The sequence below is a fragment of the Brassica rapa genome, chromosome A07 (genome assembly GCF_000309985.2).
Source record: "Brassica rapa cultivar Chiifu-401-42 chromosome A07, CAAS_Brap_v3.01, whole genome shotgun sequence".
Lineage (NCBI taxonomy): Eukaryota > Viridiplantae > Streptophyta > Magnoliopsida > Brassicales > Brassicaceae > Brassica > Brassica rapa.
The window spans coordinates 2685096-2755170 of record NC_024801.2 but is presented as its reverse complement, the minus strand read 5'-3'; the positions used below and the strand labels follow the sequence as shown (position 1 = coordinate 2755170).

The 70075-nt window shown below is 35.1% G+C and overlaps 7 protein-coding genes, 2 long non-coding RNA genes and 2 other non-coding genes across 21 annotated transcripts in view; 4 read left to right on the top strand and 7 right to left on the bottom strand.

Moving 5' to 3' along the window:
• Positions 1-634, top strand: part of LOC103845957 (serine/threonine protein phosphatase 2A 55 kDa regulatory subunit B alpha isoform) — a 4170-nt gene extending 3536 nt beyond the window's left edge. For 2 of the 3 annotated variants that reach the window (XM_033275479.1, XM_018655304.2), the window contains exons 7-9: positions 1-61; positions 139-189; positions 377-634. The exon at positions 1-61 is cut by the window's left edge and continues 17 nt beyond it. In XM_033275479.1, the coding sequence (XP_033131370.1) occupies positions 1-61; positions 139-189; positions 377-449 (185 nt within the window). In that variant the 3' untranslated portion in view covers positions 450-634. The remainder of the gene's footprint in view (positions 62-138; positions 190-376) is intronic. The other variant, XM_033275480.1, reaches the window with a different exon arrangement.
• Positions 635-1278: 644 nt separating this feature from the next.
• Positions 1279-3534, top strand: LOC103845956 (ankyrin repeat domain-containing protein 2B). Of its 3 annotated transcripts, none has more exons than XM_009122873.3 (9): positions 1279-1393; positions 1494-1531; positions 1624-1763; positions 1855-2070; positions 2166-2311; positions 2383-2548; positions 2672-2764; positions 3017-3156; positions 3255-3534. In XM_009122873.3, exons 2-9 carry the CDS (start codon positions 1504-1506, stop codon positions 3352-3354), a joined length of 1029 nt encoding a protein of 342 aa, XP_009121121.1. In that variant the 5' UTR covers positions 1279-1393; positions 1494-1503; the 3' UTR covers positions 3355-3534. The 3 variants fall into 3 exon arrangements, with proteins under 3 accessions (XP_009121121.1, XP_009121122.1, XP_009121123.1); XM_009122874.3 differs by having other exon boundaries at positions 1320-1379; positions 1492-1531; positions 3255-3528; XM_009122875.3 differs by lacking the exon at positions 1279-1393 and adding an exon at positions 1405-1427 and having other exon boundaries at positions 3255-3528.
• A 3713-nt stretch (positions 3535-7247) lies between these two features.
• On the bottom strand, positions 7248-14920 carry LOC103845955. 2 transcript variants are annotated; one of them, XR_004449412.1, is made up of 5 exons: positions 11255-14920; positions 10065-10139; positions 9642-9720; positions 8283-9541; positions 7248-7769 (listed from the first exon to the last, which is right to left on the bottom strand). It is a non-coding gene; the product is annotated as an uncharacterized LOC103845955 (long non-coding RNA). The 2 variants fall into 2 exon arrangements; XR_004449411.1 differs by having other exon boundaries at positions 7248-9541.
• Positions 14921-15182: 262 nt separating this feature from the next.
• LOC103845954 (AT-rich interactive domain-containing protein 3) lies at positions 15183-19617 on the top strand. Of its 5 annotated transcripts, none has more exons than XM_018655693.2 (14): positions 15303-15354; positions 15500-15504; positions 15792-17591; positions 17673-17712; positions 17802-17854; positions 17922-17967; positions 18105-18197; positions 18299-18406; positions 18497-18551; positions 18645-18705; positions 18797-18863; positions 18945-18995; positions 19087-19179; positions 19259-19602. In XM_018655693.2, the coding sequence occupies exons 3-14, from the start codon at positions 15799-15801 to the stop codon at positions 19358-19360; spliced, it is 2562 nt and encodes an 853-aa protein (XP_018511209.1). In that variant the 5' UTR covers positions 15303-15354; positions 15500-15504; positions 15792-15798; the 3' UTR covers positions 19361-19602. The 5 variants fall into 5 exon arrangements, with proteins under 5 accessions (XP_033131358.1, XP_033131356.1, XP_018511209.1 ...); XM_033275466.1 differs by having other exon boundaries at positions 15316-15354; positions 15792-15967; positions 16058-17591; positions 18797-18995; positions 19259-19617; XM_033275467.1 differs by lacking the exon at positions 15500-15504 and having other exon boundaries at positions 15183-15353; positions 15815-15967; positions 16058-17591; positions 18797-18995; positions 19259-19617.
• Positions 19618-21330: 1713 nt separating this feature from the next.
• LOC103846225 lies at positions 21331-22466 on the bottom strand. Its single transcript, XM_018655386.2, has 2 exons — positions 21767-22466; positions 21331-21464 (listed from the first exon to the last, which is right to left on the bottom strand). The coding sequence occupies exons 1-2, from the start codon at positions 22464-22466 to the stop codon at positions 21331-21333; spliced, it is 834 nt and encodes a 277-aa protein (XP_018510902.2).
• A 10072-nt stretch (positions 22467-32538) lies between these two features.
• Positions 32539-34463, bottom strand: LOC103845953 (protein HIGH ARSENIC CONTENT 1, mitochondrial). Its single transcript, XM_009122870.3, has 6 exons — positions 34026-34463; positions 33854-33934; positions 33677-33750; positions 33517-33587; positions 32982-33035; positions 32539-32878 (listed from the first exon to the last, which is right to left on the bottom strand). The coding sequence occupies exons 1-6, from the start codon at positions 34178-34180 to the stop codon at positions 32756-32758; spliced, it is 558 nt and encodes a 185-aa protein (XP_009121118.2). The 5' UTR covers positions 34181-34463; the 3' UTR covers positions 32539-32755.
• Positions 34464-43374: 8911 nt separating this feature from the next.
• On the bottom strand, positions 43375-44039 carry LOC103845950. The gene is made up of 4 exons (XR_004449415.1): positions 44015-44039; positions 43752-43944; positions 43511-43684; positions 43375-43433 (listed from the first exon to the last, which is right to left on the bottom strand). It is a non-coding gene; the product is annotated as an uncharacterized LOC103845950 (transcript).
• A 5028-nt stretch (positions 44040-49067) lies between these two features.
• Positions 49068-55555, bottom strand: LOC103845949 (probable E3 ubiquitin-protein ligase ATL44). The gene has a single exon (XM_009122866.3). The coding sequence runs from the start codon at positions 49954-49956 to the stop codon at positions 49276-49278; it is 681 nt and encodes a 226-aa protein (XP_009121114.1). The 5' UTR covers positions 49957-55555; the 3' UTR covers positions 49068-49275.
• LOC117126935 lies at positions 54726-54832 on the bottom strand. Its single transcript, XR_004449696.1, has one exon. It is a non-coding gene; the product is annotated as a small nucleolar RNA R71 (small nucleolar RNA).
• Positions 55556-62948: 7393 nt separating the features above from the next.
• LOC103845948 (aluminum-activated malate transporter 6) lies at positions 62949-69716 on the bottom strand. Of its 2 annotated transcripts, none has more exons than XM_033275471.1 (6): positions 69386-69716; positions 67634-67771; positions 67287-67556; positions 67076-67212; positions 66843-66989; positions 62949-65345 (listed from the first exon to the last, which is right to left on the bottom strand). In XM_033275471.1, exons 1-6 carry the CDS (start codon positions 69672-69674, stop codon positions 64728-64730), a joined length of 1599 nt encoding a protein of 532 aa, XP_033131362.1. In that variant the 5' UTR covers positions 69675-69716; the 3' UTR covers positions 62949-64727. The 2 variants fall into 2 exon arrangements, with proteins under 2 accessions (XP_033131362.1, XP_033131363.1); XM_033275472.1 differs by having other exon boundaries at positions 69443-69716.
• LOC103845947 lies at positions 64921-69849 on the top strand. The gene is made up of 2 exons (XR_004449414.1): positions 64921-65159; positions 65277-69849. It is a non-coding gene; the product is annotated as an uncharacterized LOC103845947 (long non-coding RNA).
• Positions 69850-70075: the final 226 nt, after the last annotated feature.

The window sequence follows — 70075 nt, the reverse complement described above, 5'->3', positions numbered from 1 at the left end:
TTGGTGTTTCCCCGGGAAGTACTGAGACTGCAACCTTAGGAGCAAGCAGAAATCCAATGAGGTAAGCTTACTGTGCTCAATCTTCCCTTTTTTCGCTGTTGTGATGTACTGGATTTTTGTTTCTGTGGTTTATCATAGGAGACAGGTCCCAGTTCCCTCGAGTCCATATCTAAAGAATAGGACACGAAAGTAATGAGCCGATTGTCGGTTGTATATATATAAATATAACTCAAGATGTCTATCACCCGCACATCTTCATATTTTTTTAAGATTTGATTGATCAAAAAAGAAACTGGCTTTGTTTGTCTGCTAAAACTTTTGAACTTGATGTTCTGTATTCACTTACATAAGAATTCTTTCATTTTGCAATACGCAGTTTGAACCTCTCGGGGAAAAAAGACGAAATTGGCAAACATGAAACCAGGCAAGAGACTTATGACGGTACTTGAGACTTTGTCCTTTTAGGCCTTGCAAGGAGGCTTAAAATGCATTTTACATGTTATACCATATCTTCATGAACACTAACTATTTTTTTCTCTTAAAACTTTGTGTTTTAATGATTTTCTCTGACTCATATTGGACAGTAAAAAGTCTGCAAAGTTTTATTTTTCCATCAACCGAATTACTCAGGTCATATACAATCTTTATTACTGTATGATTGTATCAAACACCCATACTCAGGAATCTTCGGTCATGACAGAGTAAAACCCCAAAGAAATGATTCAGCATAACTAGCTGTTAATAAATGTAAGTTAATTCATTGACCGGTTGAACTTAAAACCCCAATATGCTTTCAAAGAGGTCAGTGGTTACATTTGATAACTGTTGAACTCTGAAAGTGAGTGGAAACTAAATGTGTCACTAGCTTCCTAGATTTAAGGTTAACCAGGCAGGAGCTTATAATATGCAATGTGTAGTAATTTTTCGAGTCCTCTCTCTAATTTAAACTTAGCCACTCTATTTGTCCTTTCTTTTCACAAAAACCACATCAAAAATGTATTAATATAAAAATTATATTTCATTGTGTAATAACCCGCCCGTAGGGCAGGCCAAATCCTAGTTCTCTATACATTTAACCATATTTCAATCAATATAAAAGTAAATTACTGAATCAAATTAATGAATTTTATATTGAAAGTCAAAAACGATATTAAAAATAACGAAAAAAAATTGTATAACAACACTTGATATTAGACGGAGGGAGTAGATACTTTACATAAATACCATCAATGGGCTTGGGTTTCATGGCTCAAATATCACATAAAATTGAGGCCTTTAAACATAGACCCAAACTGCAACGTGGCCTTTCTGTCAACGCTCTTTCTCTATCTTTTCTTTTCGTGTGTGCCTCTGTTTCTTACTCGCTTCGACAGACAGACAGACAGACAGACAGGTATCGCCTCCCTTCTCTTTACTTGGATTTGTTCGTAAGGATCATCTCTCAATTCCAATCTGCAGATCTTCTTCTAATTTATTTCCTGTGAATTTTCTAGGGTTTAACCGATGGCTTCAAGTTCAGAGAACACCCGTGGTATTGACTGTTATCTCTGTATCTCAGATTCATTCAATTTGGTATCTGTTTCGTTGTTCCATGGACTTATAGATTAAATTGTTTTTGTGCAGATGAGAAAAACGATTCCAAGAGTAAGAGCCCTAAACAGGGATCTGGCTCAGGAGGTTCTCCTTCCCCTTCACCTTCACCTGCTGATTTTGGTATCGACTTCAATGCTTTTGATTTCTCTAGCATGGCCGGTATTCTCAATGTAAGCCCCTTTTCACTTTTCTTTTTTTCTTTGGTTTTGGGTATTGTTTGACTCTATAGTTGAAGTGGGTTTGGTTTGTTTTTGTTTGCAGGACCCAAGCATCAAGGAACTGGCTGAGCAAATTGCCAAAGATCCCACCTTTAACCAGTTAGCTGAGCAGCTTCAGAAATCTGTTCCAAGTGCATCATCAACCGAAGGAGCTCTCCCTAACTTTGATCCGGAGCAGTACATGGCTACAATGAATCAGGTTATGGGTAACCCTGAGTTCAGAACCATGGCCGAGAAACTCGGTAACGCCTTGGTACAGGTATAGCTTATTCTAGCTTCTTGTCAAATTGTTATTGTTATTCTTGAGATCCTCTTGACATTGAATCTCTGGTTGTGTTTTTTTTTTTGTTTCAGGATCCACAAATGTCTTCATTTATGGAGGCTTTCGCTAACCCTGGAGCAACGGAGCAGTTTACTGAGCGTATGGCACAGATGAAAGAAGATCCTACCTTGAAACCTATATTAGCTGAGATAGATGCTGATCCTTCTGCCATGATGAAGTATGTGATGAAATTTGTTTTTACTATCTTTCTTTTTAGAAATTAATCTCTGTGTGTGTGTGTGGTGTTAGGTACTGGAATGATAAAGATGTTTTGAAGAAGCTTGGCGAAGCAATGGGTATAGCTGTTGGAGCTGAGCAGAATGTTGCAGCTGAACCTGAACCTGAGGAGGCAGAAGAAGGAGAAGATGAAGAAGAGTCTATTGTTCATCAGACTGCTAGTCTTGGTGATGTTGAGGTAGTATTTTTTTCTACGTCTACTCTTGTGTTCTTAACGCTGTGGCTTTTATATCCTTTAATCAGGATTATTGCCCTAGTTTAACTTTGGAACTCGATGTGTTTAATTTCTTGAACCAATCAGGGTCTGAAAGCTGCGTTAGCATCTGGTGGTAACAAAGATGAAGAAGACTCTGAGGGAAGAACAGCATTACATTTTGCATGTGGTTATGGGGAGGTATGTCAATTCTCTTGATACAAACCGTAGCAACAATCAAGAACCTTTTTAATTGTCACTGTCACATTATCATATTGCAAAGCAATCTATATGGCTGTACAAACTAAGAGTTTTGCACTTGATGATTTATCATTTTGGCTTCATTGATAAGATTATTTATTACACACAGGCACAATTACATAATGTTATATTACATGTTAGAAAATCTCCCGGTCTGAGCCTTAACTGTTATTGTTTGAAATTTTTTTCTAGGTGAAATGTGCTCAAGTTCTTGTGGATGCTGGAGCAAATGTCAATGCAGTTGACAAAAACAAAAACACTCCATTGCATTATGCTGCTGGTTATGGACGGAAAGAGTGTGTAAGCCTTCTCTTAGAGAATGGTGCTGCAGTGTAAGTTTACCAAAAAATCTCAGAGTAGATTTGAAACAATTTTCTTATATGTTTCTATCAAACTCAAATGTTTTTCTTTATTGTTGTATTGTTTCCAGCACTCTGCAAAACACAGACAGTAAAACTCCAGTTGATGTGGCAAAGCTTAACAATCAGCTCGATGTTGTTAAGCTCCTTGAGAAGGATGCTTTCCTCTAAGAGATTTGAGAACATGTCTTGTGGCTCTTCTGTGTTCTGTAATAGTTTCACAGGCCATTGCCTTCTACAACCTTCGTCTTGGTCTTTTTCAGTATTACCTTTGGAAAAAAAGAAAAATTAAGAAAGAGTAAATGGATATTTTCTTTTATGGTTTTGCAATGAAGTATTTTTCTTCTTGAATTTGTTCTTTATTTTCGTTTATAGGTTCTTTTTTCTTGTAAAAAGGGAAAAAAAAAAGACCTTCCCAGCAGATTATAGAAGAGAATCATGAGATATTAAGGCCCCTAATTTTAATAATCAATAAAAATGATCTGAGATCAAAGGTTTATATGAAAATATGAAAATTCTGATAGTTTGAAGACCGTTTCTAGGCCAAGGAAAAACCAGGACTTTAAAATACATTTCAGATACAACATTTATGTCATAAGTGAATTAAAATAATTGATAAAACAAATTTCTTTGTCTATATATATATAATAAAATTATATTATGCATTATTACCTTTTCATCTTAATTGGATATGTGATTTCACATATAATATTTTATATTATTTCAGATATTTATCCCCTTATTTGTGATATGTTAAATTACATCTATTATTTTAAATTAAACAATGATTTTAATTATGTTAAAGTTATATTATTATTTTCTTAATTTCATGCAGTTTATCGTCCTCTTATATTTGTAAAAATATTTGTATAATATATTGTTTTAAAAAAAATAGGGAACATAAATATTAAATCAGAGTTGCATTAATAAGCATAACTTGTAATATCTTAAAAATTCATACACAAATTTTTTACACTATTACACACTTACTCATAATTTTTTTTGATTTTTCATATTAAGAATGGTTGGTTACTCATATTTTAGTATAAAAGATTGTATCAATCTTCTCATCACAATTTTTTGGTTGCAGTTAAAATAAAATAAAAACATCTTGTTAAATTAGATTTTGTTTATTTTTATCTTAGGAAAAAAAAAATATAATTTATAAAATTATGCATAATTTGATATATATTGTTTCCGATAAAATTAAAAGAAACTAAAGTTTTGATTAATTTTGTTATAAAAGTTTTAATCATTCAATCAAAAATATATTGATAAATAAGAAATATTATTTATTTTTGTTGCAGCCTCACTGTTTTAAATATTTATTTCGTTTTATAATAATCATAAGATATAATTATTTTTGAAACTAAGATATTAAATAATAATTTATTTTAAAAAAAATATTTTCTTATTGATTATTAGATCAAAAAAATTGGTTAGATCAAAAAATATTTATAATAAAATATTATTATCTTTTAAAAAAAATATCTGAATTATTCCTTTTTAATTTTGTTTTGTAAAGTTATGTTTATATATATTAATAAGTATATATTTTTAAAATATTATTCTATACATTTGAATTTCAAAGTCCAGAAACTCAAACTGAATCTTAAAGCCATGGCCTGGAGAGTGGATCCGCCTAAGGATGGGCAAGAAACTCTAAATCGAGTCCAACCAAACCGAAAATAGTTATTTGGTTTTGGTTATGGTTATGGTTATGGTTTAACCTAAAACTCCATATGGTTATCATTTTATTAAGTTTTTGGTTTAGGTTTGGTCTCGTTAAAAACCGTAAAATTGATTTTTTTTTTGTTTTATATAAAATCTACTATAATTTAATATTTCTTTGGTTAAACCGAAGCTATATATTGATTCACAATTCAATTATTTATGGATAAATATTTAGTGTTTAAGTGTTTTTAAATACTTTGTTTATGTTTGTGTTACAATACTATTTATTTATTTGTTTGTGATAAGTTTATTGTAAGTTATATATGAAGTGAATGAATTTTATATGTGTTATGATATCATTTAATACTTTGTATGAAACTTATTTTGCTCATTTTTATTTTTATACTTAAATAAAATTTTGTTTCTTTTTCCACTAGATATGTTAATGATATGTAGTAGAGTTACTTTTTATGAAAATTATTGAATAAACTGAAAAAAAGAAACCAAAATCGAACCAAATTCCAAAGGTTTCGATATGGTCTGATTTTTGTAAAAACTGATAAACCGTAAATCAAATAAAACTAAACCGTACCAAACCGAACTACATCATCGTATGGTCTCTTCGATAAATATGCTCTCTGCAGCAAACAACCACAACGAACGATTTTGCTTGCAGTATTGTGGAACCTTAGATAAACATTGCATCCTATATAACTAGGAGATAACCCACCCTAAGGGCGGGTATGTAAACAAATAAATAGTATAGAAACATCTTAAATTTTAAATTTTAATGTGTATTTACGAATAGAAGTATATTTTTGTAACATTAAATTTTACTATTTGTTAACATAATAATTAACCATTAAAAATTCATAACACATTTTTTTTACATTCTTAAATATTCTCCTATGAGAGTAAATAGATTTTTTTTTTAAATAAAAGATGTTGAAAACTCTTTTGGAGTTCGTCAATAATGGTTTGTTATTGTGAATGGACGTGTTCTTAAGATATATATATATATATATATATATATATATATATATATATATATATATATATATATATATAATTCATAATATAATGTTTACATATAAAATTTTACACAGCATAGTAACTAAAGGTGAGTGTGATTGTGATGCACTCATTGTAGATGAAAGATAATTTTTACCTCTGAAAGTTGAAACTACGGAAGACAAAAAAAACATAATTTCAAAAATGTATGAACTAATTTAAACGAAACAAAGCTAAATAAACTCATTTTTCTCTTAAATTGTGTTTTTATGATGTTTACATAAAATTTAACTATTTTGTAGCCTTGTAAATTCATTATTATTATACATGTTATAAAATAAATTCATAAGTTTAGTAAAAAAAATTTATATTACCCGAATAGATTTTTATAATTTTATAAAAATGTTAATTGAATAAATAAGAAGTTTTTTATCAATATATTAATAGATAAGAAATTAAATAATGAATATAATTAGAATGAATTAAAGAAAAACTCAAATAATTTAGTGTAACATCTCTTTGGGGAAAAAGAAGGAAACCATTGAGAATCATTTTGTTTTAAATGCTTCGATAGCAAACTTGTTTCAAACTCTATAATCAAAGTTTTTTCAAAAAAAAAAACTCTATAATCAAAGTTCTGAGCATTTTGGAAAAACTTCTTAACCAGAAAGCGACATTCTTTTTTTATTCTGAGCACTCTTCAAGTCTTTTTTTGGCTGGCTAAACCACCTGATTAACATGGATTGGATCTTAGAATGTATGATTAATATGTGAACACAAATGGTTAATGATGACACAAATTAGATTCCAAGCTTACTTACAAAATCTTACGTTTAATGAAAAATAGCAAATCTTCCAAGATTTATATGTAACTGCAGTTTGGATTTTTCCCATTTATGGCACAACAAACTCCCATTCTGCAATACAAAACCTAACTTTCTGATATAGAGCCATGTACAAAAAGACTTGGCTGTTTTCTTGGAACACAAAACTGAACTCAAAACAGTCAAATATTTTTATGAGCTTTCTTAGTAGTTTGCTGACCTAGAAAGCGCAGCAGGATTAGCTTTTGCAACTCCAGTTGAAAGTTTTCCTTCGGAAAGACTGTTTTTTTCATTGTTTGATAACCTGAAAGCACTGAAAGTCTGCATTTTCATCCTTCTTGATCCCTAGATGGTGATGTGGGTTTTGGCATCCAGGCTAAGCTGTTCTACGTTCCCGGAGAAACTCATGAAGAGCTCCAGTATGCTGGGGGAAAGTAAAACGATACAACCATTGATGAAACACCGTTCCAAGCGTACAGCCTGGTGGTGGTTTTGGAAAATCGTGGAACTATTGGTAACTGTGATTGTTCCGGCCTCCTCATTTGACATTAAAGAAACCGTAATCTGCAATTCTTTATAGGATTCTTGCAACCTGGTTTGTGTCTCTAGCATTGATTTGAAGAAAGATTCAACCCTGATGCCATTGATTCGCAGAGGACTGAATCAGAGCCAAAATGTGGAGGAGATTGGTGCCGTAAGGATGTTGAAGATCGGTTTCTGCAGATGTTATACTTACATTACAGTTATTATGAGAAGCCAGATTCTTGTTCTTGTGTCTCCCTGCACCGACCAGAACGTACCTCATCTTTCCACCAGCTGTCCAATACCTCTGACATTTCTTGCATACCAGTTGTAGTAGCAGAGCTTGGTCCCCATACTGTTGAATCGCAGGCAATGCATAATTTTCTCCGGTTCCTTTAGCTTCGCCTCTTGAGAGCAAGTACCATTCTATAACGACTCTTCATCCGTGTTTGCAGTTTTAGGCGTTTCCGTTTTCTTAGTTATACTTGATGTCATATACTCTTTACAGATTCATCCCCCAATGACTCTTCCCCCACTTTCTCTATCTTTTTCTTCCTGGGATAACATAAAGTTGATTACAATAATCAAATCACTATGCTAACAATATTGTTCATGCCAAACAAACAGCAGAGAATAAAACAGACTGTTTATCTGGAAAAATCAGCACTCTCAACTCATAATCAAAGTGAAATTAAATGTATCGATTTTTCTAGGTATCAGATCACAAATTCTGGAAATTTTCAGAACCAATAAATGCTAATCACGATTTTAAAGCTCCTAAAATCAACAGAAGCAGAGAATCTATGATTTAATTTCCTCGGTAATTAGTAAAACAGTGCGACCCTAAATGTTATTCAGCGTATCAAAATATCGAATGACTCATCTAATGTTTACAGTTTTCAAAATGAAAAGAGGTGAAAACCTTGTTCCAGATAAAACATTTCAAAATCATACCTAACGTATGATTGAGAGAATTTGGGTATCGGGAGAAACAATAAGATTTGGCGAGGGGTCCGTACATAATGAATAGTTTCTAGTATTTTTAGGATTTCTAAAAATGATGTTTACGTGAAAGCTAACGCTATAGAGCCACCGCCTTGTGAAGAGGGAAGATGAATTGAATGAGGAATCTTGTTTGGATTGGGTCAAAGGAGTTAAGACGGTAGTTAATGACGATGAATCAATGCATTCCATACGGTTTGTACGAGATGAATCTAAGACGAAACGGTTTCGATTCATAGATTCACCATGAAGAACCCTCTCGAGGACACCATTGTTGCTTGAGTTAGACAGAGATCGCAGAACGATGAACCCTAGATGTCGACATCCCCATTCTTGAAGAAGATGAATGCAAGAGGCGTACGTTGTTTTTTTAACAGCACAAGAAAATAAGAAAGAAGCCCATAAATAAAACCCTAAACCCCACTTTCAAGCAAAACGAAAGCAAAGGAAACTGTAGGTTATTATTTTTTGTGGTTTATGTTTTAGGTTTGCATTTTTGAAAAATGTGTAAGATACACTTCAAAAAAAAGATCATATTATATCACATAAATAGTATCAAAAAAATAAATAATATCAATTAAAAACACTTATTAATAAATGATACAAAATATTTGTTTGTATCAGAAAAACTTTGAGTATGTAAATATGATTCATATTATTCAGAGTCGGAATGGTCGGACGGATTTGCTAGCGAGAGAAGCAAGAACCAAAGATTATATTTACTCTAATATAGATCAGATCCAGACAGACGGAAGTGCTCTTCGGAGAATCGGCTCACCAAAAAAAAATACACCAAATAATATAATAAAAATTAATTTTCTAATTTAATTAGTATATATACGGCAAATTAGTTTTATAATTTAATTAGTATATATACAGTATATTTTTTAAAAGAAATTATAAACTAATAAAATATTATAATATTTATTGATATACTTTTGCCTTCATCATGGATCTATAAATATACTTGTGAATAGTCTTTTTTAGAGACTGTATTCTTCGTGTTGTTATTGCTTACATTTTGTTTGTGTTAAAACAGCCTTTTTCATGTTCAGTTATCACCCACTATGATAATCTTTGGTTCCTGACCGACTCGAGCAAAATAACTAATACGACATTATCCATAACATGTTCGTATATTTTGCTATAAATATTCATTAAGATGGTTTAATACATAAATGCTTAGATTCAATTCGATTGCAAGGGATTAAGGAAGATACAGTACAAAGAATCTGTACAATGATTATATATATATATATATATATCTTTAATGTGGTAATTTGCATAGTTTCCTCGACTCTACTTGGGTGAATAAGATGTCATGTCTGCAACAAAAGTAAAACATATATATGAAACTTAGCTTTAACTGCTAGAGAACGGGATCAGAGAATTAAAAGAAATTGAGAAGCGAGTCTCTCCTAGTACCAAGGATGAATTTGCTTTGAGTTTTAGATGCTTTTCTGAGTTGCAGCATGTGAGTTATCAATGTTAAAGCTGATATCATCTGCCAAACAGACATTATAAAGTTTCTTAGACTAAGGTAGTAAAAGAGACATGGAAATTTATGATATACGTCTGTTAAGGTATATATATGAGTATAATTCAAAGTTAAATAGCATGTCGCTGTAGATATGAGGTAACACAACATGTCCAAACAGAGAAGATGGATTTAAAATGAGGTTTCATGACCATAACCAACTTTAGAAACTCTGTTAACCTAATTTTAAGATTGTATCTCACTGAGGCACAAAAGAAAACTGCATGCTTGACTGACACACATCTGGGTAGTGATTATGCTGAAAATAGCAACATAATAGGCTATATCATACAGTCAAATAATAATCTCACCTTTTTTATTGTAGGAGAAGAACTTGCTCCTATGAGGTCCTTAAAGATTCAATATCCAGTTCCTGTGCATTATAACTGCATGGAGTGGATAACAATGAAGCATGTGTAAGTACAATTCAAATTCCACAGACTATTAGTAACCATCCTAAGTAGGGCTGTTCAATATGGTAAAACCGAACCGTACCGAACCGAACCGAATCGAAATAGACAATATGGTTTGGTTTTGGTATATACCATATAAACCGAATGGATATAATTTTATAAAAACCGTAGGATTTGGATATGGTTTGGTATATAACCGATTAAACCGAACAAAACCGATTAAAAGTAGAAATATATAAATATGTATCTATTTTATAACGATACATGAAATTCTATTTGTTACATAAGTTAAATTTGTGTTAATAACTATTACCATAATTTTATAGTAATAAATAACCTTCATTTGTAAAACACTTGAACTATAATTAAATAACAATACATCGCAATTCATACATCTTATTTTCTAAGTTAAATTTAGTCTTCACTAAATTAATATGAAGATTATAAATTTGATGGACAATAATTAATGGAAAATTTTCACAACTTTTTTCTTATCTGTAAACAAACAGAGTTTCGTGTTCAATTGAAAAAACATGACTTTAATGAACACTAAATATGGAAGAGCGGAAAAACTTTTCTTTCATGTTTTTGTTTTGTTTCATATTTTTATTTTCAAAATTTCAAGCTTTAATTTTAGTTATAGATTTGATTATTTTATTTAATGGTAGAAGCATTTTTACTTTTTTGTTCATTTATTTGAACATGTAATATATTTTTAATAAATGACTGTGTTGACAATATGACTATAAAATTCATATAATATGATTTCAAACTAAATAATTATGTTTTTTGGTATAAAACCGAATAAACCAAAAACCGACGGTATATAAACCGAACCGAACCGAACCGAAGTAAATATGGATTTAGAATGGTAGTTATATTTTACTAACCGAAATACCGAAAACCGAAAAAAACTGAACCTAAACCGAACCGATATCCGGATTGAACACCCCTAATCCTAAGTTAAAGTTTTCTAAACATTCAAAAAGTTTATATAATACATTAATCAAGCTCCTATTGTAGGCGAGTATAAAATCCAGGAAACTTTTATTTCCTCCTTTAATAAACAACATGATTCATTTGATTACCTGGTAGGTATATCTTTAGTGACCACATGAGTATATCTAATTTCTCTTTCAGCTGCAAGTCTCTGAGCTTTCTGAAACTCTTTGAGAACTGATTGGAAATCTTTGGCCAGTTTAGCATTCACAATGTTCTTAATTGGCCAAAATGAATAATGTTAATAGATAAGCATGTCACACACATCATCTATCAGGCATCCAATTCTCTTTTGTAAGATTGGTGGAAAAACTTAAGCAAGATCTAATGGTATCACCAAAAAAGTTGATTTCAATAGTAATTATCCTCTTTCACATGAAAAAACAAACAAAAATGTAAGCAGTTTCTTACAGTAGCTGCTCCATGGAAGTCGGCTTCGCTATCTTCTTTAAGTTTAGCTGCACCAGTTCTGATATCTGTAACCTTTTCTTTTTCCTGCAACCAATTATAATTTCCAGAGCCAATAGACGAATTTATAATAAAAAAAAAATCTCAATAAACAAAACCAAAATTGTCAGACATTAACAATGAATCTAATTCTTTTTCTACCATATTTAAGCAATATATAACCAATAAAGTCCCCAACATCTTAACAATCACGCCATATTAGGAACCAAAAAATCCCAATTGAAGCAAAAGGCCTAATTAACTCGGAGAGGAGGGGAAAAGAAACGGAACTAACAGTTTATCTCACACATGAGAAAGTCCCCCAAACAATAAATATCACTTGTTTTATAATCTTTGATAAAGTCATAACCTGGACGGAATAAGGAGATGGTTCTCAGAGTCGGAGAGCTTACCTTTTTATAGTCGCAGTTCCACCGCCTTGCTTGAGTGAAGCTCGCATTGAAAGTAGATCGGAGGTGGGTGATGGATTTAAGAAGGACATTAATAAGATGAATCTGTAACTGAAAGTTTTTCGGAGTGTTAAGAAGAATATGAAACACCGCTCTCGAAACCATAGTTTGTGAGTAGATCTCGTATTGGAGGAGACGACACAACCCTAAACTCTTAAACGACGCGTTTCGAAACACATGAATTTCCTCTTCATCGGCCTGGTTGTAGTAAGCAGGACATAAATCCCGACAACAAATATAAGCCCACATATATCACGCACCAACTTAAATGAAACTCAGAGTTTTGCTGTCTTGTGGACACGTGTCGTCACTACAGCAAAAACCTAAAAATTGCAGAGTATGTGAAGAAAGATAAAAAATGAGAAATGGGATGAGAGAAAATGGATTGAGAAGATTGAGAAGATAGTAGAAATGAGAAACCCTAAAAATTAAAGCAATTATAGTTACTAACTTCGTTTTTGAGGTCTGGAAAAAAAGAAAATTTTGGGAGGAAAAATTCTGAAATTTGGGCGGGAAATTTTTTTACAGCATTTTTGGGGTCGAAGTTTACCAAGTTTGTAGTTTTACAAAAAGCTTCAAAGTTTTAATTTTCTATTTTTTACATTTTTTTAGTTTTACTGTACTCAAAAGATTTATATTATAGTTATACCATTTATATTTAGTCTCCTACAATCATTTCCCATCAAATCATGTTGTAATATAATTAGTTTCGTGGCGTATACAGGTTTTGTAATGTCGCCAGGTCAATACTAAGAAAAAAGCATAAAAGAACATTGTATTTCTTCTATTATGAATAGTATACAACTATGTGATGAAAATTTTGAATATAATTATTTTGAATTTAAATCAGAAAATACTAACAAATAATAAACATAATGCTTGTAAACAACCAAACAAGTTTAGAATTTTGTATCTTCAATTTTTTTGTATTTTATCAGTTTTACTAAGTTTTATTTAGTTTTTTTATCGTCTTGAAGAATCATATAGAATAATAGATGCAACTAATCCTGGTGTGCATTTCCTTATGGTTCCTGAATTTAAACTTTTTCAAAAGCAAATATGCATTTTATGTATACTTTAATCAAAATAAATCAGAATTCTTAATATTCGGAGTTCAGAGTTCAAAATAATAAATTCAAAACAGATATAGTGTGATGCTTAATCAACTAAATTTTTCACATGTCTCCACGTTATCCAAATCAATACCTACATTATCTCTATCTCTAATAACAACATCTTCCACTGGCTCAGTCACCTTAAGATATCATTATGCTTTTTCAATGGCCTCTTAGGTTTTACTACCAATAAAATATAACTCAAATTTTACCTCTTTGTACTAGCATACAAACTACCTTCATCCATTCATGACCATCTCCGGCTTTATAATAGTATTTTTAATAATCAAAGTGTATGTTTGTGAAAGAACTCGTAGTCTCATGTAAAAATCAAAATGATTAACATCAAGTTAGATGAACTTTCACGACTTAACCATAAAATTTTACCAAGTTAGATTTACCAATATAGTTATATCAAGTTATACAATTTAGTTAGTACCATTTTATCTAGTTACACAGTTTCACTTAGTTGTACATTATAGTTTTACCAAGTTGTACGGTTATAGTTATACATAATTATACATAGTTATACCATTTTGTTCAAGTTTTACTACGTTTTTTAGTTTTTTAAATCAAAATAATAATCTGATACGATTTTTTTTATAATTATACCAGTGTTTTTGATTATCCAAATAGATCGAGACTCATTGTTCTCAATTAGTTAATTATGAACACAAATTTGAAATTAAAGTTTCTAATTCTTCACGAATGAATTAATGGAGAAGATGAATGTCAAATTGAATGGAGTTTGAACAAAATCTGGGTTTGGATCTACAATGGAGAGAGAAAGGAAGAAGATAGAGTAGGAGCAAGAATGATTTTGATTGGTTTAGCCGAAAAGGATAATTTAGACATTAACCATGTTTTTGAAGAGTATGAGATAAATGAAGAGTATGTGAGAATTCGTAAGAGTATGCCAGAATATTTTTTGCCTCATTAAGAGCATCTGAGATTATGACTCATATTGGTCCTAATATCAGTTTAAGGCAATTCTTTCAAATATCACTTTTTAAGCTTTTGTCACAAAAAATCGACCTAAAAAAAAGAAAATGACCAAAATAGTTCCTTTTAATTTTGAAATTTTAATATTTATTTTTTATTTTTTAAAATTTGAAACTCTATCCCTAAAAACTCCACCCCTTAATTCTAAACCCTAAGTCTCGATTAGTTAACCCTAGGATAAAAACACATTTTTACTTTTTAATAAAACTTATTTTGGTCATTTTCTTCATTGAGGGCTATTTTTGTGACAAAAACTTAAAAAAAGCTATCATAAGGAATTTCTCCTCAAAATTTATGTATTAGATGTTTGATTTGCTAAATAGTTTTGGTAGTTTTTTTAGTTGTCCACCCTTTCATCTTAAATTTAGTGTTAGTTTAAATTTTAGTGCAATTTTCAAAAACATTAATGGAAAAATATATTTCGACAACTTCTGAAAAAAAAAGATATGAATGGTGGTGACCCAGAAAGGACGAAAAATAATGCATTCCCTAACCTCCATTAAAAAAATCACTATTCATAAGGAATAATTTTACTGTTCATTCTCTACTATTCCTTTGTTTTTGTAGAGAAATAAAAAATAAAGTTATTCCTTGTTAAATATGGGATGAAACATCTATTCCTCTAATTTTATTTTTCTAAGTAATAATGTTGGAAGCACTGTGGCCTAGTAGTCAAGGTTTAAAGGCTTCGACAACCAGATCTGGAATTTGAACCCCATAAAACACAATTTTTGCAAGAAGAAGTCTGGGTTTCAATTCCCGGAGAAGGTGAATTATGCAAAAAATTAGAAAAAATGCTTACAAGAAATCTTCAGCATGGCGCAATGAGCACCGTCAAAAATGGATCTCATAGGACTACTCACGATGATGCAGTTAGGCGTGAATCTTCATATGACAGGTAGAATTATCGGCTATAATATCGTCAATGTAATATTTTTCATAATTTGTAATAGCATAATTAACCAGACCCAAAAAAAAATAATAATGTTGGAAAAGTGACGGTGTTGGTCGGGCCGAGAGTAGGTTGAAGCCCGTGAGCCCAAAACCTAGAAACCCCGGTTCTAATTGAAACCCTCGATTTGCTTTGTTCCAATTTCGATTGGGGGTGGTGTTTTCAGGAGGAAGAGGAGGAGCTGCGAAAATTCTTTTCCGAGGTTCGTAAAGTTCTCTTCTTTTTGTTTTAAATCTGAAATTGACTGCATAAAATAGATAACCTTTGATTCCAACTTCGACTTTTGTTAGCATGAAATTTTGTATGAATAAGTAAGTCTCTTTTCACTTGTGTTACTGTTAGGCCTAAAATGCCTTCGGCTTAGTTTCTTTGTTTGCTTTTGAGTTTTGCTCTTTTATGTCTGGTTATGCTGTGTTCACACTGATGTTTGATAGGTTCAGAAACGATTCTTCATCCTCATTTAATCTTACAACACTTGAAGTAAGAACCAAACGTATCATCAACTGGGGATTTGTTGAATTGCTCTCACAAATCCCTATACAACCAACTGTTTTGTTATTATTTTATTCCACCTGATTCAATTATGTTTTGGGGTTTTATCTTAATTATGAGTGAATTGGTATTTGATAAAAGTTTCCCTTGTTGAAATGGAGAATATAACAGAAATGGAGACTGATAGAGTTGGACAGGAAACTGAGACCGAAGAGCAGAGTCTAGATAATGCTACCGATGATAAGAATCCAAAAGAGACAGTAGGACAGGACGATCCTGAAAGTGAACATAAGGATTCTCCTTCTCCCATGGTCACTGAAGAAGGTACCAACGATGATGATCCACCAAAGATTGATGATGAGAAGAATTCTCAATTAGAAACAACCACGCATCTAACTCCTTCTCCTGAAGCAGATACTTGTACCCTTGAGAAGGCCGATGATGATCTATCAAAGCCTACTGTGGAAGACTCTTTAGAGCAGAGCATTGCGTCCAACAAAGTAAGTTCGGATGTCTTGAGAAATGACAGAGATTCTGCTATGGTTGACGAAGATACTGCAGTTGTCCATGAAGAAACGACCACAGTACCACTCTCGGAGGACAAAGGATCGCCACGTCATCATGCTAATGCTGTGACGGAGGAGGAAAAACCTGCAGAAGAAGATGATATGACATCCTCAGGAGAACAAAACGAGATTACAGTCACTCCTGATACCAAACTCTCGGAAGACAAAGGATCTCCGCTTCATACTGCTGATACTGTAATGGAGCAGCAGGATAGAACTGAAGAAGAACATGACATGACATCCTCAGGAGACCACACCGAGATTGCACTTTCACCTGATCCCAAACTCTCCGAGGACAAAGGTTCACCGCTTCATCATGCTCAGGACAAAACTGTTGAAGAACATGACATGACATCCTCAGGAGAACATAAAGAGTTTCCAGTGATTCCTGATACCAAACTCTCGGAGGACAAAGGATCACCGCTCCATCTTGCTGACACTGTAACGGAGCAGGACAAAACTGCAGAGGAACATGCCATCATATCCTCAGGAGAACAGAAAGAGTTTCTAGTCAATCCTGATACCAAAGTTTTTGAGGAGAACAATGACAAGATAGACGAGGGGGAGGCTAACAATATGAACTTGGCTGACGATGGAAGTAAGCCGGTAGATCATGATCAAGGAACCACAACGGAGGTTGAAAAAGGGCTAGAGGTGCCTGGTTCTGAGACCGTATCAAACCTGGAGGATAATAAGCCATCCGAGCCTCTAATAGAACCCCCAGCGAATTTGGAAAAGGAGCCAGTCATGCCTGCCACAGAAAATGACAAACTCTCTGATATTTTGGCTCCTGGAGTTTCAGGAGACAGTGACAAAGGGTTGTCTCTCTTGCCCGCTACCCAGACTTCATCAGACCATAACGAAGGAGTCGCTACACTTGAGGCTGAACCTATAGAAGACATGGAACTTGATGTACCTGATTCTAAATTGGTCACTGATGCTGGTATTGACTCTGCTAATAACAACGATGTGAATGTTGACGCTCCTAATGCTGAAGAGAAAGATTATTCTATAGTATTAGTACCTGAGAGAAGTGATGCTGATAATGAGAATGCATCAGTGAGACTTGAGCCTGGCCTTCCTTGTGTTGTCTCTTCTGATACAAAGGGGTTAAGTGGAGGCTTGAATAATGGGGTCCATAAAATAGGCCAGCCACCATCTGGTTTAGATGGGGCCATGAGCGCAAATCAGGCAGCACCTGGTTGTGATGGGACCATGAGCGCAAAGCGCTCCTTCCTCTTGGATGACGCGTCGGATGGCAATGAATCTGGAACGGAGGAGGATCAATCTGCTTTTATGAAAGAATTATACCAGTTTTTTAGAGAGAGAAGCATGGACTTTAAACCTCCAAAGTTTTATGGGGAGGGACTAAACTGCCTTAAGTAAGTTTTCTTCCCATCTTTTATTTAGATTGGTGCAAGGTTGTGAAGAGCTAATTTTTCGATTAATTTCTTTGGTGCAAGGTTGTTTAGAGCTGTAATTAGATTGGGCGGTTATGACAAGGTACGTCCCACTGTCAATGCGCCTGATGAACATTCATCCTTTCTTTGGTGATCCTCTTATATGATTAGTTTATGCTTTATTCTGAACAGGTTACTGGATGCAAACTATGGAGGCAAGTAGGAGAGTCTTTCAGGCCCCCAAAGTAAGAAGAATGTTTTTGCATATTCCCCAAGAAGTTCCTCTAATTAATTGCTTAATTGTTTGTCCAGGACATGTACAACAGTGTCATGGACTTTCAGAGGTTTTTACGAAAAGGTGAGAGCCTATATGAACTCTCTTTTGCTTCAGTCCTTCTGAAACAGAGTTTAAATGTTTGAAAACTGTGAATCCTCTGAAGATATATTTTTTCTTAAGGTCCAGTAACATCTTGTAATCGTTTCTTCATTCTTCAGGCTCTTCTTGAATATGAGCGGCATAAAGTCATGATGGGTGAACTACAGATACCCCTTGCTACTGAGCCAGAACCGATGAATATTGATAATCAGGCAAGATCCCTGACTATCATATCATGCATATGTAGTTTTTGTTTGGTCTTCTTCTTATGATTAATGTTTGTGAGTTTATAACTTAACCTGATGTCTTGTAGGCTTCTGGATCTGGTAGAGCGAAAAGAGATTCAGCAGCCCGTGCTATGCAAGGTTGGAATTCACAACGTCTTAATGGAAACGGTGAAGTTAATGACCCTGCAGTTAAGGTCCGACAGAATCATGTTACCGAACATATCACATTCACTCTACATCTTTGTTGCCGTCGTCTGAACCAAATAGTGTTTTGTAATTTGTAGGATAAGAATTTAGTTCTTCATCAAAAGCGAGAAAAACAGATGGGAAACACCCCTGGTATGAGTTCTGTTCGATGAAGAAGTCTTTGTTCTCATTTGTATTATTGAAGCTTTTCCTCATTTTAGTACTTACTTGTCACAATGTCATCAGGTGTGCTGAAACGCAAGAGGCCTTCGTCTACTGAGCATGCCATCCAAGTGTCTAGACCTATGTATGGTTTATTAGTTTGTTGATCATGACTTTTCAACTGTGACAATATCACATTTGAATCCTGATTATGTTTTCCCGCTTTCTTTTTCTAGGTTGGATGTGACAGTTGTTGATGTTGGACCACCAGCTGACTGGGTGAAGATTAACGTACAGAGGACGGTATGTTGCTATCTTGAAAATCTGAGCAATCCACCTACCTTGTTTTATGTATTAATTAATATTCTCTTCAAATGTCCGCAGGAAGATTGCTTTGAGGTTTATGCATTAGTCCCAGGACTAGTCCGTGAAGAGGTTAGCTCTCTCTCTCACACACTTGGAGTAGAATCTATGTACATACTCAGTTTGTGTACATGTGAACTTATCTTGGCAAATAACAACACAGGTCCGAGTCCAATCAGATCCGGCAGGACGGTTGGTAATAAGTGGCGAACCAGAGAACCCTATGAATCCATGGGGAGCTACTCCTTTCAAAAAGGTAATGTTGCCAAGAACATAACACGTTGTTACAGGATTTGATTGTATAGAATGTTGAATGACATTTTGTTGAATTGCAGGTGGTTAGTTTGCCGACAAGGATTGATCCGCATCATACATCGGCTGTGGTAACCTTAAACGGGCAGTTATTCGTCCGTGTGCCACTTGAGCAATCTGATTAGACACGGTTTACAGTTTTAACAAAGCCTTGGAAGATTTGAGACGCAGAGATAAGAATGGTAGAGAGTCTTTTGTTTGTATATTTATGATCGAGAACATGACACACAACTTGAGAGAGCCCACTTTAGGATGCTTTAATTAGGCCATCTAGTTCATGGTCTCTCCTCTCTTTAATTAGATCCTTAAAAATCACCATAGATTTGTAGCACACGTTATTTAAACCTTTTATATTTTCTTTTCCACATTGTGGGCTTGTCTTGTTTCTCCATCCAATTGATCCAACATATCTAAATGATCTTTTTGTACGTCAGTTGGCATTGTTCATTTTTCTCATCGACATGGTTTATTTAGATGAATTATCTTAATGAATTACTATTTATTATCTCTCTTTTTATCTAAATGAGTTTAGTAAATAAATGATTTATATATTTTTGTTTTGACTTAATCATATTTTTAATTTATAGTTAACTACACTAATTTTTGTTATTTTATCTAAAATATGGTTGTTGTCCAAAAATATAAATTTATAATTTTTGCAGAAAATGCATTTTTGCGATTTTAGTGAAATAAAATTTTCTATTTTTAGCAAAAAATCAGTTTTTGTAAAAATACTTGCAAAAGTTTACGGTTTTAGCGGAATAATGTACTTTTACAGTTTGACAGTAAATGCATTTTTGTAAAAATAGGATTTATAATTGTGTCGAAAAAATGTGTTTTGGGATTTTTACGGATAAATGTGATTTGGCGGTTTTGTTTTAAAACGTGTTTATGCGGTTTTGATAATTTTGATGGAAAAATGCATTTTGCGCTTTTATTGAAAACTATGATTTTGCGGTTTCGGTGGAAAATATGATTTGATAGTTCTACGAGAAAATGTATTATACGATTATGGTAGAAAAAATAGTTTTGTGATTTTGATAGAAAATTGCGTTTTGGGAGTTTTAGTAAAAATGTGTTATATAGTTTTTTAAGAAAATATATCATGATTATTTATTTGTATAAACCTTGTTCTAAATATTTTGTTTAGATATGTTAAAATTATTTTTCGGTCAATTTGCTGAATATTCATAAGGGGTTCGTAAATGAAGAATATACTCATTTTACAGTGTTTTTTCTTTGATGTGACAATTGTAAGCAAAGTTAGATACTTTCTCCTTAAGGATGCGTCTATTGTGTATACGCAAAACAAAAAATAAATCCATACTATATATGAAAGAGAAATAGTATACATTGATCTATATATTGTATACTATTTGGAGGAGAAGGAAGAGGAAGAGAGGTAGGAGGAGATCGGAGGAGGAGGTACAGAGGGGAGGGGAGGAGGAGGATGAAGGAGGAGGAGAAAGAAGGAAAACAAGGCAGAAGAAGACAAAGATTTTAACGTTCTGTATTATGTTTATAAAATATTATAGTATATTCAATAAATACAATAATTGTTACAAATGTTTTTGTCTATTTCACCTAAGATTGTGTTGTTCTTTGTATATAGTAAAGTTTAAGATAAGAGACTTCAAGGTAATAAGATCATCCGCATTAGTGAACCCCCTCTTAGGGTTCATAGGGATTTTTTAATTTTTTTTTTGTGGGACCATGAATAGTGATGAACCTCTATCTATTGTGCTCATGCATTAGTGAACCTGAAGAAGGGGTTCATAGGAATAAAATAATATTATATATATTTTTAAACTTTTTAATATATTAACAAGACATGAATAAAATAAAAAAATTTTAAAATTTTTTTTAAAGTTTTTATTAAATCCATTAAGAATAGATTACATTAACCAAATATTTTTTAAAATTTTTTTATTCAATTCATTGAGAATTCATGAACATAGAAAGATTTTTCATCTATATTACCAAACTTTTGCCATACATTTTCCATTAAATCAGCTTTCAAACAATCATGTTTCTCTGAATCTCGAACTTCATTGTGAATGCCTAACATATTACCGACATGAATACTTGTTCTCCTTTACACCTTGGAACTTCTGCTTGACTCTCCTGACTCGAACTCAGATGTATCAATTTGAGTGTACCCGTGTCGTTCGTTCTCTACTATCATTTGTGCAATATGACACAAGTTCTCATTATCTTTCCAATCTTTTCCTTGTCCCATAGTAGAGCTGGGTTTTTAACAATTGCAAACCTCGATTGCAATACTCCAAAAGCCCGTTCGACATCTTTTCTGGTGGATTCTTGACGTTCAGCAAATATCTCTGCTTTAGGACCTTGAGGAAGTGGGATGGATTGGATAAATGTTGACCAATTGGGATAAATTCCGTCAGTAAGATAGCAGGCCATACGATAAGTGTGGTTGTTGACCTTGAACTTAACTTTAGGTGCTCGACCTTGTAAAATGTCATCAAAAACTGGTGACCGATCAAGAACATTGATATCGTTGAGGGTACCTGGTAATCTGAAAAATACGTGCCATATCCAAAGATCTTGTAATGCCACAGCTTCTAAGACAATTGTCGGCTTTCCTGAACCACCTGTGTACTGACCTTTCCAAGCCGTTGGGCAGTTTTTCCACTCCCAATGCATACAATCGATGCTGCCTATCATCCCTGGAAACCCGCGTACCTCTCCAACATCGAGTAATCGTTGAAGATCTTCAGGTGTAGGTCTTCGTAGATACTCATCTCCAAACAATAGTATTATCCCATTAGTAAAATTTTCCAAACAGAAACATGATGTACTTTCACCAAGTCGTAGATATTCGTCATATGTATCTTCCGATTGACCATATGCCAGCATACGTATAGCTGCTGTACACTTTTGAAGTGCAGATAGCCTGTACCTTCCGTGAGTATTTCTTCTTTGCTGAAAGTATGGAACTTCACTACTTAGGCGTTCGACAATGCGAAGGAACAATGGCTTGTTCATTCGAAAACGCCGCCTAAACAATTCCGGTGGGTATGTAGGATTTTCCTTGAAATAATTGTTCCATAGTTGACTGTGTCCTAGTTCCCGATCTCTTTCGATATAAGTTCGTCTCGTCGGCTTGTTGGCTTCACCATCAACCATTGAGTCGATGTAATTTTCAACTACTTGGTCGACTATTTCGTCTAAAGCTTCATCTACTTCATCAGTTGATGAGGAAGACATTTGTCAAACTATAATGTATATGGAATGAAAGAGCAAAGAAAGTTGACTAACCTCCAGTGTCTCAATCTGTTTACTGAGATTCAACGTCCCCAACATCACTTGTTCAGCCTCCTCCACCCGCTTAGTCAACCTTTCGATCTCCTCCTGCACACCTATCACCCAAGGCTGACGATAATGGAACCCATCAGTGTCATGTCCCCGATCCTAGATAGGATCGGCCGGACGGGCCATGGTGCGGGGAGACGCACCAGTCAGGTCATTAGACCTTGAGACAAGCGTATCATGGCCCTGAATGAAGGTTAAGGGCATCAGTCAGCTGAGACTTAATCAGGATACGATGAAAATAAGGGTAAAGGGGCTGGGTGAGTGTTTAGGCAGCTGGACGAGTGTTGGTTTGAGTTCAATCAGCTCGGTTCAGCTGGTAATCAGTTCACCATGATCTGTTCAGCTCACAGGAGCTGGTGGGCTAGCTCAATCAGCTGGGAACAGCTGGGGGTAAGCTCAATCCAGTGAACGGTGCGTTCTGGTTCGGATCAGTGTGGGCGAGTCCGGGACGGTTACTGGGCGGGCCGATGGTCCGGGTGCAGGACAGTTCGACCAAATGGGTCTTGGGATAGGGAGCGGGCAAGCTCCTAGAGTGTGAGCTGAGGCTCAGTGATCGATTTGCCAAAGGAAGAAAAGGGGAGAAACCGCCAAGGGGCGGTTATGGGACGGTTATGGGACGGTTATGGGACGGTTTTGGGAAGAAAGGAAGGGATTTTTGTAACTGTTCGCCCAGGCGGTTGGGGACAGTTTAAATCGTCTTCTCTCTTTCATTTCTGATCATTCTTGTCGGTTTTTACTCATTCCACACAGAGAGAAACACAGAGAAAATTCAAGAGAGAAAGATAGACAGAAACTTTGGATCGGCCGATTTGATCCAAGAGATTGTTCTTGAGTGTTCCTGGTGTGTTTGGGCGTGTGATCAAGAGGATGGATTTGAGACAGAAAGACAAGGAGAAGGCAAAGGAGAAAGAGAAGGAAGTCGCCCCTGGAGACCGAACTCCTAAGGTGAGAGGTGTGGCCAAGAGTAACCGGACAAGGCCGCGGATGATGGCCGTGTGAGCCTGGCCGGTTTGGATCGATTGGCTACTCCTTACTCTGACTTCTTCTACTCTGTTTCTTCATATATGTTGTGCTATGGAATGTTTTATGTTGTTACAGGAAAGGATTCATTGATCCTAAGGCCTTGGCCTGATCAAATTCCCATGAAAGTCCCTTGTTCTTGTGTGGGCTGTTCATGGCCGAGATCACTATGATCTGAGCCGATTCTTTTGAATCTGTTTATGGGAATATTTTTCTTCTGAATTATCATGAATTATCATAAATTTTATTTGGTATTTGGATCTCTTTTTAAAGGGGTCAGATTTGACATTTTTGATGATTGTTCTTGACTAGATTGGATCCGACCATGCAATGTGATATGATTCTTGTTTTGTAATCTAACCTTGTGATTGTGTGGTTGTTTGTGTTGGATCCAGGACCAGAAATGGACCGTGGTAAAGGAAAAGCACCATGAGGACCGCGGCCATGGGAAGATGTGTGGTGATTGGGTTGATTCTGAAAATTGTGTGATTATTGTAGCCTATTGTGCAACTTGTGAACTTATGTGATTCTAGTATGTATTCTATTATCTAGGATGATGAATGATGTATGAACCTTGGTTAATATTTATGAAGTATCCATTTTCATTAGTTGATGCTTGATTGTTTAAGTGTGAATGTTGGAACCTCAAAACTCTGAAAAAGACTTAGAATTATTTAACACTTGAACTTGAATATGAAAGATGGAATTGGTTGCATTGTTTGGTGAGGCCGCGGTCTGGTTGGATTGGGGAATCCAGGATCGGGTCTTACAAGTTGGTATTAGAGCATTCTTGATTCTAGGATTTGTTGGGTTATTGGTTCACCACACACTTGGCCGTTTGGACTCATGGTGAGATAGTTGGGTTCTAAGTAATCTTTTCTACTGATTAACTTAGGAGTGATTGAAGTTTGTGTGTTCAGTTGTGGACTAACCTTTTGTTTGTGTTTGTAACTCCTAAGGGAACAAGAAGGTATAAATCTCGGAAAGGAAAGGAGGCGACTGGGGCGTCTGGAGCAGTGGGGCAGGATGGTGCTGAACAGACCGGAGTGTTACCAGCTGGAACCATTCCAACCACAGTGCTACCGGCTCTGGTGGAGCAGGTGGATAATGCCACCGGACTCCCAGTGGGTCCAACTCTTCCTACTGAGGTTAATGAAACTAATGTGGACGAGCAACAAGAGCAAGTCCATGGAGAAGATACTAGGTCATCCAACGTTGGTGCTGGGAGTGGCCAGAATGTTGATGCAAACAATGTTCGGGTCACTGGTGCTGAGGAGGTCATTGAGCCGACCATAAGGGGCTTGGTGGAAGCTATGCAGGTCATGGGAGCTCAGATAGTCTCCTTGACACAGGCGTTCACACCATTGGTGAACTCGTCCGTAGGACAGGCTAATCCCCCGGTTCGGGTTGCTGCTGGAGTGACTGATGTTGGTGCTGGCCGTGTGGCCGAGGTGATTGAGATAGACCCACCGGTCAGGCCAGTGCATGGTATGGACTACCTGAAGGTGCTGGAGCATATCTCCAAGTTGGGAACCAAACACTTTGCTGGAAGTGTTGATCCTATGGAGGCGGACGAGTGGAGAACCCGGTTGGTTCGGAACTTCAAGTCCACGCGTTGTCCTGAGGACTACCAGAAGGACATAGCAGTACACTTCCTGGAGGGAGATGCACATAACTGGTGGTTAGCTTTGGACAAGCGTACCAATGGCACCATTGAGCATTTTTCTGACTTTGAGGTTGAGTTCAACCATAAGTACTTTCCTGCTGAGGCGTGGGATCGTTTGGAGTCCAAGTTCCTGGACTTGACTCAGGGACGGAGGACTGTTCGTGAGTATGAAGAAGAGTTCAACCGACTCAGAAGGTATGTGGGAAGAGAACTGGAGGATGAGAAGGTTCAAGTCCGAAGGTTCATCCGAGGCCTAAGGGTGGAACTTCGAACCTACTGTTCTGTTTGTAAGTTCCACACGGTTTCTGAGTTGGTTGAGAGGATGGCCTTGCTGGAGACCAACCTCACCGAGGAGGGTAAGCAGAAGCTGAAGAGTGTGGTGGTATCCTCAGGTCAGAGTGGTGACAAGAAGAGGAAGAGGGACTCGACCGAGGAGGGTAAAACCTCAAGTGGTAGGTCAGAGTGCCCTAAGTGTGGACGATACCACGGTGGAGAGTGCTGGAAGGCCATGGGTGCCTGCACTCGATGTGGTAAGATGGATCACTCAGCCAAGGATTGTCCAAGTCCGTTGGGTGAGTCCAGGACCTGTCACCACTGCGGCCAGAAGGGCCACTACTGCAGGGACTGCCCTAAGTTGCAAGGCAACCAAAGTAAGGGACGTGGGGAGGCTAGCAGGCCAGTTCAGGGACGAGGCCAGACCTCAACACCTCGTGTGTATGAGCTATCCAAGGATGTGGATGGGGCTCGGTCTTTCCAAGCGATCAATGGTAACACTCTAGACTACTACTTTTACAATTCCAGTAGAATTGCATGGTATGGAATCTAGGATGGATAGATATACTTTGATGGGTCTTGTGTAGGGACCTTAAGTATTGGTGGTGTGGAAACACACACACTATTTGATACTGGAGCTACACATAGTTTTGTGAGTCCAAGTATGATAGGAAAAGGTTTGTTCCAGTATGGAACATGGGATGGTCCTGAACGAGTGAGTGCAGCCGGAGGGCAAGTTATGAACTCACTCGGTCTGGTTAAGGACATCCCTGTGGTGATCTTGGATAGGCCGATGCCTATAGATCTGATTGTTGTCCCCCTCAAGCATCATGAAGTGATCTTGGGCATGGACTGGTTGGGAAAGTATCGGGCAACTCTAGATTGTCACCGGGGAAGGGTGCAACTTGAGAATGAGTTTGGACCCCCGATCAAGTACCAAGGAATCAAGCCAACCTCTTGTAGTTTGGTGGTTTCAGCAGTCCAAGTAGAACGGATGCTTGGAAATGGTTGTGAGGCCTTTTTGGCTACCATTTACACTGATGAGGTTGTAGGGGCCTGTGACCCAGAGGGTATACCGTTGGTTCGAGAATTTCAGGATGTGTTTGGGGCACTACAGGGCATTCCCCCTGATAGGGCCGACCCATTCATCATTGAATTGGAACCTGGAACGGCCCCGTTATCAAAAAGTCCATATAGAATGGCACCAGCTGAGATGGCAGAGCTGAAGAAGCAACTTGAGGAGTTGCTTGAGAAGGGGTTCATACGCCCTAGTGTATCACCTTGGGGAGCACCAGTCCTATTCGTTAAGAAAAAGGATGGTAGCTTTAGGTTGTGCATTGATTATAGGGGTTTGAACAGGGTGACTGTGAAGAACAAGTACCCTTTACCCAGGATTGATGAGTTGTTGGACCAACTCCGTGGAGCCAAGTGGTTCTCCAAGATTGACTTGGCCTCTGGGTATCATCAGATCCCCATTGCACCAGGTGATGTGAGGAAGACAGCATTCCGAACTAGGTATGGTCACTATGAGTTTGTGGTCATGCCGTTCGGACTGACCAATGCACCTGCTGCATTCATGAAGATGATGAACGGCATCTTCAGGGAATACTTGGACGAGTTTGTGATCATCTTCATTGATGATATACTCGTGTATTCCAAGACAAAGGAGGACCATGAAAGACACCTTAGGGCGGTGTTGGGCCGCCTGAGAGAACAGAAGCTCTTTGCTAAGCTAAGCAAGTGTAGCTTCTGGCAGAAGAGCATTGGATTCCTTGGGCATGTGGTGTCTGATAAAGGAGTCTCAGTGGATCAAGATAAGATCAAATGTATCCAGGAATGGCCACAGCCAAAGAATGCTACGGAAGTGAGGAGCTTCTTAGGGTTGGCTGGTTATTACCGGAAATATGTCAAGGGGTTCTCGAGCATAGCTCAACCTATGACTAAGCAGACAGGCAAGGACGTGAGGTTCACATGGTCTGAGGAGTGTGCGAAAAGTTTTGCAGCACTCAAGAACATGTTGACTAATGCACCTGTCATGGTGTTGCCTGAGGCTGATCAGCCTTATGTGGTGTATACGGATGCATCCATAACGGGTCTTGGTTGTGTTTTGACACAACATGGGAAGGTGATAGCCTATGCTTCCCGACAGTTAAGGAAGCATGAGGGTAACTATCCAACCCATGATTTGGAGATGGCTGCAGTAGTATTTGCATTAAAGATATGGAGATCATATCTTTATGGTGCCAGGGTGCAAATACTCACAGACCATAAGAGTTTGAAGTACATATTCACTCAGCCTGAGTTAAACTTAAGGCAGAGGAGATGGATGGAATTTGTTGCAGATTATGATCTGGACATAGCTTATCATCCTGGGAAAGCTAACCTAGTGGCTGATGCCTTGAGCCGCAGAAGGGCTGAAGTGTCATCTGAGAGGGAGGCGGATGAACTGGAAGGTATGATCAGGTCCTTGAACCTCAATACCTTGGTTGGTTCAGATGAGCCACTGGGATTGGAGGCGGTGAACCAGGCCGATCTCCTGACCAGGATCAGGCAAGCTCAGGGCCTGGATAAAAATCTAAAGAAGGTAGCCGCCAATGACAAGACTGAGTACCAGACAACTGACAATGGTACCATCTTGGTCAATGGTAGGGTCAGTGTTCCTAATGATAAGGAACTCAAAGAAGAGATTATGGGACAGGCTCATAAGTACAAGTTTTCAGTTCATCCTGGACTGAACAAAATGTATAGGGATCTGAAAGGTACTACCATTGGGTGAGGATGAAATCTGATGTTGCAGAGTGGGTGGCTAAGTGTCCCACTTGTCAACTGGTGAAGGCAGAACATCAGGTTCCCAGTGGTCTACTTCAGAATCTACCCATACCAGAATGGAAATGGGATCACATCACAATGGATTTTGTGACTGGATTTCCCACGACCAGGAATAAGAAAGATGCGGTATGGGTTGTGGTTGATCGGCTGACCAAGTCGGCTCATTTCCTACCCATCAAGAAAGGGGATGGGGTCGACAGGATAGTGCAAGTGTACCTAGACGAGATAGTGAGGTTGCATGGTGTTCCAGCAAGCATTGTCTCGGACAGGGATCCAAGATTTACATCTTATTTCTGGCAGGCTTTCCAAAAGGCCTTGGGAACCAGAGTGAATATGAGCACATCTTATCATCCTCAAACGGATGGGCAGTCTGAAAGGACAATCCAAACCTTAGAGGATATGCTAAGGGCATGTGTGTTAGACTGGGGAGAGTCTTGGGAAAAACACTTACCCTTAGTGGAGTTTGCTTATAATAACAGCTTCCATACAAGCATTGGTATGTCGCCATATGAGGCTTTGTATGGTAGGCCGTGCAGGACACCCCTATGCTGGACCCAAGTGGGGGAGCGTAGCATGTTGGGTCCTGAGATTGTAGAACAGACCACTGAGAAGATCAGGATGGTCAAAGAGAAGATGAAAGAGGCGCAGGACCGCCAAAAGAGCTATGCAGACAAGCGTAGGAAACATCTTGAGTTTGAGGTCAATGACCTGGTGTATCTCAAGATGATTACCTTTAAGGGTAGGACCAGGATTTCTGGACGAAGGAAACTGGACCCTAGGTACTTGGGTCCATTCAGGATCATAGAGAGAGTGGGTGCAGTGGCATACAAGTTGGACTTGCCATCGGCAATGGATGCATACCACAATGTGTTCCATGTATCCCAACTCCGGAAATGCTTGTCTGAACAAGACATTGTCTTGCCTGAGGTTCCTGCTGACCTTGGTAAGGACCTGACTTTGGAAACCTTGCCGGTTCGGATTGTGGATCGGTCAGAGAAAGCTATGAGAAAGAAGACAGTTCCCATGATCAAAGTGGTGTGGGATTACAATGGTAAAGACCTCATCACTTGGGAAACAGAAGCAAAGATGAAAACAATGTATCCGGAGTGGTACAGACAATTTCTTCCTGATGAAACACTTAACATGGATTCGAGGACGAATCCCAAGTTAGTGGGGGAGACTTGTCATGTCCCCGATCCTAGATAGGATCGGCCGGACGGGCCATGGTGCGGGGAGACGCACCAGTCAGATCATTAGACCTTGAGACAAGCGTATCATGGCCCTGAATGAAGGTTAAGGGCATCAGTCAGCTGAGACTTAACCAGGATACGATGGAAATAAGGGTAAAGGGGCTGGGTGAGTGTTTAGGCAGCTGGACGAGTGTTGGTTTGAGTTCAATCAGCTCGGTTCAGCTGGTAATCAGTTCACCATGATCTGTTCAGCTCACAGGAGCTGGTGGGCTAGCTCAATCAGCTGGGAACAGCTGGGGGTCAGCTCAATCCAGTGAACGGTGCGTTTTCGGATCAGTGTGGGCGAGTCCGGGACGGTTACTGGGCGGGCCGATGGTCCGGGTGCAGGACGGTTCGACCAAATGGGTCTTAGGCTTGGGATAGGGAGCGGGCAAGCTCCCAGAGTGTGAGCTGAGGCTCAGTGATCGATTTGCCAAAGGAAGAAAAGGGGAGAAACCGCCAAGGGGCGGTTATGGGACGGTTATGGGACGGTTATGGGACGGTTTTGGGAAGAAAGGAAGGGATTTTGGTAACTGTTCGCCCAGGCGGTTGGGGACAGTTTAAATCGTCTTCTCTCTTTCATTTCTGATCATTCTGGTCGGTTTTTACTCATTCCACACAGAGAGAAACACAGAGAAAATTCAAGAGAGAAAGAGAGACAGAAACTTTGGATCGGCCGATTTGATCCAAGAGATTGTTCTTGAGTGTTCCTGGTGTGTTTGGGCGTGTGATCAAGAGGATGGATTTGAGACAGAAAGACAAGGAGAAGGCAAAGGAGAAAGAGAAGGAAGTCGCCCCTGGAGACCGAACTCCTAAGGTGAGAGGTGTGGCCAAGAGTAACCGGACAAGGCCGCGGATGATGGCCGTGTGAGCCTGGCCGGTTTGGATCGATTGGTTACTCCTTACTCTGACTTCTTCTACTCTGTTTCTTCATATATGTTGTGCTATGGAATGTTTTATGTTGTTACAGGAAAGGATTCATTGATCCTAAGGCCTTGGCCTGATCAAATTCCCATGAAAGTCCCTTGTTCTTGTGTGGGCTGTTCATGGCCGAGATCACTATGATCTGAGCCGATTCTTTTGAATCTGTTTATGGGAATATTTTTCTTCTGAATTATCATGAATTATCATAAATTTTATTTGGTATTTGGATCTCTTTTTAAAGGGGTCAGATTTGACATTTTTGATGATTGTTCTTGACTAGATTGGATCCGACCATGCAATGTGATATGATTCTTGTTTTGTAATTTAACCTTGTGATTGTGTGGTTGTTTGTGTTGGATCCAGGACCAGAAATGGACCGTGGTAAAGGAAAAGCACCATGAGGACCGCGGCCATGGGAAGATGTGTGGTGATTGGGTTGATTCTGAAAATTGTGTGATTATTGTAGCCTATTGTGCAACTTGTAAACTTATGCGATTCTAGTATGTATTCTATTATCTAGGATGATGAATGATGTATGAACCTTGGTTAATATCTATGAAGTATCCATTTTCATTAGTTGATGCTTGATTGTTTAAGTGTGAATGTTGGAACCTCAAAACTCTGAAAAAGACTTAGAATTATTTAACACTTGAACTTGAATATGAAAGATGGAATTGGTTGCATTGTTTGGTGAGGCCGCGGTCTGGTTGGATTGACGAATCCAGGATCGGGTCTTACAATCAGCCTTGGTTACAACATAAACAAATATCAGAGAATTGTCGATTCGTAATCCCATAAACGATAATCAAAGCGTGTAAAATCAAACTTACCTCGTAATTCTTGCAGGTGAAGAACCGCTTCCCCGGAAAAGTGTCGTAGTCGTCCTTCCGGCGAACCTCATCAATGATTCTTCCCCCACATGGACACCTTCTAGGAATCCCGTACTCTGAATCGGCCACGGACCCTAACCTGTTGATGTAATCGTTTTGCCTCTTTGAATGTCTTCTCTCCTCTGCCGGATCCATCTGTGCCACAAATCAAAATTATTAGCACATAATAACGATAGACTATGATTAAATGAACCCTCAATCGAACTCCCATATCGATTAACCCTAAAAAAATCCTCAAATCAATTTTAAATCACACAAATCACAAATCCCTTTCGAACACACAATCGACGCTAACACACCGTGAATCTACTCGATACTGACCTAAGAGCGTCGAGAAGAGATAACAGAATCGATTTGATGGAGAAAACCTCCGGAAATCGCCGTCGCACGGAATATCGCCTCGGAGAAAAGAAACCCTAGGTTTTTCAGAGAGGAGAGAAATGAAACGAGTTATGCGGAAACCCTATTTTGGTCGTCGTCAACACGGAAAGGAGAACCCACTCAGTGATCGACGCGTGGCTTGAACTCGCCTCTTACGGGTTCACTCGTAAGGCCCGGTTCATCGAATTAAACTCATTTTTGATTTTCTTTTAATCATTCGGGCCTAAGAACTCGAACCCACGAACCCGGTAAAAACCGCTAATGCGGAGGTCTAAAATTGTCAAGGAATTACACATATTATATAAGTATAATTTTATGAGAAATATATGTCCATTTAAAAAAATTTAAATTACAGCATATAAAGAAAAACGTATACATTTTTATTAGCATAATTATTTGAATGGCTTTTATTTAGTTAGAAAGATATATATCAAATAAAATGAGAGGGAAAACAAACAAAAATATATGTATGTGATCAACGGTTGTGAATGTCTAAGAGCAAAAAATGTCTTATTGCATAAAATATTCAAAATATCATAACCAAGTTGTTGATATAATTATAACATTAATTTTCTTTTCTCTTGTGTATATTGAATCCAATTCCCCATTATTTTTTTGTTATTGTGGATAATTTCATCTCTATCAAGATGCACTAATTAAATTCATCTCGATAAATATTATTTTATGCTAAAATTTAAAATCCTAATATTTATGCTAAAATTTAAAACTCATTTGGATGGACCACTGATTCTCACTTTAACACAAAACAAACATTAATAATTTAATATTATCTCCTTCCAGATTGATAGACAAATGAACATGCCCAATGTAACACTCCATGCAAACAGCTTCATCGAGCTCGAGACAAACTTAATACAACACCACAACAGCACTTTCAAATATTTTTGCATCAAGCCGATTATATATAAAAGATAGAGATGTTTTAGTGAATTATAACAAGACTGGGCTGGTTTAGTTGTCCTTAGGGCGGAACTTGCAAGCGGTCTTGAGCTCCGCGGCAGGTTTATCGCCGGCGAAACCAGCGTCAACCCAAGCCGAGTATCCTCCCTCCATGTTAGCCACATGCTCGTACCCCTGCAGAGTATTGATATACGAATATATAATATAACTTATATAAGTACGATGATTATTTGTGTATATAAAAAAAATTGTATATATTGTTGTGGAATTGACTCACCGCATTGAGAAGATCGACGCAAGCACGAGTTGCTCTTCCTCCAGAATTACAAGCCTTAAAAAAATAGTATTAGGAACATTTTAGATGATTTTAGAGTATCTATAGGATACTTCATAAGAACTGTATTCCAAGAAATATCCCTAGAAATCAATCTTAACATCAATTTCTATCGAATACATAACCAGTCATCACTTATTACATTTTCCATTTTCTTTTGCATCTATCGGTGTAAGCCATTATATTGTTTTGATCCTAATGTCCATTTTGAAAATGTTTTTTACAAACAGAGGCAAATTCTTCATTTGTAAATTGATCAATTTCAATGAAATAAGCATTGCCTTCTCTCTTTTTTGTTAATTTTCCCTCTAAAAGTTGGGTTTATATTTCTGGGGGTTTCCTAATCTTGTAAAATAAAGTCTAAGACCACACACTTTTTATCAAAAATATCAGATATAAAATTATCTTAACTAAAAAATCTAAATCCAATATTTGATAGCAAAAAATAGTCATGAACTCATGATTAAGCGAAGCTTACCACGATCAGATTGTCATCTTTCTTGCAAACCGATGCCACTTGCGGAAGGAAATCCGGATTTACAATCCTACCTACAAACCATTCACAATAGTTTTTCTTTTTAAAATTTTATTGTCAGAATTTTTGCAATATGGCATTCTGCAAAATTTTCAAAAATTACCTTCATCTGTTTTGAACATGTAAGGTATATTCAAGGCATCATCAAAGTGGCTCTTTGCGAATTCTTCGTTTGTCCTAAAATCACCCATAAAGATCAAAAATTATTTTTATACATAATTATAATATAAAACATGTATTAGAGAAGGATAAAATGAAATAATATATATTTTATACTTACCTAACATCGAGATATCTATGATGGCCAATGGTAAGCAAACCTTTTGCTGTATAGACATCAACACTTTCAACATCCTCAAAACTGTACAAAAATGAGACAACAGAAATCTAAGACTCAAGAAAGATATATGAGCATATACATACTTAGGATAGAGATTTGATTTTATTCTCACGTCTTTGTGTTTGTTTTCTCCATGGGAAAGCCTTGAAGAGATGTCTTGTTAGATCTTCTTTTGTGGGGGTCTTCTTCTGATATGATAAAGGTTGAAGAAAGAACATATGAATACGACTTAAAAGAGTACGGCTTAAAATTATACAACTTGATCATGTATATGTTAATTTATTCAATTATAAAGTGTAACAAATAAGTTGACCAACTATTTTTTTATTTTCATGACGCGGATCTCACGATTAGTGTCTAAGGCGTACAAATTAAGAACCACAAAAGGTTTCAGCCTTACCTGGTCTCTCTTTTGGTTGGTGATTCTACGTCAATGGTTTGCTTCGGTCCTCTTGTACCGGTATCGTTCCTTCAAAAGAGTTCTTATGGAGAGATGTTTCATAAAGAGAAACATATTGAGAGGTTTAGTTTTGAGATAGTTTCTAAATGGGTTTTTAGTAATTAAACCCCTCAACTAAAGATGAATCGTAAAAAAAACCCTCAACTAAAAATCCTGTGAAATAAACCCTCAACTTTAGTTCCGTTAACATATGTTACCCTCCGTTTAAAAAACCGTGACGGAGGGTGACATATGTTAACGGTTTATAAGTTGAGGGTTTATTTCACTGGATTTTTAGTTGAGGGTTTTTTTCACGATTCATCTTTAGTTGAGGGGTTTTATCACTAAAAGTCATTAAATATTATTAAATTATTTATTATCATTTATACATTGTTTTAAGATTTATAAGCTTTTAAAACTAATTTATAAATTTTAATACATTAATATATTTGTATATTAATTTATACATCTTAAATTAATAATTTTTAACACTACTTACAACTTATTATAACTTTGAAATATTAAATTATTTGATATTTGGAAATAGTGATATAAAAAAATTTGTGTGTTTATATCGTCATTGTCAAATATGAAATAATTGAAAGTTTCTAAGTTATATTAAGTCTTAAGTAGTGTCGAGATAATTCATCCATGAAGTCAATCTTTCTATTTAGAGTATGACGCACTTTTTCTTTTTTTCATGATTTCTGTCATCCGGTTCATACTTCTCCCCCCTCCAAAATAATGCATGATTATTTTTATTATCATTGATTTCTGAATAACTACATTATATTTTTATTTTCTTGATCAATAATATATTTGAAACATAAAGTAATACAATAAATCAAGAACAATATAGGAAAATAGGAAAGTATGAGTCTGATGACGAAAATTATGAAAATAAGAAAAAGTACGTCATACTCCAAATAGAAAGATTGACTTCATGGATGAATTATCCTCAACACTACTTAAGATTTAATATAACTTAGAAACTTTCAATTATTTGATATTTGAAAATGACGATATAAACCCACAATTTTTTTTATATCACTATTGCCAAATATCAAATAATTTAATATTTTGAAGTTATAATAAGTTGTAAATCGTGTTGAAAATTATTAATTTAAAATGTATAAATTAATTTTATAATAGATTAATGTATTAATAATATACATTAGTTTTAAAGGCTTACAAATCAATCTAAAACAATGTATAAATGAATAATAAATAACTTAAAAACCCTTTAATGACTTTTAGTGATAAAACCCCTCAACTATTTTTGAATCGTAAAAAAAACCCTCAACTAAGTTTTCAACATTATAAACCCTCAACTTATAAACCGTTAACATATGTCACCCTCCGTCACGGTTTTTTAAACGGAGGGTAACATATGTTAACGGAACTAAAGTTGAGGGTTTATTTCACAGGATTTTTAGTTGAGGGTTTTTTTTACGATTCATCTTTAGTTGAGGGGTTTAATTACTAAAAACCCTTTCTAAATCTAATAAGAAGTGCTAGTTTTTATAATGGGCAATTGTCAATAATAGCACATTTTGAAGTTTATGTCTCAAAAATAGCACCAGAAGGAGAAAGTCACAAAAATGACATTCATTAAAGGGTAAAATATCCCTAATACCCTTGGTTTAAAATTAAATAAACAAACAAAAATAAATAAAAATAAATAAAATAAAAATAAAAAAAATGAAAAAAAAGATTTTTTTTTTTATAGTTTCAGATTATATGTTTTCAGATTCGAAATTTTTATAATTTTTTTTTTCAAATTTTTTTTTTTTTAATTTTTTTTTTTCAAATTTTTTTTTTATAATTTAAAAATACTTTTTGAAACTGTTTTTAAAATTTTTATTTTTATTTTAGTATTTTTTTTTTATAAAATTTTAAACCCTAATTCCAAAACCCCACCCCTTAACTCTAAACCCTAAGGTTTGGATTAATTAACCCAAGGGGTATAAGTGTATATTTACCTCTTTAATGAAACCTATTTTTGTGACTTTGAGCCTTGAGTGCTACTTTGGGAACATAAACTTGGTTTAGTGCTATTCTAGTCTTTTTCTCTTTTATAATCTTTGTGTTTGTACAACTTTAATTGGTATCAGAGCTCCAGGTTTCGAGACAATAACAATTCTCAAGGACGTGATAAAGGTCTTGCGATGAAGAAGAACCAGTTGTTTGCACCAGTTGCTCTGAGAGCTTGGAACATCAAACTCGACCATGTTCCCAAGGAGATGAAATTCACGAAGTGCACCAAGGAACCTGTGGTATATCAAAAGAAAGAGAAAGGGGAGCTTCTGATCATAGCTATATACGTTGATGACTTGTTTATAACAGGGACTTCGCTCAACGTTATCAAGAAATTCAAAGATGATATGTCAAGAAGATTTGAGATGTCAGACCTCGGGAAGGAGTTGATGGTCGAGATCATGAACAAAGAAGACAAGAAGGTCGTGTTGAAGATAGACAACAAGTCAGCAATAACCCTCACCAAGAACCCGGTGTTTCACTGTAGAAGCAAACACATACTCTCGAAGTACCATTTCATTCGAGAAAGTGTGGAGTTCAACTTGATCGAAGTTAAGCACGTACCTGGAGTGGAGAAGAAGGCAGACATACTCACTTAACCATTGGAAAGGATCAAGTTCGAAGCAATGCGCAAGTTCATCGGAGTTTAGAAGATAAACATAACTAAGTTTCAAGTTGGAATTAAGGGGGAGAATGTTGGACAATTCCAATTAACTTGAGAAGCAAGTTAACTCATTAAAGTGAAGTTTAATGGGTTAAGGAAAAAAAAAACATATCAAGCTTAGAAATGTTTCCATATTATTATTAGGAAAAGATGTAGCTTCGTCCTATTATAGAGATGGCAAACGAGCCCACCCGCAACCAAATGGCCCGCCCCGCCACGGGCTCAAGTTCAGTCGGGTCACAGCGGGCTGGCCCGCCGCGGGATGCGGTATCGAGAAGCAATGTCCAATCCCGCCCCGCCTAGTGCACAGGTCTTTGCGGGTAGGCCCGCGGGTCACCATCCAGAAGTTGAACGTCTCATTTGATGCTTAACTATAGCTTTTGAGTCAATGCTTCTCGATACAGTCATACAGATCAACAAAAGAAGTATATGAACCTCTATCATACGTTTCATCTCTACGTATCTTACATAACATTACTCTTGTGTTCAATACAAACATATTGAACCTTATCGGGAAAACATTATTCTTGTGTTGAATGGCATGTAGTATCAACAAGAAACTAAAACAGAAATAATCTTTGATGCGTATGCACTGATGTGTATGCATAAGAATGACATTAAGTAACAACACCAAATCTAAGTAATCATATCCAAGTAATGTAAATGAACACCCAAACAAAATCCAAACAATGTAACGTGGCCTCGGTAAAAACCTTATCGAGAAAACCCATTGGGACAAAACCCGACAAGGGAAAAAGAGCGCCACAAAATCCATAATGCGAATAAAAAAAAAACACCAGATCAAAATAAAAATCAAGTTTCTTCTTCTTCAACTTCAACTATCTCTTCTTCACCATCCATTTCATCTTCTGTAGATATTAAAAATCGAAGTTAATTAAATTTAAAGAACATGACACCCTAAAATATATAACAAAGTGAATAATTTACCATGTTCATAAGCTTCGAATCCTTTTAGCCAATTCCTACTACATATCAGAGCCTGCACATTTTTGGGAAGTAGACGGCTCCTGTATTTGTTCAGAACTCTCGAACCGATGCTAAAGGAGGATTCTGAAGCCACTGTTGTGATCGGAATGCTAAGCAGATCACAAGCCATTGCTGGCAAATCACCAAACCTGTGAGTATTATCTTTCAAACTAAACAATCAAGAGCAAGCAACCATATCATATGTAAGAGACGATCAAGAACAAGCAACCATCCACGCATAGACGATCAAGTACTAGTAAGTAGTAACCTATTACCTAAATTCTATCAGCTATAAGAACAGAAGAACACAACAACACAAGAAACAAAAAGATCTATGTACTAGTAACCTATTACCTAAATTCTATCAGCTATAAGAACACAAGAACACAACAACACAAGAAACAAAGAGATCTATGTACTAGTAACCAAGTATCTAAATTCTATCAGCTCTTATCATAAGAACTGGAGACGACATAAAAAAAAATAGAACAGAGACTAACCTGAGGTCCTTTGCCTTATAGATCGGAATGCAAGTGTGAAGTGTCCTTTGCATTCTCATATCGTTCTCCTCCTTGATCATAATACAATCCCCCACTCACCACATGTCATTATAAAGAAAAAGTTTTAGAAAATAGATGACTAAAATCACTTGAGTTTATATGATAAGGACATTAAGAAACAACAGGCCGAACATACTTCTGATTTCAATATCAAGACCGAACAGAGCGAAAACAGAGTATAAAAACAAACATCAATATTCTTTGTTCACGCAGACATCGCAAAAGATGAGAACAAACAACAATATTCTTGTTCACGCAAACATCGCAAAAGAAGCTCCATATATTCTCGATAAGAAGCTGTTTGATAAGAGATAACAATGAGACAGGACAACTTACACGATTGGTCATTGTGTAGCCGGTTGATTAGAGACAAAACAGACCCAATATCTTGTTCTTCTTTCACTGAAGATCATGTAATCCACAATAAAGAATTAGGGAATGAATTTTTATCTGTCCTTACAAATTAAATCACGGTAATGAGCAAAAGAACATGTAATCGAAAACTTTATCCTTACCTGAATGCATTGATGTTCATCAGCAACATCAAAAGGCCCTTAGTTCTTGAATCGTGGCTCAAAAGAAAAGAATTAAGCTGAAACAGCGAAGAGATGAGAGATGGATCAAACGAGAAGATGAAGAACATGCATAGAGAAGTGGAGCTTAGTGACGGATCAAAGAAGAGGAGAAGCCATTTCTCTCATGGTGAGAGCTAGAAGAGATCGGCTTTCCAATCGCCATCTCTCTCACCGATCGAGCTGGAGGAGATCGTCTTTGGCGGAGCCCCGCGCGTCCCGCGGTACACATCGAGCCAATCCCGCGTCTGGCCCAAAACCGCACAAGCCTTACCCGCAAGGCCCGCTTAAAATTCGGGCCTGTGTCTTAGAACCCAATCCCGACCCGAAGCAAGTTCACACGGGCCTGGCCCGCGGGCAGGTTCTTCTTTTGCCATCTCTAGTCCTATATAAATAGTTCTTATGGAGAGATGTTCCATCAAGAGAACCACATTGAAAGATTTAGTTTTGAGAGAGTTTCTAAATTTAATAAGAAGTGCTAGTTCGTTTGTGCAACTTTAATTGGTATCAGAGCTCCAGGTTTCGAAGATCGTTTACAAGAGGAGTTATAACTCGATCAAAACATGGGAGACAATAACAATTAAAGTTGAGTTTGATGGGTTTGTGCAATGTGGGACTTTAATGTTTGTGCAACTAAACTTTAGTTTTAGAAACACAAAGATTTAGTTTCTGATACCAATTAAAGTTGCACAAACACAAAGATTATAAGAACTTGCATTTCTAATTAGATTTAGAAACTCTCTCAAAACTAAACCTCTGAATGTGTTTTTCTTTGATGTTACATCTCTCCATGAGAACTCTTTATATAGGACAAAACTACATATTTTCCTAATAATCGTAACTTCCAAGCAAAGGCTTGAAGTTTAGTGATACTTGGCTCTAGTATTTCCTTTTCCTCTCCTTGCTTCAACAGGTTCTGAGCAATCCAGTATCCAAATTTGACTATGTATTGGCCATTGATATTTTGTTTTTATGTTTAAGACATACTATGAACGCTATATAAATAATATAGAAAAGATAGTCCATTCTATTTACATTGATTGAGCATTAATATAAAATAGTAGGAGAAAAAATAAAAGTCTTTGTTGATGAAAAATACGTTCATGAATTAAAATTCTAACCTTTGTCCAACATTCAAACAAAATGAATTTCATATCAGAAGCAATCATACAAATTTAAAGAGAAGAGAACTATCAAATTTGAAAAAATAACATATTGTTCCACTTTAAAAAAATGAAAACTATATTTGAAATACTATAGTGACCTTACATAAACAGATGCATTAAAACACATACTATACTATAACTTCCTTTCACCAAATATACTATAGTTCCCGAGTCCATCTTCTTCACCTCCTTCTCTTTTTCATACATGGCGATACAAACATTCAAGTGTTAAAAATAAAAGAGACAGCTAAGACGATACATAGACGACATCGATCATCAATGGTGATAATAAATCAGAGAATTCTATAGGTAGCGACATTGACCACATAGCAAATGAAATCATCGATAGTGTAGAAGAGTGTAACATCGGCAAAGGAGATTAAGAAAAGGTCAGGTTTCAAGTTCCAATTGATTCGATTTAAGATGCGGAGAAATATGTGAACAATTTAATTGATAAACAAAATCTTTGAGAGTAGAAAAAAAAACAAAGAACAAAGGATGAAGAGATTAAACCAGTAGATGCAAAAGGTGCTTTGATATATAAGACATAAAATTCGTTGAATATCGCAGTCACCTTTCCTCAGTTATCCAATAAATTATTATTTGTTTGAACCTGATACCATGCAATTTTCCTATTAAATATGTCATCTATAAATATCTTATTTTAAATATTTATGTTGACTATAATAGTAAATAATATTAATCTAATGTACATGAAATTTCTATATAAAAATATTACCTGAGAGGTTACTTTTTTATTTACGTCAATTCTTGAGATAATTAACTGGATAATTAATCTAGAATGTTTTATACATAAACTAGATATATTTTATTAAAATAATAACATAATATTATTTTAGAAATTCATTTTTCATACTTCTAAAAAATCAGAGTAAAATTACATGCATGATCACTAGAGAGTTACCTACTATTTATTTAATTAAGAGATGTTAAAATATACTGATGCTTTAAGGTATATAAAAACTACATATGTAAAAAGTAATAATAGAATTTTAACTATATTTAAAGTATTGTTCTATACCTTCAATTCTGTATAACTGTTTTACTTAATATAAATTAAAATAAAATCCTAAACTCTAATTAATAACTACTATAATACTGGATAGAAAGTATCAAAATAGCTTACTGTAAACCATAATATGATAATATACATATTTAGATTTTGAAATCTTTTATTCAGTACTAACTTTATTATAATATATATATTAAAATTTTAAGCCTTTAAAAATAAAAAGTATAACTACTCTATTATTAATTCATTTACTTACAGTCTCCATTTCATTTTCAGTTTAAAATTATTTTAATATTTCATTTGTAAATTTGATATATAAAATATAAAAAATAGTTTTGTAATTATTAGATGCAAAGAGTTGTCCATTAAATATATAAATTACCGGCTAAACATTATATTTAAAATAATTCAATTTTTTTTAAAAAATTAAATATTATCTTATCTATTTTGAAAAGATATATGTTTAGGTGTTTATATACATATTAAGAAAAATATTATTCTTTTTTAGAAATGTATCATATTTATGACTAACTATTTCTCACTTTTAAGACGATATAATTTAATGAACATTTTTGTCTCAAATCTACAATTTAACCTACTCTAATAAATATGCAAAAAAAAAAAAATCATTGAGTCAATATTTTTTCTAAAACATTGATTTTTCGAAGTGGAATGAGTTTTATTTTTTAATCTTTGAACGTTAATTAGTTAAAATTTTGTACTTAAATAAGAATAAATAGAAAATATGATTAAATGAGTCTTATTAAGTGATGAAGCATACTTTAAAAGTTAATTAAATATATAATTCAAACTCAATGATAGTATTTCAAATTTTACAAAAGATAAATTATAAATAATAATAAATAAGTTTTTGAAATGCACCACAAAAAATAAACTATATATGCTGTAAAATTTAAAACAATCTAATATTCTGAAATCTTAATTAAAAATAAAAAGAAAACTTAATATCATATTAATTGAGTTATTTGATATCTTTTTCAAAAAAGAATTAAGCTTTTGCCATTGACCAAACGCGGGTTTCGAAGGCTCCCACAACATATTTGACATGAATATTTTTTTTAATTATTATTATTTTAAATCGAAATAATTCCATTATGACACGTATGGTTCCGTTAATGACACGACACAATTCATAAACATTTGACTAACGGAAAAGAGGTCAACGTATAATTTAGCCTAATTTTATTAGTTCGTGTATAAAATTTAAAATAAATATACGTTGATGTATGTTTTAGCACATGTCATCAGTTCATGTACTGATTGAGACCGCGGCCTACTGTTGATATATGAACCGGCCGATTCCCCCCCCCCCCCCCCCCCCCCCGCTGTTGATATATGAACATGCCATCAGTTCAGGTACTGATTGAGACCGCGGCCTACTGTTGATATATGAACCGGCCGATTTCTCCCTCCCCCCCATAACGTTCAATTGGTCGTACACGACGTATAGACCAGATATCTCCGCCTTATCATTTACCAATTTGGTTAGATCTCCAAGGAGTACTTGATAATCTGTTCACTGAAAAGGGACTGACGCTTTTTGGTGATCAAACGAGTATCAGTAAATTTAATTTGAATTTCCAAATTCATAAAATACGCAAACCAGTCCCATTCAATTTCATAGTCTCAAAGTGAGATTGTATTCTTGTTTCTCTTGATGTAATTTCTTCTTTGTGAAGACTGAAATGTAATTCAATGCTACCCGTGCATATATTAATGCAATTTGAGACCAAGTCCAGAACTGTCAATATGTTAAACTTCAGAATAACAACAAGATCTCATACAAGATATAGTCAAGTGTTATGGTATGGGCATTAGCAACCGTCTAACTGGGGATATGTCATCCTTTTGCCACATGCAAAGTTTTAAAGAAGGCCACAGTATCAGAACCTTCGGCTACTTACACTAAATCAGATAATTTCTTCTGTTCAATTGCATCACAAGAGACTCCACTAAGATTCTTCCTGCGATTGACAAAACGTTTTCAAAGTCCCTTGGCTTCTTTAAGTTCTTCCAACTCAGCAAGTCCAGCCAGATACAACTGAAACAAGAGAAGACTTTAGAGATCAGAAATTCAGACAAACTCAAGATGCATCAACACCATATCTTGATATTTACCTGCAATGCCTCGTCCAACACCTTTTTATTTTCAATCAACTCATCCAGTTGAGCGTAATACTCCTGAAACAGTGAAACATGAGAAGACATTACATTGTCTTTTCAAAAAAAAATCAAACAACTTTAACACCACCTCTTGCTTACCCCTGATAAAGACTCCGCCTGAGCCAAAGACTGCAACATGAGAAACAAAAATCAGTTGGAAATCAACTTTCTTTCAAAAACACCATTTCTTGCTTACCTCTGTGGCTTCTTGAAGTACCCTTTCTGGATTAGGGAATAGAACACCATCTGAAAGAAGAGTCAATAAAATGCATTGATCAAGCTTCTTTCCCCAAAAATCTACAGTCAATAACCAATAACAGCCACATACGTGAATGGAAGCCAAGAGCAAAAATTACTGATCCCTTAAGACCTCCCCAAGATACTCCCTTCTGCAAAATTTTCCAATACATGGTTTATCAAGATCAAGCAACAAAGATGAATACAAGAAGAAACTGTTACCTTTAGAATATTGGAGCCCAGTAAGATTCGAGGCATGATGTTCTGGATCCCCTGAAACAGAAATTTCAAGAAATCATATGTTCTTCAATAATATACATTTGACTGTATTATCAAAAACAATCAACAGAACAAGAAATTTTCATGGGTTTCGTTTCATACAACAGGTAACATTTCAAAACCAGAACACATTCGTTATCGATGAAAGAAAACAAAAAAAAAAGACATAACTTTCGCACGGAGTGTTGTTTCTTCAGAAGAAAAGCACGAATTTTTAAGCATTTAGCGATCTTATAGGGTATAACGGGAACTAAAGAAGCCTAAACAAAACAACCCAACAACAAAATCGAACACAAACCCTACAAGAAAAATCGAACACAAACCCTAACAACAAAGAAACCTTTGCTGGACGTAGAGTTCCTGTGCGAAATTTGACAACTTCTCTTCGGTTTCGATTTTGAGGAAGACAGAGCAAGCAAAATATGGGTGAAACGGTGGAGGAAACATAAAGAGAAGCAAACCGGATTTGGTCCGGTACGATTTAATTTTGTTTGGTTTCTCTCTTGCAACTGCTAGAATTAGGTCTGCACTTCTCATCTATTAATTTAGGATCTTATATTTTATTCAGAGAAACTAGTATTGTTCCTGGTATATTTTTGCTAACAAATAAGACTATAAAAGTCTCATTTATATACAACTAAACTATATTTATATTATTTTGATGAGTATACATAAACAAATCATTAAACTTGTCAGTTCTCTGATTTACCACAACATATAAAATGAAGTTAGATTGGTTTTAAGAAAATTACTTTGATTTTAATTAATTCACTAAATACAAATATTAGTTTTATACTTTTGTCTTACTTCTTTATGTCTTATTCTTCATGTGTTTTTCCTAATTCTAAACTTGTAATCTATGGCTAATTTCTCTTATTACATTCATAGCCACTATACGTTCGGTAGTATTTCAATGGTGTTTTCAATTTACATTTTGTTGTTAAAACTATTTTACAGTAGGAAAACAATTAGAACAGAAGCATTTTTAACTTTAATCAGAATTTGTTCCTCATATCTTACCATGTGCGTGTTCCATCATTCTCTTTTCTCCTTTTTAGCCAGATCTTATTTTGAATCTCTTTACACTGGTTGAATTACTCTCCACTCGACTAATTCAGAGCCATCATATCCACTATTTCTTGATAGAATCACTCGAGAATACAGTCTAATGGAAGTCGGCACTGACTCTTAACATTATATACAGCCCCAAGTTTGTATTATGTTATTGAAAATTAGAAAAGAAGAGTGTAGTTTTCTCCTAATCTATTTTGTTTTCATTTGTTTTACTGAGTTTTAGAAATATATAGGAACATGGAAAAAAGCTTGTGGATGAAGAGGGAGGATTGGAGGTATGTGATACGTGCGATAGAGTTTTTTTTTGTTGCATTTTATTTTTTTGATTAATTTTGTAAATGTGGATTACATGGCAGAACTTGATTGGTGAACCGACATGCGTTTTAGAATATAAATGATTCTTAGGTTCACTCAACCAATAAGATTTAGTTATTTTAGATTCAATATCTTTTGAAAAAAAAAACCAAATAATAAAAAAATGTAAACTATTGGTTTTTCTCTGATTTTTTTTGTCATCAACATTAAAAAAAAAGAGAAATTAGGTAACATATACATGAAAAAACTCATAATTAGCTAACTATCCATACACTATTGATATTTGTATACCTCAAAACTGCCCTTCCCAAAATCCTTCCATCTCTCTTTCTCTCCTGTGTCTCTTCTTCAAAATCTATTGCCCAGATAATTAATCTTCTTCTCTTTCTCTCTCTTATATCTCTTTAAAATCCCTAAACTTATTTGTTTTTCCATTTCTGCAATGGATTCTTCAATTCTTTTTTGTTTTCATTGATGTGATTATCTTTTCATCTAAGTGTATTTCTTTCAACACAGTGTTTAAATCGAAAGAGTATTATCCTCTCGATGAGTTCATCTACCATAGCTTCTCTGTCAATTTGTTTGAGGTCCACCACGATATAAAAGTTCTAAACAATTTTATGACGCATAAAGGGGAGATATCTTCGACTCACATGCTGGTAAAGGCACATGGCTGTATAACAAGAAAAAGATTTCTGTTAACTGGTAAATTTTGATTAGATGTTACCAAATAATTCTCGTGAGCATATACAAGTTTGGTTAGTTGTTAAAGCTTTATGTTAAATTTCTTCGTTTCAAAATAGTTATGGTTATATGATACATGGCTATAAATTTCTATAGAATATGTTTCTCTTATCTGATACTTGTTTGGTTAGATGCTACAAAATATATTGTCGATTTAAAATAGTTGATAAGATGCTAAAAATAACATCGATAGCTGATATGTGGCTTGGTAGATGATACCAAAAAGGTTACCATGCTAACTTTACCATTATCTATTCAACTTTTATATGCTTAACCATTAATAATTATTATACTATATATAAACCAATATTACATCCAAGTTCATGTTTTATATGGAAATATCATAATAGATTGAAGTCATTTTTGTTGTACTTTATAAGTTATATTTCTAATAAAAATTTTATCCGCTACAAAGCCATGTAACGTTTATGTTATAATTTAACGTTAAGCCTCATTTGCTTTAAAATAAATGTATTATATAATACATGGTTTGTAAATTTCTACAAAATATGTTTATTATCTAATACATATTTGGTTAGCTGTTATGAAACATTTTGTCGCTTTTAAAATGGCTAGTAAGATGTTAAAATTATCTAACGTTAGCTACCACATGGTTTGTTAAATGCAACAAAATAAGATATCTGGACTAACTACACTTAACATTATATTTTCTATGGTAAATAACATATAAGATTGAGGTCATTGTTTTTGATATGTGATAAGTATATGTGTCTAATAAAGAAGTTATCATGTAACAATTTTTATAATATTTTACGTTAAAACTTAATGTTAAACATCATTTGTTAATGTACAACAATATACACTTGAGTTTTCTACTGTGTTTTTTTTTTCTCTCTTTGTAGATTGTCGATTCTTGTAACCAATTGTAATTCTTAATTTATCGATGGAAGATTCATAAATTGGATAAATTTTTTTGGTGTGTCTAAGAATTGAGTTGAAGATGAGGAGATTAGTGTAGAATTTGTGTCAGAAGTAAACAACTGTTAAAACATTCGATGAGAAAATTGATTGTGGGTTTGAGGAGAAACTTTCAACTTCAATGAAGATTGAGAAAACATCTGTGTTTTGAGAAGAAAAAGAAAAAGAAGAAAATAGAGATATAATTGACATGGAGATTCGGGAAAGAGAGAGAAAGATGATGAATGTTTGGGCAGGGGCAATACTGTCAAGGAGGACCAAAACGTGTACAGTGTAAGAGGGTTTTTGAGCGTTTTGGGTAGTTACCCAATTTCTTTCACTTTTATGTATATTTAGCCAATTATCTCAAAAAGACTCATAAATACTTTGTACACCAAACTGTTAGCTTTGAGACGATAAAAGACAACTACTTTCTAGCACTGCGTTTAAGCCTATCCGCCCTTGAATTCATCGTTCTTGGTATATGAATGAGCTATGAAGTGTGAAAACTTCCTTTTCGGAAGCTTGATATCTTCCAAATAACTTACAAAAGCTGGTCATTCTTCTGGTTTGAAACCATCTTCACCAATTGAGAATAATCTGTTGCAAATGTGACATGAAACTAACGTAAATTCCTCATACATTCCATTGCCAAGATAAAGGATTCTACTTCCGAGTGAAGCGGTGAACGACTAGCTCTAGTGTTTCTCGCCCCCAATAATCCATAAAAATATTCCAAAGTGCTATACTAACCTTAGTTTGAGTGTCCATCTTTATCTTTCTATGATCTATCTGTGAAACACCATCTGACCGGTATGGAAGGTAAGGTTTTAGCCTCGATCTCCCAATTTGGGGGAACCCTGTGCATAATTGTAGACTGTGCTTCCATTCAGAGTAATGATTTCGTTTATGCTAGTTTGAGAGTATCCCTGGGATCAATGTCTGTTGTTAAAAACCTTGTTTTTTCTTCATTTTCAAATATACCATAGGATATGTGCAAATTGATGATCTTCCATCTGCAAAGAAATTCTCCAATATAAATGATCCATATTTGTGAAAAATGAGTGGGTCGGAAAATTATATAGATTCGTTGGAATCTGTGAGAATGTCCAAACTTGGACCACCGGTAGACATTAAAAAAATACATGGTTTGCTGATTGTTTTGGTTCTCCGCATCGTGTGCGTAAATTTTTCTTGACTACCATACATCCTGATACTATTTGTCTCTCGCAGGAACAAGAATTCACGTTTGTTTGGTACCAAATTTTTCATAAGTAGCTGATGGTCCTGTTACTTTCCGGCCCTTGATAGTTGAAACTTAAATTCCACATTTAAAAATCTGTGAGGATGCTTTGTTGAGTTTGAATATGTCCTATGCCGCCTTGTCGATCCAACCTCAATCCTCTTTATTTTGTTGACACACTTTTGTGATTGCTATAAAATATGTGCTTTTGACAATAAACCAGAAAAATCATGATTTTTACCATCGTTTTTTTGTGCGAAAACATTGGTACATGCACCTGAGTCATGCAAACATGCAGGGCAGCATGTGGAAATTTTTTTGAAACATTTGAACGGAGCTTTTTTTTCAAAAAAAAAAGCATTTGAACGGAGCTCCCGTAGATGAATTATAAATACTGTTTTGGCCATGTGAGAAACTGATAATCGCTCTTTAGTACACATGGCAATTATTTACTTAAATGTTGGCTACCTGGTCCTGTTCCTTCCCTTCACGGTTAACTTCAGTTTATTTCGGTTTGGAGTTGTCTTTTTGTTCACACCATTACTAACCGAGTCATTATAGCTGTTGGGCCGTGTTTGTCTGAAAGTAAATTTGGCAGTTTCGGGGGGACCGAGGAGGCATGGTTTTGTTTTTCATGTTCAGATAAGCTCACATGGCCGACTCCATTACCTGTCTAATCAACAATCAATTTATTTGTGTAAATAAAATAAAAAGAAAGTTATGATTTAACTCATTTTGCTATTTAGATAAACATCTCCAACTTTGAACTCTATCTAGTTGATCTTAACACAGTGGAATTACATCTAAAACGACAGGAAGAAAAAAAACCCTTGAGATCACTAGTTTCTAATTGAAACCACTTTACAAGACACTATTAAAATTAACTATTCCGATGATAAGTAAGATTGTGTTAAGGAAGAAACGTAGGAACAGAGGAAGCGAGCTGCGACGAGTTTTGGTCATGTTGATGATCTTTGCTTTGTCTCCCAGCCGTTGAAGAATGGCCGCACCGGCCACATCTCACCGGCGTGAGAATCCGGCGACAAGAAGGACACGAAGACCTAGAAACAAGCCATTTGTCAATACACGCCACGTGGAAGGAATGGCCACAAAGAGGAAGCACTCTGATTTCTTCTCCGTCGGCGAACTCAGTGAGACAAATCGCGCACTCCGTTGAATCTCCGCCGTCTTCGGCGGCACCTCCGGAGGTTGATTCCGCGGCGGTGAAAGTGGATCTAGGAAGAGACTGAAGAGCTTTCTTCTTCAACCCTTTGTTCTGCGACGGAGAATTTCCTCCGGCAGTAAATCGCCGGAGACAAGAGCAACGTACGATGGCGGCAAGGCCAGCTACGCATATGAGAGCGCAGAGAAGAGCAGACAAGATCACCACCATGTCAGATTCCGCCGCCAGAATCTGCTCCGACGGTTGTGGTGGTGGCGTCGCCGCCGTCTCGAGGATTCTTGACGGTATAGTCATTCTTGGTTTTTTCTTTTCTTTGTGTGCGTTTGAAGACAAAAGAACGTGAGAGTGATAAAGATAAGAAAGAATCTTGATCCACGTTATAATAGAGACACACAAAGATAGATACATGTATAGGTTTATATATATTTTTATATAAGTTTTTGCACCATTGCATACAATATTAAATATTTTATGTTAAGCTAATACAAAAAATACTATATAATAATACACGACAGAAAAGTTTGGAATGTGAAGGGAAATAAAATTAGATTCTAAATATATTCAAAATTAATGGCTGAATTAATGTTTACATGCAATTTGCATCTTCCTATTTAGAGTATTGTTGTTTCGTGAGGATACATATTCTGTTAAAGGCTTAAAACAAACATTTTGCTCTTAAAGAAGATGCATCTAAGTATCACCAACTAGTTTAATACTCCCTCCGTTTTTTTATATAAATCGTTACAGCTATGCACGTAGATTAAGAAAACCATTAATTTCTTATATTTTCTAAACAAAAACATCATTTATTTACTTAACCACAATTGAACCAATAGAAAAATAAAAAATATATTACCATTGATCATACAACATTAATTACTAATAAATTTTACATAGAAAACCGAAAACGACATATAATTTGGAACAAAAAAATTTCTCTACAACGACTTATATTAAAAAAACGGAAGGAGTAGATGCTAAACCCCATTTTTATAAATTAAGAATCAGAAATGGAGCTTTTCTTTGTGTATTTTTAAGTTTTATTATGAAAATCTCTTAAGGCTAGTCATTTGATGTTGAAATCATCACGCGATATATAAGTTCATTATATGTATTTAAAATAGTTATGATTAGTTATGTTGCATATAAAAGAATTATCAGAAAAGATGGGTAGGTGGGGTGGGCTTCATAGGTTCAGTATTGACGAACACGTTACCAAAAGGTATAAGTAAGCCTCTTTCTTACCTAAACGACTAAACCTACTTTCGATTAGACTCCTTTATTTTTGGTCTCTGAAATTTACAATAGTTGTATGATAAAATGATTCTCTTGTTTGTTAAGAAATGAAATATAAGGTAAAAGACAAATGGGAGATCAGCTCGTGGAAAATGGTATTGTTAATAACACCGGGCTCTCTCGCTTATTGGCTCATTTGCATTATTATCAAATATTCTTTTTTTTATGTAATGTTCATTTTTTAACGTTAGATAATTATGATATTACAAACTATATAAAATATTACATACAATTCTACGGCCGACAATTCTACCTACCTTACGAGGATTCACGTCTGACTGCATTATAAGCATTTTTTCTATTAATTCGCATAATTTTGTCTTCTCTGTGCATCGAAACCCAGATCTACTGGTGTATAAGCATCAATGAACCATTACTCAAACCATTGGACCAAATAAGCTTCCATTACGTAATGTTCATTCTACATTGCATTTATTTTGCATGTATTTCCACTATTAATTTATGTGGTCAACTGTTTCATTAGGTTAGAATCGTTTTTCTTTGAAATGAAAATCGTTTTTTTTTGTCAACATTAATTAGTTAATTGATAATATTAGGAAAGTGGATCCTATTAATAAGGATAGTTGTCATTATCTTGTGATATTTACATATTAAGCTATCTTAATCTCTTTAGGTTTATGACTTCTCATTGTTGTATATAAACACATGTAAGTCTTTGACGTCAATACAGTTCAGAATTTATAATATTATTGTTGGTTTACATGATATCAGAGTAATAAAAGTTATGTGACTTAATCTTTGTCGATCAGTCTTGTTCTTGGTAAGAACAACAGTTTCTAGTCATGGTCGACACAGATGCGTCTTCCGCAAGTAAGTATACAACGACGAGCAAGTCTCAGGTTGAGCAAAGCGTCGGTAATGCGTCCACCCCTTACTCCTTGTTTGCGTCCGAGAATCCAGGAGCTTTGATAACATCGGTGATGTTTACGGGTGAGAATTATAACGAATGGTCCACTGAGTTGGTTAATGATCTTAGGGCTAAGAGAAAGTTAGTGTTTATTGATGGCTCAGTACATAAACCTGCCACAGTTCGAGCTATGTTCATATGTCAACTCTATGATCGTTGGCTGGATTCGTTCTTCCATAGAAGCTTGCGTTCGTTCTATAGTCACCTTCATATCCGATTTTCACGAGTTGTGGGAGAATTCAAAGAAACATTTCTCAGTGGGAAACAAAGTTAAAATTCATCATCTTAATGAGGAAATTGCGTCATGCAAGCAAGACGAACAAACAGTGATGGATTACTTCGGACGTCTAGCTAAGATGTGGGAAGAACTTGACACTTACAAACCCCTTCCTCCCTGCAGTTGCAGTGCTTCTGCGATTTATGAGACAGGGAGAGAAGAAGAGAAGGTACATCAGTTTATTATGGGCTTAGATGAAGCTCGGTTTGGAATCGTCTGTCGAGGGATTATAGCTACAGACTCGTCCGTTGATCTTAGCAGAGCGTATGCCTGAATAGTCACAGAAAAACAACAACTCACTTCTACTAAGGAACAAGAAGCACAACACAATGATGTCGGTTTCGTCGCCACGAAGGAACCATCTGAGACAAAAAAATTCTTGACGGATCCATCGTGTAGTCACTTTCTCCCATTGCGGCCGACATGGTCATGAGAAAAGACAATTGTTGGCAACTTGTAGGTTTTCCAGACTGGTGGGAACAAACACCACGAACACGAAGTGAAAACTGAGGAGCATGAGGAGGTCATGGTCATGGCGCTTCTAATTCTGATCGCATTAGAAGCAATACGATTAGAGCCAACACTGCTCATGCAACTTCTTTAAACTCTTCGACGTTTCAAGCTTTCACCGAGGAACAATGGAGAGCTCTTACTCAGATGATTAATGAGAAAACAAAATTGTCTGATAAGTTGAATGGTAAGAAATATGGTGATCTTATATTGGATACATGAACCTCTCACCACATGACATGAGAGCTCTCGTTTCTCGAATAGTCATAATTCCGCCATGTCCCGTTGGGTTCGCAGATGGAAACAAAACATAAGCTACCCATACTGGTGACATCTCTCTAAAACCATTTTGTTGTCCAATGTTTTATTTGTGCCGAACTTGAATTGTTCTCTTATATCAGTTTCAAAGTTGCTTCGCCAAACCAACTACTTTGCATGTTTTACAAGATCGTTTCATGAGGACGCTGATTGGAGCAGGTGAAGAGAGATATGGGGTTTACTACTTTAAAGATATTATGGCTGCACGGGTTTAAGTTTCTGATAAGTCTGCTCGTTCAGTAGATCGGTTTCTTTGGCACCAGAGGCTTGGACATCTTTTGTTTTCAGTGTTATCTTACTTATCTGTTGCTTTAGATTCCAATAAAACTGTTTCTCCAAGTCCTTGTGACACTTGTTTTGAAGCTAAGCAGACTAGAGAGGTTTTCTATGAAATTTTAAATAAAATAAATAATGTTTTGAACTTATTCATTGCGACGTTTGGGGGTCCATATCGCACTCGTACATCTTCTAGAACTGTCTACTTTCTTACTGTGGTTGATGACTTTTCCAGAGCTGTCTGAACCTATCTACTTCTCGAAAAGTCTGAGGTTCGACGTTCCTACTAAACTTCTATAAAATGGCCGCGAAACAATTCTCGAAGGAGGTCAAAATTGTTCGCAATGACAACGAGACTGAGTTTATGTGTCTAGCAAGCTACTTTTCATGAGAATGGCATCATTCATCATACATCTTGTGTTGCCACTCCTCAACAAAACGACATAGTTGAAAGGAAACATCGTCACATCCTCAATGTAGCTTGTGCCTTATTATTTCAAAGCAGCTTACCTGTGAAATTTTGGGGAGAAGCGACCATGACTGCTGCATACTTAATAAACCATACACCATATGTCATTCTTAAGCACTGGTCACCTATGCGTTACTTAATAGAGAGAAACCATGTTACTCTCAACTTCGAGTATTTGGGTGTTTTGTTCATCTCTCTCGGGACAAAGATAAATTTGGGAAAAGAAGTAGGCGTTGCATCTTTGTTGGCTATCCTTACGCTCAAAAAAGGATGAAAAGTTTTTGATCTCGGCAAAGAAGAATTCACTACATCTACACTGTTAGCTTGCAATAGTAAAGACATAATTTTAGTGTATCAAGTTTTGGCGCCGTTGCGACGGGGACCAGTTCTTTACCTTTATTTTTCAGTTATTTATTTAGTCTAAGACCTCTAACTTGCTCTATCCTTTTTGTTGCAGCTAATTTTTCAGGTGCATGACCAGTGGACATACTCGGAGAAACGCACAAGGAGAGTTAGTTACATTTAGCAACCAGGAGCTAGCAAGGTTAGAAAGAACAAACCGTCAACAATCAGGGCCGAACAACGCCATAATGGGCAACTACGGCAATCAAGAGCAACTCACTGCTCAATTGCAACAAATGCAACAGCAAATGCAGCAGTTGCAACACACCATTCAAGTGCAGGAACAATCTGCTCAACAATCTGCTGAACAGGCCGCACTACAGCAGGAGCAAGCTGCTCCAATCGGGCAGAGAAACCTTCCGCATAACTTCCCTACAACGCGCTATGCCATTACTCCTCCACCCTGCCTGAGACAGGACTGTGAGATCAAGCCTGCGTTGATCGCTCTGGTGCAGAGGAAAGTGTTTAATGGTCTTCCAGCAGAGATTCCAATGGAGCATATTGAAAGTTTCGAAAAATTCTGCAGCTTTACTCGCGCCAATGGAGTACCACCAGACTACATTAAGTGCACGTTGTTCCCATTCTCTCTTGATGGCAAGGCTGCAAGGTGGTTGAATTCTCTCCCTACTGGTTCTCTTACTTCATTGGAGCAGGTCCTATCAGCGTTCCTCAGTCATTTCTACTCTAAGTCGAGAACAACTGCATTGAGGAACAAGATCACCTCCTTCTGACAGCTCATTGATGAGCCTTTCTGCGACGCATGGGAGCGCTTCAATGACTACCGCAAAGAATGCCCTCACCATGGATTTGATGATGATTACCTCCTAGGCATTTTCTATGATGGAGTTGACTAGGAATTTCAGAGTGCTATGAACTCTGCCAGCAATGGAGACTTCATGACTCAGGCCACTGATGGAGCGTTTGAGCTGATTGAGAACATGGCTGCTACCTCAGCCAATAAGAACGAGGAGAGTGATTGCTCCAAGAAAAAGAACAGTTCTGACACCCAGAAGATAGATGAGCTGACTGCCAAGGTTGATCAGTTATGATAAACAATTATTATTATTATTATTATTATTATTATTATTATTATTATTATTATTATTTGTAGTACAATCAAGTACAATTACAATGAAACCATCATATGTATAACCAGAACCAAAAAACACAGACTCTATAGAAATGTATAAAACACATATCATGAAAGTTCAAACTAAATCCTAACTTAAGTAAAGCTAAAACAGAGACCAATCTCCGATGGATTTCAGGAGCATATAATAATACATCATGTAATATGAGAGTCTTCCCACCACACATATGTAGTTGGCAAGTGCTGATGCCCAGTACCAAAACCTTGGAATTGTTTCCCAAGTGACTTGGAGCCTTATTTCCCTTGTTACCTCTCTTGCGTTTCAAATCCCAGTTTGATTTTGCAAAGGTGGCTTTGTTAAAAGGTATAGCAGCGTTTAGGCACTCATCTTCTAACTCAAAATGACGTGAAATATCTTCAAATGTCTTAACATTGACATTATGCATCATCTGAACCTTCATATGGTCCTAATTTTCAGGTAACGAGCAGAGAACCACTTGGAATTTCTGTTCATTAGATATAACCTGACCAGCATTTTTGAGCTCTCTAATCATGTTTGACATGACTCTAAGATGCTGCCTCATCGAATGATTTGAGCGTTTCTTATAGTCATTAAACTTTTGATTAAGTCTCCTAAGTTTAGTTGTCCATGTGGGACAAAACTTCTCTTTTAAGGCCTCCCATATGCCTTTTGCAGTATTGTACTCTTCAAACTCACACATGAGATCATCATTCATAAAACTTATCATAGTAATGCGAGCTATATTATTCTTTGTTTTCCAGGCAGTATATGCCTCTTTATCTCTCTGATGTTGACTTGTAGTACCCTGCGCAAGATCTTCCATGAGATGGGAAACAGTCTCTTTCACCTCTTGCTCTTCAAGGACATACTGAATTTTCGGATACCATATATCGTAATTATCACCATCCAGTTTCTCTCCTCGGTTGAGCTAAGCAATGATGTTCTTACAAGCAGAAGACATACTTGCTGGAACATCTTAGAGACATTAATTTTTGAATGCTTCTATTAAATAATATACTCTTGCAATAAACATAAACTAAACCATAGTAATTTGATTTAAATACAAGATCGAGAGTTCATTATGTTCCCAATCATCACCCATATTAAGATCTTATTACAATAATTTAATTTATTTTATGAAAAATTTTAAGTTCTAAACACATTAGAACTCCCAATAGATCATTGTATTCTATAACATGAATTAACAAATAAAACATGTTTGTTTACAAAGATCACTTAAATCAAATTAATACTCGATTGACTTAATTTCTCACATTAAATTTTGATCAAAAATAGATCTAGATTCTCCATCAACTTAACAAAACGAATCTAACAATTTAACTTTTTAAATGTTAGACATAAACTTATTACATGATCAAAACATATTATCCTAATATCTTTTTAAATATATGTCCAAATTATGCGTACATGATTATTAAGAATGTAAATATGCCAGAATCGAATCCAAATGCTCTGATACCAATGTTAGAAGTTCTAATGCGGAAGCGGGTTAAACTGAAAATATAACTTAGTCTGGTTTGTTGATGAACACTACTTTATACAAATCGGACAAGAGCCGGGGATGAAATCACAGACGAAAATCAACCACTTGCCACCGTTCAAGTGCCATTCTAGTTGATTTTTATAGCTTTCTCTTTCTAAAACATCTCTCTCTATTATTATTTTGTTATTACTCCATTGTTTTCTTCTCTTTACAATGTGTCTTATTTATAGACAACCAAATGATACATATGCGAAAGGTTACATATCTTCAAGGAAGAGACACATATCTTCAATGAACAGACACATACATTCATGAAGAGTTGTATAGGTTCATTTATAGAGTTTAACCAATAACTACCGGTTAACTGAACCGATTCGGTATGCTACCTAATCATGGGCGCAAATCAACCATAAACCAATAGTTGGTGGTGCCCGAAAAGGTTTCTCCGCCCGGACCTTACCCAACATGACATTATAAGCAAGATTAAGTGTTGTCTACACGTGATTCTCTTTCCTCTCTGTAAATCGAGTGAGTGTTTGATGCGAAGACCACTATAAAATCTATGCTGTTATGGTGACTTTTAGGTAGTACAATGGGATCTCTGTTAGAGGATGACATGGAGGCTGCCGGTTAGACTCTTAGTAATATATATATTTTTTTATAGTTATTGCTGTTAATTTATTTATTTTAATTAAACTTATATAAATTTTTTTTATCTTTTACGTCTTAAATTTTGTAAGCTTAGAAGACTATCTGATATATATATTTTTTCAGTATAGTTAAGAGGAGTTCGTATTTTTAGTGAAGTTTATATTAAAAAAAACATTTATGATCTTTTACTTTATAAGTTTTGTAAGCATAGAAGATTATTTGATTAACATATATTTCCAGTATTGTTAAGAGGACCTTTACGTGGTTCGATATGACAACTTTTACTTGTCAAAATTATATACATACATGTGTGAACTCCTTCAACCTGCACAACGGAGTATTTGCAGTTTTTAGTATAGATACTCGTTGAAGGAGTATCTATACTGCAAATACTCCCTTTTACTTGTCAAAACCCTTACTTATGTTTGACTTACTTTGTATAGATAATGGAAATTTAAATTTGTATCTGGTTTGTGGAAACGAGTATTTGCATTTACAAATACTTGCTAAAAGTAACAGACTTGCAATTTGTTAAACTATTTTCAAGTTATTTGATAATTTATTAAAATATCATATAATATTTTTGTGTTGTTTTTCTTTAATATAGTTTTATTTCCGTAGAATTCCGCCTGTTTATGTATTTTTCTTAGTTGCTGTGTTCTGGGAATATCAACTATTTTCACCGGTTTTGTATTCCATCAAATATCGTGACAAAAAAGGAGTTGTGCACATGTTCTTGTGTGTTCGACCTTTTATTCCATATCCTTTTGTTCGGTTCAAAGCGGACCATGCCTTTTAGTTTTAAGTTATTTGTAAGGAAGCCTTCTACCATCTTTAAGATATTAGATATTATTGGAGAGAAGATCCCACATCGAATATATGAAAAGGACTTGAGTAATATATAAGGGACTTGGGCCAATCCACTAATTGCCAATTGGTTTTGAGTTGGAAGTCCAGGAAACTTATCACTTGTCAAGCGACTGCACCTTATTCACTGGAATTTTACGTCGATTGCTCCAACTTCTCCGAAAGTCACTGTGCTTTCCTCGCTGCCATATCGTCGCTTGTTGAGCCTCGTTCGTATAAACAGGCGATTCTTGATGAAAACTGGCGAAATGCGATAACAGTATAATACGTTGCATTAGAGGACAGTGGAACGTGGACAGTAGTGGATCTTCCTCCTGGTAAGCACGCCATCGGCTGTAAATGGGTTTTTAAACTCAAGTTTCGCGCCGATGGAACCTTAGAACGATATAAGGCGCGTCTCGTCGTACTGGGAAATAATCAGGTCGAAGGCGATGACTACGATGAAACCTTCGCCCCTGTTGCAAGGATGACAACAGTACGCACTCTCTTACAGATCGCTGCATCTCGAAATTGGGAGATTCATCAGATGGACGTTCACAATGCTTTCTTACACGGAGATTTGAAAGAGGAAGTTTATATGCGACCTCCTCCAGGGTTCTGTTGCTCTGACAAGAACAAAGTTTGTCGTTTAAACAAGTCTCTCTATGGTCTTCGTCAGGCACCACGCTGCTGGTTCGAGAAGTTATCTATATCCCTACGAAATTATGGGTTTTCTCAGGGGCCTCCCGATTACTCTTTATTTATTTTGGATCGCGGTTCAGAGTACATCATGGTGCTCGTTTATGTGGATGATCTGATTGTCTCCGCAAGTAACCTATGATAAGTTTCTTGGGCTTCCAACTCAAAACCAATTGGCAATTAGTGGATTGGCCCAAGTCCCTTATATATTACTCAAGTCCCTTTCATATTTCCGATGTGGGATCTTCTCTCCAATACCTTCCCTCGAGATAATGGTGCGTATAACCATTAATCTCGCAGAATCCACCATACCCCCTCCGAAATCATGCTTTATTTTTCTAGCGATCTCGGTGGAACTGAGCCTTCTATGGGCCATCAGCTAATGGGATGATCGGGCCACTGTCCGGGCCGGATTAATGGGTCAGGGTATTGGGCCGGCTCTGATACCATGATAAGTTTCTTGGGCTTCCAACTTAAAACCAATTGGCAATTAGTGGATTGGCCCAAGTCCCTTATATATTACTCAAGTCCCTTTCATATTTCCGATGTGGGATCTTCTCTCCAAATTCCAGTGAATATTTTCATGGTATTGGAGAGAAGATCCCACATCGAATATATGAAAGGGACTTGAGTAATATATAAGGGACTTGGGCCAATCCACTAATTGCCAATTGGTTTTAAGTTGGAAGCTCAAGAAACTTATCATGGTATCAGAGCAGGCCCAATACCCTAACCCATTAATCCGGCCCGGACAGTGGCCCGATCATCCCATTAGCTGATGGCCCATAGAAGGCTCAGTTCCATCGAGATCGCTAGAAAAATAAAGCATGATTTCGGAGGGGGTATGATGGATTCTGCGAGATTAATGGTTATACGCACCATTATCTCGAGGGAGGGTATTGGAAAGAAGATCCCACATCGAATATATGAAAGGGACTTGAGTAATATATAAGGGACTTGGACAAATCCACTAATTGCCAATTGGTTTTGAGTTGGAAGCCCAGGAAACTTATCAGATATTATTTACAAAAAAGGATTTGATGATATGATATTTTTAATATCCCATGTGCTCCCCGCTGCGCATAGCTTATCCATCACCTATCTCAATTATTTAGCATCATAATATGGTGGTCACTCCCAAAGATATAAAAGATAAAGTGAATTGGCTTTCTAAAAGAAAAAAATGATTCGTCAGTTATATAAAACAAGCATATAGTTAATATGGATGCATAATTGACAGTTTGGTTTGCAGAATTGTCAGTTTGGTTTACAAAATTCTAAAAATCTGTTTATTTTGATGATAAAAAATAAATTAAAGCAAACATATGGTACTACATGGTTGTACATTCCAAATATTATATACATTAACATAAACTAATACATGCATGTGAATATGTATAAGAAGCTAAAAGTAGATTGTAAACCAATATGTACGAAGAAGCAATATATTGTAAATCACATTTTGGATATTTATTGATCAAATCTAAAAGTTATAAGGTCGCCTTGAATTCATAAAAAATATATTTGGATTCTGAGTCTTTTTTTTGTCACAAAGATTCAGAGTTTAAACCCAATATATGATGAAGATACAAACAAATTTGAGTCGCAATTTGGGTGTTTCTCTTTCATTTGAGGATCCAACAAGCGGTGGTCTTCAATAGATTTTAAAAATATCGTGGTACATATGCGTCCAAACCTGAACACTCAACGCCTTCCATAACCTCAGGATCATAAATCATTGAGAGATTTATGTTTCTTCGACAGAGATTATTGGAAAAAGAATATTAGCAGGGGTGTTAACAAAATTCAGTTTACAGATTAAAGGGTTAATCGGCTGATGAAATATTTAAACGGTTCTATGATCCGTTCCTAACCTTTTCTTCAGAATTAATGTAAGACTAGGATAAGACTTGCGCCTTTCGTTTGGTGAGTTTATTTGTATATATTATCAATAATTTTTTTTTATATTTGATCATATTATTTATACATATACAATATATTTTTTTGTTACTATATAATTTCTTTCCGATGGACCGGATCAATTTTTATTAAAAATTATGGAACTAAACTATAATTAATATATCATGGATTGATCGGATTGAACATTAAACAAATTATAACACAAAAACTTTATTTTTTCTACCGAACACATTCTTAAAAAATGTGAACAATATTGTTTCAATAGTTGAATTATTTTAAAATTTATCTTCCATATGGTTTTGAAAGGTTTCAGATCAACCATCGAATTGATACATGTCATTTTAATGATTTTAGTCGTATGCTTAAGAAAAACTTACATTTTTGTAATTTAAAGTTGTTTTAAGAAATTGAAAATACAACATATAAGAAAAAATATAACATATAAGAAAAATATAACATATAAGGTTTCCTCATTTTTGTAATTTAAAGTCATTTTAAAAAATTCAAAATATATCATATAATAAAAAATCTATTTTTTTATTATATAGTTAATGTGATTGTTTATTTATTTTAATAACATAAAATTAAACAAAAATGAAAGAGGATGCAAATTGTTATCAAATCTTTATTATTCATAGTCATTAATTGCTATATATATGTTAATCTACTAGGTAATTCTATAGCTTTTATTTAAGAAACAAATACATTATTCTTATATTTTGGGTTAATATAATGCTCCCTAGTAATTGGATTTGGACCAATATTTTTTCAATTGATTTTTAAGCTGACACGTAAGCTAAATTGTCATCCTAATTAAGCGACACCTAAGAAACGCCTTTTTTTTTGTCTGGTTATTATGCTAATACAAATTATTAGAAACATTACATAGACGATATTACAGCCGATAATTTTACATGCCTTATAAGGATTCACGTCTGGCTGCACACCCTGAGCCGCCATGCTAGATCCATTCTTGACAATACTCCTTGCGCCATGCTGAAGATCTCTTGTAAATATTTTCTCCAATTTTTCTGCATATTTCGCTTTCTCTGGAAATTGAACCCATACCTCCTGGTGTAGAATTTGCGTCGTCTGGGATTCGAATCCCAGACTTGGGTGTAGAAGCCATTAAACCACTAGGCCACGGTGCTTCCACAAGCAGAGTCTTTTTTTAATTAGTACAAACTTAAGGTTACAACTTTTTAAATGATCATCAATTAATATACATGAGATTCCTATTCCACAAGCCTAAAATTTATTTTGGTTTAAAGTAAAACCTGCAAGGTCCATGGCACGTTAAAATGGAAGAATTTGCCAAATGACCAAATTTGAAAAGGAAATTAAGTGCAGAGCATTGATTTTGACATAATTAAGTTCATAATAATTATGTCAAGTTTTATCCGGTAACCCATTTTGTTCAAGTTGCCAGTAATAAAGAGAAAATATTGATGACATCAACAATTTGACACTCCACAATTAATTATTACATGTAATACAACCAACACCACACTTTTGTTTAACACATAAATATGCATCTGATTTTTCTATATCATATCACTAAAATATAATAGGATTCAAAATCCACTCACATCTAGTAAATACTAAACTTTACTCCAAACCTCAACTCTTAAATACTAAACCCTAAACTTTAAACATCACCCTTCCATCTAAATACTAAACCCTAAACCCTAATTATTGAACCCTAAACCCAAATATAAACTTTAAACCCAATTATCAAAATTTGAAAATAATATAAATATTATGTAATATTAAACTAAATCCAAACCTAATTTTTGAATAATATAGGACTCCAATCCAACACACAACCCCTCAATGCTAAACTCAGACCTAACTATTAAATATTAAACCCAAAAATGCTATCACTAAACCCAAACCTAAACTCCCACCTTCCAAATACTAAACCCTAAATCCTAATCACAAAACCCTAAATCCAAGTATATACTCTAAACCCAAATATAATGGAAGAAAATACATAGTATAGTACAAATTGGTGAGTAAAATAGAACACTCTTTATTAATCGTCAAAAAGAACATACATAATACAGTCACTTAACCCAAACCTCAACCCCCGCCTTCCAAATACTAAACCTTAAATCTTAATCACTAAACTCTAAACCCAAATAGTATAGAAAAAAATATATAGTATAGTACATATACTTGTAAACTAGAAATTGATAAATAATGAATTTATCAAACAATCGATGGTACAATAATACAAGAACCGTAGCATACTATTTAGTTTGGTACTTTCGAATGGTACAAAAATATAAGAATCGTACTAGACTATAATTTTCTTTCACTACATATAGTATAGTCGGCGAGTTCATCTTCTTCACATCTTCTTCTTTTTGCAGACATGGTGATACACACATTCACTGGTCTAGAGTAATTATTTTTCACCATATCATATCAATACAGCATACTATAACAATTTAAATAACAACGAAAAAAATCAAGATCAACAACATTAAAGAAACTCAAAGAAAAGAAATTGTGACATCACCTCGTCGTTCTCTACGGTGCCATATTCTCCTCCAAACTCAATTCAATTTACCATCTGAAGAAGATATAATGAACGATGATAGAAAGAACTAAATTTAGTTAATGAGATTTAATATTAATTTAATTTTGTTATAAAAAATATATTGTAATCTTGATATTTACGTTTGGTTTATTTTAATTTAAAATTTATTCGTATTGTTGGTATTAGATATCTAAAACTTATGAGATTTATGTCTTGCTATGTTTCATTATATGTCCTCTCCTAACATTTTACAAAAATTATTAACTGCAAAATATTTTATGTGTGAAACGAAAGTAAAATATAAAGACACCAAGTTTACATATTTTAATATTTAAAAAAAAAAAATTGCAAAATTTCTCTTATATCTTTAATAGACAATATATAATTACATATTAAAAGTAATTAATTTACTATTCCGTGGTTGACCCAATAATTTGGTGACCCAAAAAGTTGTTTAGATCAGTGTATGTGTCGGCTAAAAATCATTTCTTTTCGTTTATGGTGGTATATATAATCTTGGGAAAACAGAAAAATAGGAAAGCAACATGAAGAAAAGTCAGATACATAAAACTAAATCATACTATAATGATATGCATTACTTATCTATTAGAAAGACCTGAAAATTTGATGAACAAAAATGAACATTAGAAAAATATTTCCTTTTCTTCAAACCTAAAATCAGACAACCCAATATTGCACCTATCTCAGAACTTGGTCTCAACTTCTGCAAAAAAATATCTCTTAATTTTTTTTGCTAAATTTTAAATATCGTAGAAATGAATAAAAGATTTACAAGAAGATCTTAGTACTGAGCCATCTTGGTAAAAAGAAATAAAAACAAGATGGACCACCAAATTAGCCTACAAGCACAAGCTTATCTTAACCACAAAGGAATAATATGGTTGCGGTGGAAGAGGCTCTGGTGGTGGCGGTAAAGGGAGGAGGAAATTTATGGTGGAGTTGAGTTCGATAGCTGAGTAGGGCAATGTGGCTGTGTAAATTGTAATTAGAGAGATTGACTTTTTTTTCTTAAACCCTAAACATGTATATCGAGTTTATTTTGTTGTTGTACAAATATTCTTTTTGGGTAAATATTTCCATTAATATCAAAAGTTTAATATTGATTACAGAAATAATATACAAAATAATATAAAACAAAGTTTTAAATACGCAAATGCATGTCTTATATCATTAAAAGCACAACAAAATTGTTTTTTTTAATGAATAGTTAGTTTTATTCGCTAACCGATCCGGAAGAGGCTGTGGTGGTGGTGGTAAAAACTAGACTATTATTCCTCATGTCTCGATCAATGACCTGGAACACAGCTGAAGCAGTAATAGAAATCTGGTTGTGAATTAAATTATTCATGTGCTTCCACAAGTGAAATATAACCGTTTGAGTGGCTTAATTATTTTCCACAATTAATTACAATTGATCTACTACGTTAGCAGGAGTCTGTTTAACCTGATCTTTGAAATCTGCTTTTGTGCTAAGCTCCTCAAAGGCATTGACAATATTCTGCAGCCTTGCAACAAACTCGATCAGAAGGGAAGCAAACGTAGCCAAAGACAAAGAACTCGCGCTTTCGTATATTTTGCCTTCCATCTCATTTACCACAGAACCGCCTATGAAAGACACACTTGGCCACATCTCGCGATTCCTTAGCATCATACTCTCTGTTGACACCCATATTTGAGATTCACTAGCACTGGCTGGATTATGACTGTTGCTACTGTTGGTATCCCAAATCTGACTGAGTGATTTGATCACCTTGGTTTCGTTGTGATTGTTTCCTCGAGCCTCTTCTGTTTCAGCTTGCTCTTTAGTAGCCGCCCAGCTTTCTGAGTTGACAAGAAGGTAAGATTTACTGTCTATTTTCATCTGTAGTTCCTCTGCTGCACCTTGAACGTCCTTAAGAATCTCTCTGGGGCTTAACTTTTCCATTTTCTCCACTTTTTTTCCAATCAAACGCAGAACTTTTGCTCCTTCGTTGCCAACTCTTTGAAGCTCGTGACGGAAAGCCTGTCGTTTCTCTGGAGCTGCCTGCCAAATTACATAGCTCATTACATCACCAAGTAAGCGAAATACAATGTTCTTATAGCATGCAAAGAAATTAAGAAAAACAATTTAATCTTCCACATTAAAGGGTGCGTAAATAAACCCAGAAGGGGCAAACCAAACCAAAATCAGTAACCCTAATTCCTAAACTCATCAACAAAATTTGTTTACAGTTTTTAAATTTTGATCTCGTTATTTTGAATCCCAAATACCGAAACCAAAATCATTTTTAACCAAACCAAATAAACTGAAATTCATTAAAATAATATATTATATATTATGTGTGTATATACAGTTATGTATAAAATATATATACATACTAGATAATTATAAATTATAATACTGATTAAACCCTTTTCCGTATAAAAATTGAACCAAAAACAAAAGCAAACGAAAATTCCAACAAACCAAGTTAAAAACAAAATCGAAATTACATATTTTTTAGGAAAAAATTGGATAAATACACTTCTATGAGATTTTAGTTTGAAAACTACACCACTACTTAAGGTTTTTGAAAAATACACTTTGTTATATGTAAATTTACTAAATTATCCAATCTGAATATTTAATATTATTAACAAAAATTTAATCAGCATAATTTATTTAATATTTAAATTAAATATTTTTAACAAAAATTGTTTCTTTTAAAATCTTAATAATATCTACACAATATCTTTTAAATATATCTTAAATTTTTGTTTTTTAAGAAGAAGAAAAAAGAATAAGCTGCGTCTCCTGCATCTTCTTCTTTTTAATCTTTTAGTTTTCCTTTCTGCAAAACATTTTCCTTTTCTCTAGTTTACGTAGTCTCAGGCTTGTTAATTCTTCACCCATGTCCTTGATTGTAATTCGATTTTGTAAACTTTCGTTTTCTTTTATTCATTTAAAGTTTTCTTGATAGAACATACTTGTCACAAGAAAAAATATATTTTCTGGGAATGACGTGACTTTTCTTTTGTAGAAGAGTAAGAAGACTGATGTTGTAGGGAAAGTTTTTTTTATATAAGGTTTAGAAGGTTAAAGCACAGTATAATTTATATTTTAAATTTTGAAATGGTAAAATAACACATTTATTTCAACATAGATTAATTTAGGGGAATTTTCATGTTTACCACCACTATTTTTAACGATAATAATTTTATTAATTTCAAATTTTTATTTTATTTATTCAAATATTTAATATGGATACTAATGTCTTTTTCACATTTCATAAATTGTAGTTTTCAAAAACTAAAAATGAAAGTGTAATTTTCAAATTTTAAACTATTAATAGAGTATTTTTCAAGTTGTCATTTTTTTATATTCGTTTAGACTTCTAGAGAAAAATTGTAACAAGACCCCAAAAAGAGTTAAAAATAATTAGTTGGGTTTTTCATTAAAGAAATATGCATTAACTCCTAAGCCTTATTTTTAAAACACTGATTCAACTTGTAAGCTTTAAAAGCTCTTATTTGGGTTTCATGAAATGGTAATGAAAGGAACCTGTATCTCTGAAAGAATGCAGCCATGCATTGCCATGACCGTGAAAGCACAATGCCTTACTGCACCACTAAGTTTCACATAGTTTATCCAGGGATGGTTAAGCGTTCTGTATGGTCCATGTGGAGGCTCCCACCTGGCAAACTCAAGCTGCCACACAAACATTAAAATAAAGAGATCTTAATGTTAATATCATCCAAATTCGTTTTAGCTAGTTGTCTTAGTTTCAAACATACCAGAGAATCTTCTTCACTTGTAGACTGAACAGCTGATCTGTACCCGCTGTATAATGGATCATCTGAAGCTTGGTATATAAGAATCTTCGAAGGTATTCTCTCGTATTCCACACATTGCAAGTAACCATTCACACATCCTAAATGTGTACGAAAAAACACCTGAAAATTAGTTAAAGCACATGAAAATGAAATGCCAAGTTATGTTTGTTACCTTCTAGTGAATTTGCTACACTTTTGAAATTTGTAGCCACCAGTTTATGGAGATCTTCCCCGGCCCATATTGGAGATATAAATATATTCACAACCAAACAGATGGTTGCACCAAGCACAATAAACAAAGACCTGTAATACGCGGTACTAAAGAACTCTCCCGTGTTGTTTCCAGAAACAAGGACGATACAGTATGTTAACAAGAACACCCTGAACGCATACTCATATGCCTTCATGGCTGGGTGGAGTTTCAAATAACTAGCACTGAAACCTGATAGATCAAGGTCATATAGAAAGTGTTGTTATCTACATAAAAACCTGACGTATCAGTCAATGAAATTCGGTAACCTGCAAGTAAAATGAATATGATGATTATAAATTGCTCGAAATCTCCTGATAGAACAGAGAGCCTGGCGATGCCAAGAGCAAGTCCCCCAGCAGAGAATGTGCCTAAAGCTCTGTTGAACCCTTTGACCAACGTTGCACCTACGAATTAAACATGCAAGAATCTAAGTGGACGAAAAGTAGGGGTGGACAAAAAAACCGAACCGAACCGAACCAAACCGACCGAACCGAAACCGATTCAAACCAAACCAAAGTCTATTTCAAACAATTCGGTTGAAGATTTTTCCAACACAAAAACCGATGTGTTTTTGTAATTATTTAAATTAAAAATATTAGTAATACCAATATACTAAAATTCTAATACCAAACCACATATTTTCCATTATTCATTCATTAAAATATATTCTTCTAACTGAAATCATTAAAATATTTGATTTACAAAAATAGAAAAGTTTGTATTTTTATATTCTTATATATGTAAACGTGGATGTTAAAACTAAACCTAAAACCTAAAACCTAAAGCAAAATTTATTAAACAAAAAAATTCTTCTCCACAGGGTCACATGTAAGATGATTCATTACAGGTTTTTTAATAATGATATAAGAGACATTACTAATGATGTCTTTTTTTTTATTTTAATAAGCTTTCATTTTTTAACTCTTATATATTTTTCTGACTTTTTAAAGGTTTTTATTTCAAAAATATTGAATTTAGTTCGCATAGTTTATGTTTACATAGTTTCTCTTAAAAAAAATTAAACTAAGAAAAACCTAATTAAACTGATCCAAAAAACAAACCGAAGCGAACACAAACCAAAGCGAACACAAACCAAACAGAACTAAACCAAACTAACTATGGTTTATTTCAGTTAGAAAAATACTAGAACCAAACTAACCAAACCGAACCGAACCCTAACCGACCCAGAAAATAACCGAAGTGCCCACCCCTAATGAAAAGAGTCGCACAAATAAGTTTTTTTTGGGTAAAATATTAAATTATACTAAGTTTTTAATTTGTAGACAAAATTTACAAGGACAATTTGTAGTGGAAAATAAACGCCAAAACCTAAAGGCAATGAAAGAACCCTGTAGTATGATAAATATTTTCTTATATTAAACTTTTTTTGAATTTTCATAACTCATTGTAAAAAATATTTAAAGTAAAAATACTGATTTTATATTTGAAATCAAAATATTGATTATATATTTGATTTCCGTTGGTTTGTACTTAGATTTTATTTCATAGTTATTTTGATTATTAAAAACTTAATAACTAAACTTTATTAAGTTCGAAAACTTGCAGAAGATAACAAACAACACATTTATTTCTAATTTTATTGTATGATCGAATTAAGTTAAATTCAGTTGAATCTGATTAAACACGTACGGTCTAACCATATTGACCATAACCCAACATAATTTTGGTTTAGTTACCTATCCGATTTTAAAAATATTGGTTTAGTTCAAATGTCTATGTGATAATAAATGCCTGAACATGGCCAACACCGCTGAATTTGTAGATCGAATAGTTAAAATAGAGAGAGAGAATCCAAATACAGGGGCTTAGTAAGTTCCTATTTAGTAATAGAAGAGAATGTATAGTGAACCAGCGCCATAATCTTACTAGGATTGGTGCACAGGGGAAATTGCCATGAAATGAATTTCCTAGAACACTCAAAACCTCGTAAAGATCCAACCAAACAACAAACATCCTCCCCAAAATCGAATAGTAAAAACAAAGATCGAATAAAATACCTACGGAATATTCGAAAACCACAACAACAGTAAGGATGGCCCAGACATAGAATTTACTGGCAGCGTGCAGAGGCTCTTTAAGGAAAATAAGGAAGGAGCAAATGGCAAGAGCCATTCCCATCTTGACGGCAAAGAAGAGCTTCCGACGATCAGAATGCCACAAGTTACAGATCCCGCAGAAGCGTCGTCTTGAGTCATTAAATCCGAAACCTGAGTATCTTTTCCGAGAGAGAAGCCCCTCTCTGCTTTGCTCTGGACCTGACCCCATATTGCCTGCTATTTTCTCCATATTAAAGAGAACCTTATTGTCCTATAAATACAAAGAGGGATTAACTTGTATGTACGTTGCATTTACGTTCCTCCCATTAATGCATGCCTTCTAAATTCAAGTTATTGTATTTACCATTTTTGTTCCCTTTCGTATAATAAAGAATCGAAGAAAACGGAGTTTGTGGACCTGTGAGTGGACCAATAACAATGTGGTGATTAAATGCGTACGTGTCTTATATTCACGTAAAGACAGTTTAAGAAAAAAATCAAAAGGAGCAGTTTCATGGTTTGTGACTGGTGACTGGTGACTGGTGAGTGTGAATGTGACATTTTGAAAGGCGTTACATCTACCGCTCGCTCACCATTCTTCAAAGGTCAAGGGAGCCATCCAACTTGTCATTTAATCTTAAGTTTTGGAAA

Bases quoted from the DNA above. Each gene is read 5' to 3' on its own strand.
- LOC103845956 (XM_009122873.3), top strand. From the start codon at position 1,504: ATGGCTTCAAGTTCAGAGAACACCCGTG. The intron at 2,071-2,165 runs GTATAGCTTATT...TTTTTGTTTCAG, and splicing joins TCGGTAACGCCTTGGTACAG to GATCCACAAATGTCTTCATT. The intron at 2,312-2,382 runs GTATGTGATGAA...GTGTGGTGTTAG, and splicing joins GATCCTTCTGCCATGATGAA to GTACTGGAATGATAAAGATG.
- LOC103845954 (XM_033275464.1), top strand. From the start codon at position 15,799: ATGGAGAATATAACAGAAATGGAGACTGATAGAGTTGGACAGGAAACT. The intron at 17,968-18,104 runs GTGAGAGCCTAT...TTCATTCTTCAG, and splicing joins TCAGAGGTTTTTACGAAAAG to GCTCTTCTTGAATATGAGCG. The intron at 18,996-19,086 runs GTTAGCTCTCTC...ATAACAACACAG, and splicing joins CAGGACTAGTCCGTGAAGAG to GTCCGAGTCCAATCAGATCC.
- LOC103846225 (XM_018655386.2), bottom strand. From the start codon at position 22,466: ATGTCTTCCTCATCAACTGATGAAGTAGATGAAGCTTTAGACGAAATA. The intron at 21,465-21,766 runs GTACCCTCAACG...CTATGGGACAAG, and splicing joins CGTATTTTTCAGATTACCAG to GAAAAGATTGGAAAGATAAT.
- LOC103845953 (XM_009122870.3), bottom strand. From the start codon at position 34,180: ATGATCAAGTTGTATAATTTTAAGCCGTACTCTTTTAAGTCGTATTCA. The intron at 33,751-33,853 runs GTAAGTATAAAA...GGGTGATTTTAG, and splicing joins CATAGATATCTCGATGTTAG to GACAAACGAAGAATTCGCAA. The intron at 32,879-32,981 runs GTGAGTCAATTC...AATACTCTGCAG, and splicing joins GCGTCGATCTTCTCAATGCG to GGGTACGAGCATGTGGCTAA.
- LOC103845949 (XM_009122866.3), bottom strand. From the start codon at position 49,956: ATGTATCTATCTTTGTGTGTCTCTATTATAACGTGGATCAAGATTCTT.
- LOC103845948 (XM_033275471.1), bottom strand. From the start codon at position 69,674: ATGGAGAAAATAGCAGGCAATATGGGGTCAGGTCCAGAGCAAAGCAGA. The intron at 67,772-69,385 runs GTATTTTATTCG...TTTAATTCGTAG, and splicing joins GGTTTTCGAATATTCCGTAG to GTGCAACGTTGGTCAAAGGG. The intron at 66,990-67,075 runs GTATGTTTGAAA...TTTGTGTGGCAG, and splicing joins CAAGTGAAGAAGATTCTCTG to CTTGAGTTTGCCAGGTGGGA.